Source organism: Martes martes (assembly GCF_963455335.1).
Source record: "Martes martes genome assembly, chromosome: 17".
Lineage (NCBI taxonomy): Eukaryota > Metazoa > Chordata > Mammalia > Carnivora > Mustelidae > Martes > Martes martes.
In genome coordinates this window covers 26,868,417-26,929,570 of record NC_137905.1, presented here as the reverse complement: position 1 = coordinate 26,929,570, position 61,154 = coordinate 26,868,417, and the positions used below count along the sequence as shown (strand labels likewise).

At 54.7% G+C, this 61,154-nt stretch overlaps 2 protein-coding genes across 3 annotated transcripts; one reads left to right on the top strand and one right to left on the bottom strand.

Annotated features, from left to right (window-relative positions):
- Nucleotides 1–18,148: 18,148 nt before the first annotated feature.
- CCDC102A (coiled-coil domain containing 102A) lies at nt 18,149–38,861 on the bottom strand. Its single transcript, XM_080829081.1, has 9 exons — nt 38,773–38,861; nt 31,106–31,859; nt 28,935–29,161; nt 26,221–26,329; nt 23,910–24,026; nt 23,318–23,527; nt 22,922–23,092; nt 21,468–21,571; nt 18,149–19,251 (listed from the first exon to the last, which is right to left on the bottom strand). The coding sequence occupies exons 2-9, from the start codon at nt 31,700–31,702 to the stop codon at nt 19,122–19,124; spliced, it is 1,665 nt and encodes a 554-aa protein (XP_080685207.1). The 5' UTR covers nt 31,703–31,859; nt 38,773–38,861; the 3' UTR covers nt 18,149–19,121.
- Nucleotides 38,862–43,278: 4,417 nt separating this feature from the next.
- On the top strand, nt 43,279–60,740 carry ADGRG5 (adhesion G protein-coupled receptor G5). 2 transcript variants are annotated; one of them, XM_080829037.1, is made up of 14 exons: nt 43,279–43,375; nt 43,502–43,549; nt 44,843–45,043; nt 49,681–49,782; nt 49,974–50,058; nt 50,655–50,811; nt 51,379–51,495; nt 52,007–52,120; nt 53,809–53,961; nt 54,704–54,825; nt 55,084–55,352; nt 56,395–56,509; nt 58,930–59,207; nt 59,596–60,740. In XM_080829037.1, the coding sequence occupies exons 4-14, from the start codon at nt 49,719–49,721 to the stop codon at nt 59,694–59,696; spliced, it is 1,575 nt and encodes a 524-aa protein (XP_080685163.1). In that variant the 5' UTR covers nt 43,279–43,375; nt 43,502–43,549; nt 44,843–45,043; nt 49,681–49,718; the 3' UTR covers nt 59,697–60,740. The 2 variants fall into 2 exon arrangements, with proteins under 2 accessions (XP_080685163.1, XP_080685162.1); XM_080829036.1 differs by having other exon boundaries at nt 43,371–43,549.
- Nucleotides 60,741–61,154: the final 414 nt, after the last annotated feature.

Genomic DNA, 61,154 nt, shown 5'->3' with positions numbered 1-61,154 from the left:
CTGGGTGGCTCAGTGGGTTAAGCCTCTGCTTTCCGCTCAGGTCATGATCTCAGGGTCCTGGGATCGAGCCCCACATCGGGCTGTCTGCTCGGCAGGGAGCCTGCTTCCCTCCACACCCACCCCCCCACCCCACCCCCGTCCTGTCTCTCTGCCTGCCTACTTGTGATCTCCCTCTCTGTCAAAAAAAAAAAGTTTAAAAAAAAAAAGATTTTTTTGAATTAAACCTTTTATTTTGAGACAGTTGAAGAGTCGTGTGAAATTGTAAGCTCCAGTCCAGAGAGATCCATGTACCTTTACCCAGGTTCCTTCAGTGGTGTCATCTGTGCCACCATACAGTATCACAGCCCAGATATGGACACTGAAGCAGTCAAGTTACGGACGTGTCCGTCACTGCCAAGATCCATCCGTCACGTTGCCTTTTGTAACCACACCAACTACCCTCCCACTCTCCCACTCTCCCCTCTCCTTCACCCTGGGCAACCACCCATCTGTTCTCTATTTCTATACTTCAGTCATTTCCAGAATGTTATAAGATTAGAATCCTAAGTATGTGATCTTTGGGGAATGGCCTTTTTTCACTTTGCATCATTCTTTGGAAAGTCATCCAAGTTCCTGTGTGTATCACTAGTTCATTCCTTCCATGGCCAAGTAGTATTCCATGACGTGGACGTACCACAGTTGTCTTATTCATACAGCTATTGAAAGACATTGGGGTTGTTTCCAGTTCGGGGCTCTTATGAATAAAGCTGCTATAAATGTTCATGTACAGGTTTCTGTGCAGACATGAGTCTTTATTGCTCCGGGATAAATGCCTAGGAGTGCAATTACTGGGTCATATGGTAATTGGGTTTAGTTTAAAAAACAAAAAAAAAACCAAAAAACCCGACCCTGCCAAACTGTTTTCCAGAATGGCTATACCATTTGACATTCCCCCCAGCAATGTATGAATGATCCCATTTCTGCACATCCTTGCCAGCATTTATTGTTGTCACTGTTTCCCTTTTTTATTTTTTTTAAAGCCATGCTGGTAAGTGTGTCATGATATCTCATTACAGCTTAAATTTGCATTTTCCTGATGTTTGATGTTGTTGAACATCTTTTCATGTGCTAATTTGCCATCTGTGTGCCATCTTCTTCCGTGAAATGTTTCTTCATGTCTTTTGTCCATGTTCTAGTTGGATTATTTGCTTTTTTTTGTTGTTGAATTTTGAGAGTTCTTTATATATTCTAGATACTAGTCCTTTTTTGGATATGTGTTTTACAAATATTTTCTCCCAGTCTGTAGCTTGTCTTTTCATCCACTTAACAAGATCTTTCACAAAGCAAAATTTTAAAATTTCAATGAAGTCCAAATGATCAACTTTCCCTTCAATGGATTGCGCTTTTGGTGCAGAGTCTAAGAACTCTTTGCCTAGCCTTGATCCTAAAGATTCTCTCCTATGTTTTATTCTAAAACTTCAATAGTTTATGTTTTACATGTAAGTTTTACATATAAGTATGTTTTACACATAAGTTGTATGTTTTACATATAAGTCTGTGATCTCTCTTGAATTAAATTTTGTAGGAGGTACAAGACATAGGGTGATGTTGTTTTTCTCCTTTGGCCTGTGGATGTCCAATTTTTCCAGCACCATTGTGAGATTTTCTACATAATCATGTCATCTTTACATAGAGACAGTTTTATTTCTTTCTCTCCTGTCTGTATGTCTTTTACTTCCTTTTCTTACCTTTTTGCATTGGCTAGAATTTTCAACATTATGTGGAGAAAGAGTAGTGAGACCTGACATCCTTCCCTTGTTCTTGATCTTAGGGGAAAAGCACTCAATTTCTTGCGTTGATTGTCATATAAATATCAATTGGATATTTGGCGATGGTGTCGTTGGGTTCTTCTATATCCTTGCTGATTCTCTATCTAGTTTTCCATCAATAGTTGAAAGAAGGCTATTGATGTCTTCAATTATTATTGTGGATTTGTCCATTTCTCTTCAGTTTTATCAGGTCTTTTTTTTTTTTTTAAGATTTCTTTATTTGAGAGAGAGTGAGTGAGAGAGAGAACACAAACAGGGGGAGCGGCAGAGGCAGAGGGAGAAGCAGACTTCCCACAAAGCAGGGAGCCCAATATGGGGTTTGATCCCAGAATCCTGGGATCATGACCTGAGCTGAAGGCAGGTGCTTAACCCACTGAGCCACCCGAGTGCCCCACGTTCTATCAGTTTTGGCTTCACATATCTGGCAGGTCTGTTTTGTGGTCCATACATATTTAGGATTGTTACATCTTCTCAATATATTGATCTTTTTAGTAGTGTATACTGTCTCTCTGTCTCTGCAATTTTTTTTTCTCCTGCAGTCTACTTTTGCTGATATTAATATAGTCACTCTTGTTCTTCTTTGATCTGTGTTTTCATGATACAACTTCTTCCATTCTTTAATTTTCAACTTGTCTCTATTATTCCATCTGAAGTGAGTCTCTTGGAGATGGCATATATTTGGTTGTGGTTTTTAATCCAGCCTGGCAAATACCTACTTTTTAATTGTTGTATTTAGGTCATTTGCATTTAGTGTAATTCTTGATAGGCTAGAGCTTCAATCTGATGTTTCATTTTCTGGTTTTGTTTATTCTGTTTTTGTTTTTGTTTTCTTTTTCCTGCTTTCCCATGAGTTATGTGAACATTTCTTACAATTCCACTTTGGTTTACCTATTATGTTTTTGAGTGTATCTTCTTGTACAGCTTGTTAGTGGTTGCTGTAGGTATTGCATCAAGCCTATGACTTGATGTCTACTGGTGTGATCATTTTGCCAGTTTGAATGAAATGGAGAAATCTGGGGCACCTGGGTGGCTCAGTCAGTTAAGCATCTGCCCTTGGCTCAGGTCATGGTCCCAGGGTCCTAGGATGGAGCCCTGCATCAGGCTCCTTGCTCAGCAGGGAGCCTGCTTCTCCTTCTACCTCTGTCTGCTGCTCCCCCTCCTTGTACTCTCTGTCGAATAAATAAAATCTTAGGAAAAAAAAAGAAATAGAGAAATCTTACCTCCCTTTAGGTCCCTCTACCCCCCCCAATTTATAATTGAATCATCTTTAAATTTTTCTCTTTGTGTATTTTAGAACGACACCAGGTGGTGTAATGATTTTTGCTTTAACTGTCAAACATAGTTTAGAAAACTTGAGAAGAAAAAGAAGGATGATTGTATTTGCTCATATTTTTGCTTAATGTGTTCTTTCATCCCCTTTCATCCCTCTTGATGTTCTCAGGCTCCTTCATTGTTTTCTTTCTGTTTAGAGAATTCCCTTTAGTCATTTTTTTTTTTTTTTTAGGATAGGTATAAATTTTCTTAGTTTTCTTTCATCTGAAAATGTTTAGATTTTCCCTTATTCCTGAAGAACACTGCCAATGGGTATGGGAATCTGGTACAACAGTTCTTTTGTTTCAGCACTTAAAAATTATTTTGCTCCTTTCTTCTGGCCTCCGTGGTTTCTGATGAGAAATCTATTGTTCCAATTGTTTTTCCTTTATATGTAAGGTGGTGTTTCCTTCTGGCTGCTTTCAAGACTTTTTTCCTTCATCTTTCACTTCCAGAAGTTTAATTTTGATGGGTCTCAGAGTGGCTTTATTTGGATTGTCCTCTTTGGCATTCATTCAGCTTCTTGAATTTGTAGGTTTATATCCCTTACCAAACCTGAGAAATTTCCAGCCATTATCTTCAAGTACTTTTTCAGACCTGCCCTTTTTCTCCTCTCCTTCTGGGACTCTGATGAAATTAGTATTAAATCTTTTGTTACAGTCCCACAAGTCCCTGAGGCTCTGTTCCTTTTTATTTTATTTTACTTTTCAGTCTATTTTCTCTCTGTTGTTCAAATTGAGCAATTTCTATTGTTCCATCTTCCAGTTCACTGGTTCCTTCCTCTGTCTCCTTTATCCTACTGTTAAGCCCACCCACTGAGTTTTTCTTCCAGTGATTGTACTTTTCAGTTCTAAAATTTCCATTTAGTTTTCTTTACACTTTGTTTGCTGAGACTTATTTTTTCATTTGTGTTTAGTATATTTGTAATTGTTCATTGAACCATTTATTTTTTTATCACAGATGCTTTAAAATTTTGTCAGAGAATTCTAACATCTCTGTCATCTCAGTGTTGAAATTTCTTGGTTATCTTTTTTATTTTTTTTTAAGATTATTTATTTGAGAGAGAGAGAGAGAGACTGAAAATGAGCAGGTGGAGGGGCAGAGGGAGAGGGGGAGGATCTCAAAGAGACTTCCCACTGAGTGCAGAGCCTGAAGCAGGGCTTGATCTCATGACCCTGGGGATCACGACCTGAGCCAAAACCAAGAGTTGGATGATCAACTGATTGAGCCACCCAGGTGCCCCTTGGTTGTCTTTTTGTAATCATTTGTGATCATTCTGGTTCTTGGTGTTAGTGATGTTTTGAACTCTGGACACTTTCCTATTATGAGACTCTAGATCTTATTTAAGCTTTCTGTTTTAGCTGGTGTTCTCTGATTCTGCTCCAGCAGGGGATGGGGGATGGGGGGTGGCCAGCACCTGGTTACAGCCAAGTGGAGATAGAGGTCTAGATTCTCTATTTGGCCTCTGTTGGCGAGAAGGAGGTCAGTGCTCCTCATTCTTGCTGGGTAGGGCTGTTCTCGACTGAAACCACAGTGTGTGTGTGTGTGTGTGTGTTTGTGTGTGTGTTTGTGTGTGTGTGGGGGGGTGACGTTCACTGCCACTGGCTGGTGGTGAAAGCCCTGAGTTTCCACTAGATTTCCTCTGATATCATCCCAGAGTAGAGGGAGAGGGGTGCCTCATTATTGCCAGGTCAAGTGCAAGCTGGGGCTCCCCATGCAGCCTCCACTGACATGGCAGCAAGGGCGCCTCATTGTTGGTTGGGGACGCCTGCTGAGGGTGGAAGTCTGGGCTCCCCACCGAGCCTTTGCTGGTGTGGGTGAGGGCGGGGCTGCAATTTTTTTCTGTGGTTTTTGGCTGGCATCGATGGTTATCATCTTCAAGTTTTCTGTCTTGCCAGGATGTCCCTTTCCAGGCCAGACAGAGCAGGCTTTTGTCAGAGCTTTCTTTGGGTTTGTGCTCACTGGCATTTCCTGGTGGCTGACTTCTTTAGCATCAAGAGGGCACCGTAGGGAATCCAGGGAACTCACCACTGTGTTCCTGCTTGGGTCCCACCTCCCCTGAGGTGGCCTGTCTGCCTTCCCCTTGCTGCTTTTCAGAGTCTTCTTGTGTTTGTTTTACATATAAGCTCCAGGGTTTTTAACAGTACTTAGTGGGAGGCACAGAGAAAAGTGGGACTACTTTATCTTTCCAGAAGCAAAAGTGCCTATTCACTTAAGGGAAAAAAAAAAAAAAAACCAACGTAAACACCACCCCTGCTCTGCCCTTGAACTAAGTAATACTATTTATCAGATCACAGATCGGATGAGTGCCAGTATTCAGATATACGTATATTCATCTATTTATATGTGTGTGTGTATATATACAATGTACTCTATGTGTACATATAGTGTATTACATATACATTAAAGCTTTATTGAAGTGTAATGGAGTTACAATAAGCTGCACATATTTAAAATGCACAGTGTAATACATTTTGACGTAGGTGTTCTTATCAGCGCAACCAAGATAGTGAACATATTCGTCTTTCCAGTTTCTTCCCTCCTCTCATTCTTCCTCTGCCATCCCTCACCCCCATCAGTCCCCAGGCGACCCTCTGTTTGCTTCCTGTCACTAGATACTAGTTTGCACTTTTTGCCGATTTTATAGAGTCACACATAGGGCGAACTACAGCGGTAATAAAAAGAACAAACCATGAATAGTGGCAATGACACGGAGGAATCTCAAAATAATTATGCTGAGGGGCGTCTGGGTGGCTCACTGGGTGAAGCGTCTGAGTCTTGATCTCAGCTCAGGTCATGACCTCAGGGTTGTGAGTTCGAGCCCCACGCTGGGCTTCGCACTGGGTGTAGAGCCTACCTAAAAAAAAAAAAAAAAAAAAAAAAAATTTAAATAATTATGCTGAAAGTGAAAGAAGGAAGACAAAAAAAGAGTACATATTGTATGATTACAAACACACATGTATCACAATATAACATTATATTATATATTATATATAGATATTATAACATTATAACACATACACACACATCACATCTCAAAATATGGAACTACTTCATCCACGTGCTATCCAAAATCAGGTACTTGCAACTACTACACTGAGCAATCTTTCTAAGATCCGGTTTCCAAATCTCAACTCCGAAGATGCACCCAGGGGGTGCTGGCTCAACCCTCAGGTGCAGGGGCGGAGAGGGGAGGCTGGGGTGCCGTGGGTCATGGGGAAAAGCCTTCAATGGAGCCTGGAGGCCTCTGGCTGTGACACCATTGGCAAATCCTTTCCCTTCCCAGAACCTCAGGGTCCTGATGTTTAAAATCAGCTTCATGAGCGGATGCCCCGCTCCGTCCTCCGGCACCAACGAGGGGGGCTGAAGTGAGGCTGGTGCCAGGTGGGCGCTGCTCTCGGGCTCCCGGCCGGGGGTCTCCAGGCTGCTTCAGTCTGGCGTGGATGCTGGGCCTGGGGCCGGCAGGGGCTGGGCAGCATCCTGGTCTCCGGCTGTGTTGGCTTTATTAGCTCCTTCACACCCAAGCCTGCTGAGCTGTGAGGCCGCTCAGCCCCACTAGGCAGACTGCTTTCAATTCCTGCCGTTTTCTTTCTGCGGCCAACACTCCTTCTAGGTTGGGAGAGCGGCATTGCTTCTTGCCTGAGCATTCTCAGGGTTTCAGCGGCTCAGGCCTGATCTGTGGGAGAGGGAATGACCTGCGGCGGCGACAACGGAGAGCGGAGAGCGGGACAGGGCTGCCACTCTGGCTCTTCTCCAGGGGTGTAAATGGCTGAGCCCAGGAGCTGTGAGGGCAACACTGGCTGTACCCAGGGCCCTCCCTCCTCCTCAGGCTCCCCTGGTCCTCCTGGGCTGGGAGGGAACAACAAAGCCCACGCAGTGGACACCTCTCTTCAGAAGGAGCCGCCTGGGGGACACTGAGGCAGTAGATAAGGGACAAGGGGTTGGCTGTGTAAACTCAGCTCTGTGCCTCTATTTCCCTCTGGCGATGGAGCGGGAGGGGATGCAGACCCCATGTGGTCTGCTGAGAGGCTGTGCTCTAAGGGACAGGAAAGTTCCAGGCAGAGAAGGGCCGTGGCTGAGACACGTGGGTTCTGGAACCAACCACCCACCTATTTCAAGCCGCGCTTTCTTTTCACTGCTGGGGAGCTGACCTAGCTCCTCTGTGCCTCAGTTTTGCCATCTGTAAAGTGCAAGTGATTGATTCTGAGGACACACACACAAAGCCTTTGGAAGGGGACTCTGCACCCCGGTGACTCCCCAGACAGGTCAGTCCTCACCCACAATGCTTGTTTATTGTCTGTTAGTTTCCCAGATTTCCTACAATGGCCAAGTGTGAATTTTTCAATAAAAAACAAACAAAAAAACAAACTGTTTGAGGGGCACCAGGGTGGCTCAGTCGGTTAGGCGTCCTACTCTTGGTTTTGGCTCAGGTCATGATCTCAGGGTCCTGGGATCGAGCCCCGCATCAGGCTCCTGCCCTCTCCCCGGGCTTCGGTTGTTCGTGTTCTCTCTCTCTCTCTCTCTCTCTCTCTCTCTCTCACACACACACACACACACACACACACACACACACACACACACAGTCTCTGCTCAGCAGGGAGCCTGCTTCCCCCCCACCCCTGCCTGCCTCTCTGCCTGCTTGTGATCTCTCTCTCTGTCAAATAAATAAATAAAATCTTAAAAAAGACACCGTTTAAGTACAAAAATCTGTTTGTTGGAGTTAGGGGGTGTGATCACTCCCTCCCCTCCGAGGGGGCTGTTTGGGGGTGGAGATGTGGGCGCAGTGCTCTGGGAGGCTTCCTCCACGGGACTCTGATCACTGCCCTGGGGGGATGAGGACAACCCAGGCCTCAGGACCTGCCTGACCCAGGCATCCAGCCCGAGAGAGCGCAGGAAGGAGGGAGCATTCGCAGGCACTTGAAAATCCTGATGACAGAGGCGGGGAAGCCTCTGGGGGTCCATCCCAGCTCTGCTGCGAGACCCTTCACCATCTGGAGGCTCAACTTCCTCCTCCAGAAACAGGAACAATGAAGGTGACCGAAAACACTGTCTGTGGTGCTATCTGCCCGGTGCCTGGGGCACAGGATGGAAGGGGGGCTTTATCTTTGGTTACTATTTTTATTTAAATCACTCTGACCTTAGTCCCTCAGGCCTGAGATTTTTCTCCCAGGAACTGCCAAGCCCTTCTCCCGAGTTGACCCTTTCGGTCCCTCACCTCAGCTCCGTGTTGGCACAGCACTTGACAGTTTACAAAGTATTTTCAGGGGAGCCTGGGGGGCTCAGTCCTTACACGTCTGCCTTTGGTTCCACTCCTGATGCCAGGATCCTGGGATCAAGCCCTGCTTCGGGCTCCTGCTCACTCTCCCTGCTTGGGTTCCCTCTCTTGATGTCTCTGTCAAATGAATAAATAAAATCTTAAGAAAACACACACACACACACACACACACACAAAGTATTTTCACCCACACTACAACAGGACAACCCCAGCTACTCCAGCCCCTTTGCGGTATTTTGCCTGATCCAAGCATCTCCTGTACTATTATTGGCTCAATACTTTTTTAAAAACTCGGCTCACATGTTTCTATTTGCCTTGCAAACAATATATATAAATAAAATACCTAAGAAATAAGACAAATGCATTAAACACATGCTGGCTAGCATTGCCTGCCTGATGAGTTCTTGTTAAAAAGGAGCTGAGCGGGTAGGAACGAAACCCACACTACCGTTTGTCTGAGACTTTCCTTGGCAACCGCCAGAGGGTGAAAAGAAAAATGAGTAGGCTATTGCTTTCTTGTCGTGCGACCCACCTTGGTTCGGGGTGTTCTGTGGAGTGTGACCCACATCATCCTGTTTACCGTGGTGGTGTGAGTCCACACCTGCGGAAACACTGTGCCAGCCTGTTAAACCCCACAGTAGCAACCCAGGGTATCCATTGCAACCCCCATTTCACAGGTAGAAAAACTGAGGCCCGGTAAACAGAAGAATCTATTCAAGACGAGGCAGTCACATCAGAACTTGGAGACTGTGTGATCTCTGTTTCTTGGGGGCTTGACATTACCTAGAAGGATGGTAATCCTTGCCCGTGTTAGTCCCACCTTGGGACACCTGTAAGTTCCTCACCCGCCCTCCCCACCACACACATCTCTGCCTGCTCTTGGGAAAAGGGTGGGCTTGACAGAGCCAGTGTCAGAGAAGATGAAATCTGGAGGCTCAAGGAGACCCCAGAACCCGAGGCAAACCAGCCGCAATCCTCAGACTGATGGCTTCATTTCAAATGGTGTTGGTGGGAGGCTGGTGTTTGGGGGAGCCCCAGGCCCTCTGCCGTCCAGCAGCACAGAGACCAGGGGCAGTTCACTACTTGAGACGAGGCCCCAGACTGTCTCCCTCCCCCAGCTCCACAGTGACACAAACCAGGCTCCCCAGGAACCTTCACATCAAAGGGGACTGACCAGGAGGGGGGTGGAGAGGAAGGAGATGGGGCCCCCTTGCTCCCTCTGCTTCCTCTGAAGGAGGCTGGGCCAGGGGCAATTTCCGATGGATGCAGAGAGCAGCTCTCAGGAAGGAGGCAGCGTCCCAGCCTCCCAGCACACCGCTCTGGCTCCACAGGCACTTCTCCCCAGGCTGCCTTCCTGAGCGCTCGTGCGATATGCTAATAAAGTCTGACAGGGAGGCTGAGTGCTTGGGCCAGCCTTCCCTCCCTCACTGGTTCATTGACTTGTTCAACAAACGTGTGTGCACCTACTTTGTGCCAGGCACGGGGCACAACAGAACAACCTGGCCCTTGAGGAGTTCATGGTCTAGTGAAAGTGACAGGCACTGACCTAAGAACTCAGTTGTAGCTGTGGGAAGGGCAGAGAAGGTAAGGGAGGGGTTATCCAGGGTTGGAAGAGATACAGGGAGAGCAGACCTGTCTAGGAAGGCGTCCTGCGGAAGTGATGAAAGCAAATGAGTGAGTTAACTAGGTAGAGCGGGGAGGAGGGAGGAGAAAGGAGGGAGGAGTGTTCTGGGTTGAGGGAAGGTGCAAAGGTCCTGTGGCAGAAGAGGGTCTGCTCTGTATCTGACTGTGGGAGGAGGCCAGAGTGGCTGCAAGGCAGAGGGAAGAGGGGACGTATGGTGCTCGGCGAGGCTGGCCACACAGAGAGCCCTGAAGGCCGGTTCAAGGGTTTGGTGTTCATCTTAACAGAAATGGGGAATTTATCAAGGGTTTTTAAATGGGGAAGGAGACAGAATCCAATCAGCATTTTGAAAAAGTCCTTCTGGCTGCCCTGAGAGACTAGATGGAGGGGCCTGAATGGAACTGAGAGTGGGGGGCACAAGACAGGAAGTGAAGGCAAGTCTCACAGGAGAGAAATGGTGTGGCTTGGGTAGTGAGAGGGGTGGCAGCAGGGGACAGATCTGACAGATCCTCAGGAAGTTAAGTGTCTCTGACCCCTTGGTGACTAGCCACCGGGAGCCAAGTATCAGGGAGAAGAAAGAAGAAAAACCCAGAGAGGAACACCCCAATATCAATTCTTGCATGTGTACAGAGAGAAAGCCAAGCCCGCATTGTGCGCTCCACTCAAATCGGATTTTGCACCCAGTCCCTCTTTGACAGGGTCGATTTGGCCTCCCCCTGGAGGAAGGCACTGCCATTTATTTGACTGGCCCCCGACTGCTGGCCATTTAGCTCTCTCCAAGTTCGGTTTTGTAAACAAGGCCACAAAGAGCCGACCTGTGGCTCAACATTTGCAGCCACGGCCAAAGGTTCCCCGCGCCTCAGACTTCAAAGAATGACCCGTCTGTTTCGGCTACATTGTCAGGTCGCTCTGGGCGGATCTCTACCCCTTTGCCACCTGAGGAGACGCGCTTCTCCAGGGCCCCTGAGGCCAAAGCCGTTGTAGCTGGTGCCTGAATAAAACCTGTATTGACCGAAGACTACTATGAATTCCACGGACCGCTTAAATGGACTTGTGTCTCATCTCCTCCGAGGCACCCAGGAGTCATACCTATCTGGGGTAAACACACGGATTTGAGGACCCCCCCCACCCGCCGTCTTCCTCTGAGCCCCCACCCCAAGTCCAAGATGGAGAGATGCCTGGAGAAGACATTCCCGGCTAATGTGCTCGTCCTCTGGTGGGGGCCCCACAACCAGGTGATGAGAGCTGGAAGGGCTTCTGAGCTGAGGGGCATGTGGGGAAGGCAGGAAAAGAGAAGGGGATAAGGGCAGTTCTCCAGGGGGACGGGTGATGGCCAAAGGCAAGGGTGCTCTGCCCTGGGGACCCGCTCTCTGGCCATTGCCTGAAGCAGGTCCGTCCCTTCGCAGCAAAACTGGCGTAATTGGTGGGGCCTGGAGTGAAATGAAACCGTGGGACTCCCTTTAGAATTGCTCATTTCAAGACGGCAGCCACAGAGCATTGAACTCAGCATGAGGGTCTACCGAGGTCAGGGCCCGGCATGACTGCACAGGCCACAGGCCCTGCTTGGCCTCTCCCTTCTAGAAAAAAGGTGTCAGGAGCATGGAGCGGTGGAGAGGAGGAGGTGAGGGAGGCCGGCTCAGGGGCGCATCAGTTAAGAAAGAACCAGGAGCCAGCACAGCCCAGCCCTGGCCCATTGTCACTGGAGCGGGGCCCCTCGTCAGGCTGATGGCGTGGATGGAAGGGGTGCGGTGGGGAGCAGATGTGGCCGGAGACCTGGCAGACAGGTGCACACAGAACACCTCCGCGGCCACGGGTTTGGCAGCAGAGCACAGAGGCTGATTCAGAGCCGAGCCAGAGGAAGCAGAGAGAAGGTGGCCAAGGTCATTCAGGGGGGAGGGGACGTAGCTGTGAGGGCTGCCTGCAGAGCCAGGAGAGGAATGCTGAGGGCAACAACAGCAGCGGCCCTTCCTGGCTCTGTGCTTGGCTCTCGAAGCTGGCCAGTGTCACCCACCAGGGAAGAAATGACAGAACCTAGAGGTCCTGAGTCCCAGTCCCCTGTTCTTTCTTGTCCCCCTCTAGCCCCACCCTGTAAGGGACAGATGGGGAGCAGAGGTCTGGAGTGGTGGGGGACTGGCCACCAGTGGCAAAGAGGGGATCCCGGGGGTCCCCACTCCCACAGTGGGGCTGCCCTACACCCTTGTGGACCCCCTACCTGCTCCTCCTCCCTTCACACAGGCCCTGGGGGTGCTGGGGGCAGTGGCAGGTGCACGTGTGTGTTCAGGGCAGGCAGGGGCTCCCCCTCTTCCCAGTGTCCTGAGCCAGGACCAGCCCCGTGGCCATCTCACCTATCCTGGTCGACCCCCAGATGTTGCCCCTGGCGCCTTGGTTACTGTTTCGGGATCAGCCACACGGCAGCCTTTCCACTCTATCTGGGTTTGATTGTCCATAAAAAAATTAATGGTCCCTGCAAATAAAGAAGCATAACAACAGAGGAAGGCTTTTTAGACAATCAATTAAAAGCCTAAGAGAGGGATTATCTCATTGAAATATCAATTTTTAATAGCACCGTGTCTTAGAGTTTCCTCTCAAAAAACTTTGCACACTCCATTTGCCTGACCTGGTTTATAACTTCATCTCTTGCTGCCTTTGACCGACCTGAGCCTCCAAGATGGGCCTCGGGGAACCCAGAGCAGGTGCCTGACAGGGAACACAGAGGGTCCCTCATTCATTTCCGCATCCATTCACGCATTCACCAAGCACTCCGTCTGAGCTCCTGCTAGGTGGTAGGTGCAGGTGCTGGCTACGAGGGTGACTGAAAAGGACCCCAAATTCTAGCCGTCAGAACATTCACTGGCTGGAAGGGAGCGGGGTGAATAAATCAGCAATTGTGAAAGGAGAAGCCATCCGGAAAAATCAACGTCAAGGGACTGAGATGGAGGTTCATGGGCACAGGAGAGGGGATCTCCCTGCGGCTAGAGGAGCCAGGGAAGGATGTGGAGGGAAAGAAGTTTCAGGGCAGAAGCAAGAGGATGCCTGGGGCGCCCCCCAAGGTGGAAAGGGACTTGAGGTACTGAAGGAGTAAAAAGGAAACCAGTGGACTGAGACACAGTTGGGGAGGGGGAAGTGGGGAAACAGGGTGGGAGACGAAAAGAGACGCCATCCAGACCTCCTAAGGCCCCGGAGGCTGGGGAGGGGCTCGTGGTACATGCAGAGTGCACCGGGAGCCGCTGGTACATGGGTTCCAGCCCCAGCTCTGGACAACTGTGACCCTGGTTCAAATCCTGCTTGTCAGCGCCCGGGACACCTGGGGAAGCCGCTGGGGGTCTCAGCCTCCGTATTCTCACCCGCTAAGGTGGGAGAATAATTGTGACACCTCGCAGGGCTGTCAAGAGCATCCAAAGAAGTCAGAGGCAGGCTGCCTGCTGGGGCACCTCTTTTCTCTCTGACCCCACCTTCCTTCACTTGGCAGCTTCCTCACGTCCGCCCTTGGGCGGGGGGATTTGGGGGATCAGATAAACTTTATCTAATATGGGATTCCCACCAGCCACATCCCAAGTGATTTTGTTAACACACAGAATTCCAGTTTGTCCACCAGTGGGGTGGGTTGGTGGGGAAGGAGGTGGTGGTCCAGGAATGGACGAAGACACCTTTGCTTTCCCAGGGCTACCTGCCCCCATCCCCACCTCATCCCCGAACCTCATTCCATCCTGGAATCAAGAGACCCGGGCAACTGGGCAAGGTGTTGGGTAGGGGTTTCTGAGATTGGGCAGCAGCAGGGAGAGCCCAGGGGGCTGGGGGTGGGGGCTGAGTGGGGTAGAGCATGCAGGCAGAGACAGGTCCCAGACAAGGATCCCCAAAGTAGGTACAAGAGCATGACGCTGGGGCGGCTGGGTGGCTCAGTGGGTTAAAGCCTCTGCCTTCGGCTCAGGTCATGATCCCAGGGTCCTGGGATCGAGGCCCACATCGGGTTCTCTGCTCGGCAGGGAGCCTGCTTCCCCCTTTCTCTCTCCCTGCCTCTCTGCCTACTTGTGATCTCTGTCAGATAAATAAATAAAAATCTTAAAAACAAAAACAAAAACAGAACCAAGAGCATGGTGCTCCCACACAGACACAATGGGGCCCTTGGACAAAAGCGAACAGTACTGCTGGGAGCTGAAGTCTGTGCTGGGAGCTTGGCAAATGTGCTTTCCAACCCCACAGCACCCATGGTATGTGTGTAGAAACTGAGGCAGGCTCAGGAAGGTGGGTTGAGGGTACAGGTGCCTATCAGGGGTATAGGAGTGCCACTCGCTGTCTCAAGTTATGAGAATGAAGGTCACAGAAGTGGAGGGTCACAGCACTGCTAAAAGGGCCCGGGGCCTCCCAGGTCACACCTGCTGGGGGCCCTTGCTTAGGCTGCTTTGCTCTCTGGACCTCATTTTCCTGGGCCAGGTAATGAGATTCCCAACTTTGAGCTGCCTTAGAGACTAAAGTGGCATGCGGGATGAGAGGGCTTTGCAGAGTATGTGAGGAAGAGGGCCTGATGTCCGTGGTTCTCTGCATCATTGGCTCCCTCCTCCCTTCCTCCGGACTCCTCTGAGCCAGCTCAGACCCCAGACCCACGCTCCTGGCTGGACCTGAGAGCAGCAGCCTGGGTTCAGTTCCCGGTCCTGTCATCCACTGGCTGGTTCCTTCCTTCACTGGGCCTCGTTTTCCCCATCATGCCATTGCCCACCTCCCTGGCTGTACAAAAATTAAATGACTCCGTGAGAAAGGAGCAGCAGCTCTGAACACACTCCCTCCTCCCCGGGGAGGTCAAATCCCCAGAGGCAGGACCCCCACCTGCAGAGCTGGAGGGCCAGGTAGGAGCTCTCTGCACAGCTGTCACCCAGTCCAACCAGGCCACTGCAGGGGCTAGGGACAGTGCTGGTTGGGAGAGAGGCCATAGCAAGGGGCATGTCTGGATTTTATTGTAGCGTAACGGGGACCTGAGACCAAGGCAACTTGGGGAACATGCTTAAGGGCATGTAGAGAGCACCCCCGGGGCCAGGATGTGAAGGGAGACTATTTGTCCAGCACTGAGGAGCCATGGCCAGTTCTTGAGTGGGGAAAGGGAAGGCTAGGATGTGCCTCTCTGACTTTGGGAAGCCTGGGAAGTGGGAAAACCACGGAGGAAGGTTTCATGTTTACACCTTTTTAGGCTAACTCCTGCAGAAGGGGGTGTGTATGAGGACCATGGAGACAACCCCCCATGCAGCTGCATCTATGGGGTTGGAGGAGAACTGGGAGGCTTTCCAGGGAGCCCCGCTCCATGGGGAGGAGTCTGCCTGGGGCCTGGGAGGCAGCTGGCATCTCGCAACCCTGCAATTAGTAGGCAGAGGAGCTGGGGGTGGAGGGGTGGCGCTGAGAGCTGTGGCTGGTTTATGGGTGCGACTTTTGCCTCCAGGGTCCCCCTCACTGCTCCAGAAGGGTGCCCAGGGTGGCTGGCAGGCCCCAGGCAGACAGGGCACTAGTTTCTTGGGAGAGAATGCAGAGCAGGGGAAAAGCCAGAAAAATAATACTAACAGTTAAGTCATATTATTGGGTGTGGGTCTGGACAACCCAGTTGCTATCGTGCTCATTTTACAGATCGGGGAATGAAAGCCCAGAGAGGGACAAGGGCTTGCCAAGAGACACAGCCCCCACCCCCCAACCCCATCCAAAAGAGCTGGGGCTAGATGCCAGGTTGATCTGGAGGGCTGGGCTGCAGGGACACTCCTGGGCACGAGTTTCCACGCAGGCAACCCTAGGAGCTGCTCCCGGTAGAGTCGGGTTGACATCATGACCTCTGCTGGAGAGCAAGGGGAGGCCAAGCCTTCAGAGGCCGGACCCCAGGGCCCCCAGCCTGTCCTTGCAGGGGGAGGAGGGCCTGGGTGGGGCAATCTGGCCCAGCCGGTTCTCTAGCCTGTCTGGGCACTCCAGGCCTGGCAGGAGAGGCCCTGGGCTGCTGCTGTTTTTGGGTACTGCACTGTCTGCCCTGGGAGACTTCTTATCTGAGCAGCACACAGACCCACCCAGGCCCGTCCTGCTGGCACTGCGGTGGGGCTGGAGTTGAGGGGCAGGAGGGATGGTTCTTGCTTCCGCCTCCAACCATACCACCCATCTGCCCGCCCTCACCGCCCCTCTTTCAAAGGTGCCCATAGAGCCTAGGATACCTTGCTGGCTGCTGGCAGGGCTCTCTGGCCTCCAGGAGCCTCTGGTGGGACGCGAGAGGCAGATGAGTACACAGCCCGCTACCATTCTAAGAATGAACTGGGTAGGCTGAGCCTGGAAGGGCTGGTGGCACTTTGACGGGGGCGGGGCAATTCTGGTGGCACTGAGGACTTCAACAGGACCAGAGCTGCGGGTCTTTGGCCCAGCAGAGGGCAGGGGCCTTGCCTTGGAAGGGTGGGGTGTGGGAGCTGTACTGTAATCGGGGACTCGGGCTCTGGCCTGGGATCCATCTGACCTGGAATACCAGCATCCCCACCAATGAGCTGTGTGACCCTGGCTAGTTACTTGCTCCCTCTGGGGCTCTGCATCCTTGCTCAAAGGAGGGAAGAGGTAGCGCCTGCCTCAAAGGGCAGGAGGCACATGGTGTGGCTCCACAGGCCTTAACAGTTGTTGGTAGTCACCCCGCGTGCCCAGTTGAGCCCGCAGTGGACACGTGCGCTCACCCACTAGAGCTCACATTGACTTTGGACGAGCAGGTTCCCATGGCCTCCGGGTGGGAGGGGACATATATAAATGAGGTGCGCGCAGAGTGAGGCTGCAGGGAGTGGCGGGGACTACGGCCCACTGAGGTGCCTGTGCCCCCGTTTTGGGCAGCACCTGTCTCTCCACCCCAGGGGCCCTGGCCACGCAGGGGTGTGAACACAGCAGAAGTGCTGATTCCTCATGGGAAGGAAACCTACTTTTTTCTGAGAAACTCCCCATTACTAATATTAGCAATGTATATAGTATCGTTTTTAAAGCCCCATGGGAGACAAAGCTGACCCTTCTCTTGGCAGAGGCTGCCCCCCTCTCCTGTGAATGAGGGGATGTGAAAGCCGGGAGCGGAGGCAATGCGTTCCAGGCCCAAGGGATCTTCCAGCCCTGGGGTCTGTGGCTGCGTCTCCCCTCCCGAGACTTTGGTTTCTCGCTGGACAGTGCAGCAGGAGGCCAGACCCTCTCCTCGCTGACATTCTCAGGCGCGGCCCCACCCGCAGGCAGAGCCGGGAAGGGGGCCTCTGCTCAGTGCTCTGGCTGGAGGTGCCAGGGAGTCTGGGGGAGCCCACAGGGCAGCGGATCTGCTCTGTGTCTGGGAATGGCAGGTCCGCCTGCGGCCTGGGGCAGCAGCTCGCAGGGCTGCTGTCGGCGAGGGCCTGGCTCCTGGGGGTCAAAGGGCAGCATTTCAGCCTCTTCTGGGGCAAACTTCCTATTTGGGAGAGAAAACAGAAAGACCCCGGCAGGAAGCGGCCCTCTTCCCACAGCTGCCCCCCAGCCCTCAGGCCCTGGCTTGTGGGGAAAGCCCTATGGCGGGTGGCTCCCCGGGGCTGGGGCTGGCCCACTCCTTCCTTTCCCCTCAGAGCCATTGAAGCAGCTCCCCTCCGCAGGCACGGCGCCCCAGTGGCTCCTTGCACACCGCCTGAGCACAGGGAGCTCGCCTCTTATGCTGGCTAAGACCATGCGGGCAGATCCTCTCTCTGCAGAAAGCAGGCCTGCTGCCAAGGATTCATCTAGAGAGTCTCCTTAAGGGCAGGGGTCTCAGTGCCACCTCGACCTGCACATGCAAACATGTAGGCTACTGTGTTCTGAGTAACAGTTTCCACCAGATTTAACAGAAATCTGCTGGTTATAGAGGGCTTAGAAATTAAGTATCAAGGGATGCCTGGGTGGCTCAGTTGATTAAGCGGCTGCCTTCGGCTCAGGTCATGATCCCAGCGTCCTGGGATCGAGTCCCACATCAGGCTCCTTGCTTGGCGGGGAGCCTGCTTCTCTCTCTGTCTCTGCCTGCCACTCTGTCTGCCTGTGCTCGCTCTCGCTCTCTCTCTCTCTCTGACAAATAAATAAATAAAATCTTAAAAAAAAAAAAAGAAATTAAGTATCAAAAATAAAATTAAAATTACCTGCAATTCCATTACCTAGAGCAGGGCTGGGGAAAGAGAAAAGAATTTATTATTTATGCTGTTTATACCTACCTCCAGTTGCCTGAACTTCATCCCTTGGGACAGAGCGCATCTGGCAAATCCCTCCTCTCCAGGGCACACCTTTAAGTACTTTAATAATAACTAACCTTTACTGAGTTCCAGACAAACTCATCTTATTCTCCTGACACCTGTAGGAGACGCCTCAGTTTACAGAGGGAGAAATTGAGGCTCAGAGAGGTCAAGTCACTTCCCCATGGCTGCACAGCCAGGAAGGGGCAGGGGCAGAGGTTTGAATCCATCTGGTGCAGGCTCGCAGTCTCCTGTCCTCCAGATTAGACAAACACCAGACCTTTCCTTCCCCTCGCAGGAGGCGGATTCCAGGCCACCCGAGCGGCTCAGATGTTCATCCACTCATTCTTTCTCACATTCGTTCATTCAGCAAGTCGCCTGACGTTAGGGAGCTCAGGCTGGGGGCCGGACCTAGGCTGACTGCTGTCCCCTATACCCCCTGCCCCCACCTGCCACACTCTGAGGACTCTGCCCTGAGAACCCAAACTCCATTTATTACAAAAGACTGAGTTTAGCACATTGTCAACAGCTCCACCTCACCCCCAAGGTTCAGAGAGGCAGCCTGGGTCGAGGCCCCCACAGCCCCCTTTGACACCCCCTTGCCCCTGCACAAAGGTCCTGGGTGGACAAGGGTGCTGAGACTGGGTCCTGGAGTGGTCCCGTGTTCGTAAGACCAAATGGATCCAAGGACCCTGCGCACATATGTGAAATACACACGGAAAATGTATACATGGGCTGTGGCTTCCCCTCCACAGGGTGTTGCTGGGGACCATCGGCGCCCTCCCTGGGAGAGGAGGACGTCCGCCACAGCGGGGAGCACGGCCGGGCAGCTGCATCAGCTGGAGCCGCCGGTCAGCCCGGGCACCCAGGGGCCTGTGGTCACAGGCGGGTCCTGTCCGGCCCTGGGAGCTCTAGGCCACCTGGATCTGCAAGTCCTCGTCCTCATCCAGGTCGCTGGCTCCGTCCCCGGCCTCCTCGGCGCCGAAGCGAGCACTTCGGATCTTCCCGAAGAGGGGGGCGCTCTGCTGCTGCCGGCGGAGCCTGCAGGCCGGGTGACAGGAGGTTGGGGACAGTCAGTTGATCGTGGGCGCTGCAAACAGCTCAGCCCTTCCCTGGCATGTCCCTGCCGCTAGGCACCTGCTGGGGCTTTTTCCCTCCAGTTCCTCATGTCACCGCATCTTCCCAAAAGTCACTGGGATGAGAGAGGTGCTACCGTCACCCTCGTTTGACAGTCAAGGAAACTGAGACACCAAGAGGTCAAGTAATGTGCCTATCCCCCAGAAAGCAGGGAGTGAGGCTGGGCTCTGCAGCGGGCTGAGGCCGGAGAGGTGAAGCAGTCCCTGAAGGTGACCGTGCTAGGATTCGAACCCACACCAGGCTCCAAAGACCACAGGGAGAAAGTCTGGAGGTGGAGGAGTCGGAGGTCTCCTTTACCCCCCATGACAATGACAAAGGGCTCTGCCCTAGTTCTTCCCCACTCTGAAATTCCTAAAGCGCAGTTGATGAGGGCTGGTGGAGGACATGCCCATCCCCCAGCAGAGCGGCCGCCTTGGCTTCATCTTACTGGAAGGCATGAATTATTAACACGGCAGGGAGGGGCCCAGGCGGGGGCCTCCATTACTGGGCCGTGATTTAGTGAGCTGTCCCCGGAACATTAAAGCACAAAAAGTTGGAAAATAAAACGAGGCAGCGGTCCTGGGCAGCCCTACCCTCCCTGTTGGAAGCACTCAAGAGGCTGGGCACAGCCTGCCTGCCCATTTTGGAGTGAACGGGGCCGAAGGACGTGGCCAACACTGCAGTGAAGCCTGGGGCTCGGCAGCCCCTGGGGGTGGAGGGTGGGGGACAGAGCAGGCAGTGCTGGTTAGACATGAAGTGTGACCTGTCACGCCTGGGCCCTGTGCAGCATGTTATGGGCAACATCCCAGGTAGATGGGGAAACTGAGGCCAGGTTGGCCACGTCACACAGCTGTGAGGCCTGGCTCTGCGGCCTGTATTCCTAGCCACAGAAACTCAGTACGTGGCAGCACATAGTATAGGCTCTGTAAATCATGGCATTGATGGCCGGGGGGCAGGGGGCGATCTGGCGGGACCCCCCACCCCAGCAGTGTGGCCAGGGACACACCCTTCCTCTTAGGCCTTAGTTTCCTTCTCTGCCAAGCTTCCTAGAAAAAAATATCTTCCACTTTCCTTCTCTTGTAGAAGCGTGATTCTTGGTGGCATAACATGGGACCCAAATATAAGTCCCCTCCTCCCCACCCCCCCGGCAGCCCTCTGGGGGGAGCAGCAGGAGCAACAGCTGACCATTCCTCAGCACTTACGACTGGCTGGGAGCTTTTACAAGCTCCCTGAATTCTCGCAACAAACAAGGGTTAAGAAGTGTATCATCCCCACTTCACAGAGGAGGAAACGGACACAGAGAGGCCAAGCGAGTGATCCAAGACCACACAGGCCACTTCCACAGCTACTAAGCAGAGATTCCCACCCACCTGGCTGCAGAGCCCCGTCCCTCTATCCTCTGACATCGCCAGAAACTTCGAGTAAGGGCCTGGCACAGGAAGTCAGCACAGTGGTCCTGACACTCCTGGCTGGTGGGGCACATGTGGAGTAAGGAGGGCCTTGGACTTGGCTCTCTGTCACCTTATGGGCCTAGGGAGAGTGTTGGGAGAGGGGCACCTCGGAGTATTGGGATGGGTGGTCAGGGGAGGGAGGAAGAGTGTGATGGGTGGGTGGGTCCCGTGGGTGGGTCCCCCACAGACCCTGTGGGCCTCCCTCACGAAGGCTACAGCTGGTGGGTTGGGCGCACCATGAGGGCTGGGGCTCCTCCACGCTTCCCTGCTTTCCCATCGCTCAGATCCCAGCTGGCCTGGGGTCACCACAGCCCAGGGATCCTGGGGCTGCTTGTTCTTTCTATCCATGACTCCCCAGAGCCTTAGGCCCTGCCTGCTGCCCCACCTTGGACCTGGCCTCTTTGGCCCGCCTTCCTTCCCTCTCACCACCCACCCACCTGCCGGCCAGCCAGTTGCATGCACATGATTCCAGGGCCCCCAGCTGGTCTCACTTCCTGCACTCCCCTTCCCTGGTTTCCTGGCCCTGGCCCTTCCTGCCTGGAGGGGACAGGATTCTGGCCCCAGGGGCCCCAGATCTCTTCCTTGCTGCCTTCCCCTCTAGCCTGGGCGGGGAGGAAGTCTCTCCTTGGCCAGCTTCTGTGTCCTGGCTGGAACTACCCCCCAACCCCCGGGGGATGGCGGCAAGCCCACCTGGACTGCAGATGCTCCAGCTGCACTTGTAGGTTCTCACTCTGCTCCGTCTGCTCGTCCAGCGACCGCTGCAGCTTCCGGGCCTGGTTGTGGGCCTCGTCCAGCTGGCAGGGGAGCACGGCCAAGAGCGTGAAGGTCACCTTGAGTCAGCCTGGCCGGCCATCTACCTGGGACCGGCCACTCCCGCCATTCCTCTGCCATTCCCAAGAGAAGTCCGTATCTGTCCTTTGAGGCCCAGACCAAGGCCCACCTCCTCCAAGGCAGCATGCCTTTGCTCCTCACCATTCCCTGCTGCCCCTGCCTTCCAAATCTACCCAATCTCCCATCCACCCAATCATCTACCCACCCACCCATCCACCCACCTATCCACCCATCCACCTACACATCTATCCACCCATTCACTCACCCACCCATCCACCCAGCTATCCACCCATCCATCCACCCAACCAGCCACTGACCTATCCATCTATCCACCCACCCACCCACCTGTCCAGTTACCCACCCATCCACCCATCAATCCACCCACCCAACCATCCACCCATCTACCCACCTATCCAGTCACCCACCCACTCATCCACCTAGACACTACCCAACCACCCATCCAGCCATCCACCCATCTAACCACCCAACCACACCTCCACCCACCCACCCACCCACCTACCTATTCAGTCACCTACCCATCCACCCATCAATCCACCCACTCACCCATCCACCATCTACCCACCCATTCAGTCATCCACCCATCCATCCAATCACCTACCCATCCACTCACCTATCTACCCATCCATCAACCCATCTACCCACCTATCCAATCACCCACCCAACCACCTATCCAGTCACCTACCCATCTACCCACCTAGTCACCCATCTATCCAATCACCTGTCCATCCAGCCACCCTCCACCCATCTACCCACCTATCCAGTCACCTACCCATCCATCCATCCATCCACTCACCCCCCATCCATCTACCCATCCACGCATCCACCCATCCACCCATCCATCCACCCACATATCCACCCACCCATCCACCAATCTATCTACCCACCCACCCCTCCATCTATCCACCCACCTACCTATCCAGTCACCCATCCATCCACCCATCCAATCACCTATCAGACACCTCTTGTGACATCTCATCCATCCTCCTCCCCTCCGTCTCGCCCTCCCTTCCCCATCCACCTGCTCCTCTATTCTCTCACACATCCATTCGTCCATCCACGGAATTACTTTTGTTGTTCCATTTCCATGTCTGCGTGCTACACAGACCACCTACATATCCACCACTCGTCTATCCATTAGCCTATTCAGCTGCTCGTCCCTCCTGCCCGTCCGTTCTTCCTTAGCACCTATCCAGCGACCACTGGACGCCCGCAGAGGGACCCGGGAGGGCTGCGCAGCCCCCTCCTCCGCCGCTGAGGTCTGAGGCCGCCCCGCGGGCCCCACGGGGGCTCACCTCGTCCTCGGCCTGGGCCAGCTCCTTCTTGAGCTCCTCCACCCGCAGCCGCAGCTTCTTCACCTCCGCCTCGTGCTGCTCCACCCGCCGGTTGGCGTGTGCCAACTCGGCCACCTTCTCCTGAAACTGCTTCTTCAGCTTGCCGTGCACATGCTTCAGGTCGGCCAGCTCCTGCGGGGGAGCACGCGGGTCACAGGACGCCCGTTGGCTCGCGGCTTCGAGGCTGGAGGGGAAGCGTGAAAGCACGGGCGCGGGGCCTGGCCCCGGGGGACACCCGGCAGGAGCGGCTTCCGGGGCCATGGCTGCCTCTGTCCTACCCCCCCGCCCCCGTGGGCAAGAGCTCGACACACAGTAGGTGCTCTGCCCCGGCCTTGTCCGAACCGCCCGCTACCCCACCTTGTTCTTCTCGAAGAGCGCAGCCTGGCTGGCCCGCAGGTCACAGTCCAGGGCGCTGGCTGTCTGCCTCCGCCGCCGGGCCAGCGCCTCCTCCAGGTCCCCGACCTGCGCCCGCAGCTTCTTGTTCTCGCGCTCCAGGCCCAGCTTCTCGGTCTCCAGCCGCTCCCGGCGACCCCACTCGGCCGCGTTCTCTGCCTGCAGCCGCTCCATCTACCACAGGGCAGGACAGGGTCAGGGCTCCAGGGGGAAAGGGGGCAGAAAGGCCTGAGCTGCGTGCTCCCCGTCCCCACCTCCCCCTTCAGAGCCATTTTTGGCTCCAGGAAGCAGATCCAGCTGCGGCAGCTATAATTAACCTGGGCTGATTTCACGGCGTGCAGGATGTGAGGGCGCTTCTGGTCTCTGCGTAGGAGAAAGGCCTGCCGCCCCCCGCAGACCGCACTACCTTCCGGGTGTGGCCGGTTCCCGCCTCAGCGCACAGACCTCCTTCTTGCCCTCTTAGAGGAGTGGTTGGCTGATGGAGACCAGGCCCCTGCCTCCCCCCACCGCCCCCCTGCCAGCCCCAAGCCCTCCCAGGTTCCGCAGGCGGCCTCACCTCACCCCTCAGCTCTGCCATCTTCCTGTCCATGCTGGATCGCGCACCTAACTCGTCCTCCAGGTCTTCGGACATGCGACCCAGCTCGTCCTGGTGGGCCTCCTTCAGGATGCTGAGCTGCAGGACACAGTGCAGCTAGCTTCCGTGAGAACCAACTGGGTACATCCTAGAACCGGCTCCAGGGGATGGGTGCCAGGGCAGGAGTGCTCAGCAAGGAGCCTGATGTGGAGCCCCGATGCGCCCCCGGGTATCTAGAACAGAGCCTGGATCCGACTGCTGGTGCTGCTTCTGGCATTTCACACCTCCTATCTCATGGCCATCTAGCCTCCCAGTGTCCACTTGGGGCCCCTGTCACCCCACCTTCCATAACAGTAGCTCAGAATGAGCTCTTTAAAAAAGATAAATCCAATCACACCCCCATCCCTGGGTGCCTTAAGATGAGGCCCGACTCCTTTCTATGGTCTCATAGTACGGTTGGACCCTTGCCCATCTCTCCTCTTAGTTCACTGTGCTCTAGGCTCGAGTCCTCAAACACACCAAGTTCCTATCCATCACTGGACCTTTGCACATACAGTTCTCTCTATCTGGTACACTCTTTCCAAGTTGTTTTACAGGATTGACTTTTTACATTCTTAGGCTTTGGCCTAAATGCCCCTTCCTAAAGGGAGGCCTCTCTCCTCCTCCCTGATTACAAGGGGTGTCTCCTTTACTCTCGGTCCCACCCCCGCAACTAGCGTGTGCGCTCGGGAGGACAGAGCTGTCCACCTTTGTATCCCCATATGGCCTTGGCACTGGGTAGCCCTGGGAACTGACTGAAAGCACTCTGTGTATCTGAGCAGGGTCTGCGGGTGGGTGCGGGCCTGGCTACATGAGGATCGCCTGGGGTGACTGCGGCATGGTATGGATGTCCTGTTGTATAGCGGAAAAACAACAAACTATCACTGTGTGCAATGACTCGGGTGAGCTCAAATCCGTAATACCGAGGGAGAGCAGCCAGTTATGAAAGAGAATCTTGACACCTACCTGCTAAACGGAATATTCATGTTCTATTCACTTCTCCACAAAGCATTCCACCTCATAACTCAGAAAGATTAAAAAGGCAGATTCCCAGACCCATCCCCCAAAAGATGCTGCTTCTGGAGAGTGAGGGTTTTAGGATTTTTCCCGAGAGAGTCTACCGTGAGACAGTCTTGGTTTCTTCCAGGGCAGTTTCAGGCTCTGAGGTCTGGGGGAATCTTTGCTCCCTCTAGAAACGCAGCCTGTCCCGCAGACTTTCTCTGGGTGGCTGCGCCCCCTGGTGGCCTCGGGGGCCCCACACAGGAGGCAGTCTCGGCCGTTGGCAGGACCTCTGTCTGACCCGAGACCCCAAACTGCAGTGGTGGGATCTCCTCTCTGCCAGGTGGACCTTCGGTTTTGTCATTTATAAAATGGGGACCTCAGGGTCCAGCTCAGGACTCCCTGAAGGATCACTGAGATGGAGCAACACTAGACCTCATGAATGCTACCCTTCAGCATGGACTACGAAGCCCATTGAAGTCTGGCTCCCTTGGAACCTCATCTTTCACCTACTTCCCTCCAGCCACACTGCCCTCTGCTTCCTGCACATACTAGGCTTACTCTGGCCTCATCAGGACCTTTGCATGTGCTGTGCCTTCTGCCAGGAAATCTGCCCCCACAGCCTCTCAAGAACGGCTTATTTTATTTATTTATTATTTTTAAAAATTTTATTTATTTATTTGACAGACATAGATCACAAGTAGGCAGAGAGGCAGGCAGAAAGAGAGAGGAAGGGAAGCAGGCTTCCCGCTGAGCAGAGAGCCCGATGCGGGGCTCGATCCCAGGACCCTGGGATCATGACCTGAGCCGAAGGCAGAGGCTTTAACCCACTGAGCCACCCAGGTGCCCCAGAATGGCTTCTTTAGATCTTACCTCAAATATCACCTTCCAACAGGCCATTCTTCTTTTAAATTTAAATTTTATTTATTTACTTACTACTTTATTATTTCCATTTTCTCAGAAATGACATTCTTGACCCACCACCCCACGTCTCTTATTCCGCCTGACTCCTTCCTAGCTTATGAATTTCTCTGCCTGGTTACTGCTGGTACGCCCCGTGCCTCACCCACAGCTCCCACAAGGTGCGCTCCTGGAGACAGGGACACTGCCTGCCCCAGAGCTCAGAACAGCGGATGGCGCATGGCCAGAGCTTGACGAGGAATGACTGAACTCCCTCCTTTCTCCCACTCCCACTGCTGAAAGTCAGCTGTGCAATGCTGCTTCCTCTAGGAAGACCACCGTCTCCAAGACTCACCTGCTTGAGCATTTCCTGCTTGGTCTTGTTCAGTTCCTCGTACTTGATCTTCCACTGGCTCAGCTCCCCCTCCAGCTTCTCAATGTTCCTGCTCAGCGCCAGTTTATCCCTGGAGAGAGGAGAGGTAGACATGGGGGGGGGCCCACTGAAGCTCTCTGCTGAGAGTCCTCCCGCGCGGCCTACACCTGGGGAGCCGGTGTCTGAAGTCCTTGGCTCGGCATTCAAGGCCCTGGAACCCCACATTGTGGCAGGCACCCCGGTTTTGCATTCCTTTGGGAACTGGACTCCCCACCCCCTGCACCACTGCAGGTGTCCAGGGAAGTATGTCCAGAGTGTCCAGGGATGCGGGAAGGTGACCAGGACTCCAGGGCATTGGCTGTGCCTGGCCAAGAATCTCATGTTCAACTGGCAAATATGACCTCTGTTTCTGTTTTATGTACTGGGGTTGCCTGTAAGGCTTGGTTTGAACACATGGTTCTGGGGTCAGAAAAGCTGGAAAATGCTATCCAGTGGGTCTCAGATGGAGGGGTCCCCTCTTGTCATCATCACTGGGTGGGGGTTTCTCCTACAATCCTCACTCGACACTCTGCTCTGTGTAGGAATGAGATGCTGGCGGTAACGAGCATGGGGCCTGGCCCCGGCACACAGCAGGTGCTCAGCGAAGAGCTGTACTTATCCTCACTCTTCAGCATGCTGTGCCTCGTGGCCCCCCGCCACCAGCCTCCCTCTTGGGAGCCCTGACCTCTCACACCTCTAACACGGGCTTCTCAGAGGAGACAGGGCACCCTCTAGGAGGCGTTTCTGGAAACCCTGCACGACCGGATCACTCGGTGGGCAGGGACAGGGGGTGCCTATGTCCTGCACTGAAGGTCCAGGGCCATCCCGCCCCTCCAGGAATGCTCTTGTGACCTCCGTCAAGCGTGTATGCCCAGTCGGACACCCCCGGGTGTGCAAACCATGTGAGCGTAGACCCTTGCTCTGATTAACACATGAACAGAAAGTATCTTTTGTACTCACAGCCTTTCCCCAGGAACAGAATCACTGTATAAACTGAGGGAACGGTGCACTTTGCTTGGTTCAGAACTTTCCCAAAGGCTGTTCCTCTCTCAGGAAATCTTGTCACGACAGCGCTGGCATATCTGAGCGGCGGACCCTGCCCTCCTGCACCTGCTGTTTTTGTAGCTGTCCTGGGAGGTGACTTAACTGAGCCTGTCCACACAAAGCCTGACTCGGAGGACAGGCTATGGACATATTTACTGGGACGGTTATCAACACTACCCTTCTCTGTAAGGGCTCCAGATTCTGACCACATCTGCCCCTTGGACACCATGGATTTCAACCGCATGGGTCCACTTACATGTTGGTCATTTTGATAAAAATGTACAGTACCGTATTTTTCTTTTTCTTAATGTTTTCTTTCCTCTAGCTTCCTTCATTGTAAGAACATAACACGTGATACACAGGACATACAAAATACATGTTAGTCGACTGTTAACGGCAAGGCTCTGGTCAACGAGTTAAGTTTTGGGGGATCAAATTCAAGGAGTCAGATTTTCAACTGCATGGGGGGGGCGTGTCAGTGCCTCTGAGCCCCACATTGTCCAAGGATCGACTACACTTCATTATTTCTTCTAGTGGAGCCGGGCCTCAGTGTGTCCACATCATAATATGTATATTTTGTTACAAATTCCCCTCATTTCTGCTTTACGTTTCAGTTAGTGTTCCATCTTGCTTAGACAATTTTATGGGCTCAGAGTTCTTGAGGCTAGAAGTCCAAGATCAAGGTGTCAGGAGGGTTGGCTCTGTCTGAGGCCCATGAGAAGGAACCTGTCCCCTTGCTTCTGGGAGTTCATGGTCCATCTCTGGTGTCCTTGACTTTCAGAAGCATCTCCTGATCTCTGCCTTCACACTATCTATGCATTTAATTTCTGGACAGATAGGGAGTATTACAAAATGTTCATTAGAATCAGGCCTTGCCTGACCAAGGTCACCGGTGACCTCCATGTTCTAAATCCACCGGTCAGCACCTTGTCCTCGTCTTCCTTGACCAGCTGCTCCCACCCTCCTCTGTGAAACAGGTGCTCCTGGTTTCCCTGACCCTTCTCAAACTTCCTTCTCCTGTCTCCTCTGCCGTTGGGCTCTTCTTCTGATCTCTAATTCCGGAGGGCTCCAGGGCTCCATCCTGTGACCTCCCTCACCCAGTTCATGGCTTGAAATCACTTATCCCCTGCCGAGTCTTGCATTTCTACCTTCAGCCCAGATCTGCCTCGTGAACTCCGGACTCACTCACGTACCCAGCTCCTGCCTCTCTGTCATCTCAAATTCAACTAGTCCAAACCCGAATTCCCATCTGCAACCCCTCAACCTCCCTGACCCTCCTTCCCTACTCTTCCCTTTGCTCAGGACATGCTCTCCCCTCTAGGATGTGAGCTCCATGAGGCGGGGAGTGGGGAGGGTTGGGAGCACAGGTCTGACTCAGAGCAAATGCACGATATGTATGTTATTTGAATAAAAAACTTGCATTGGTTAATAAATAAGGTTAATAAAACAAAACTGCGTTGTTCCAGTTAGAACACACTGCTCTGAAGTTCCAAGCCTCAAGCCCCAAGAGTGCCAGGCACCTTCAGTGAGTCTCACGTTCCACAACACTGATTTGCACTCTGCGATTGTGACGGGGCCTGCCACCGGGGCCCTGCTTCCCCACCGGGACTTACTCTCGCTCCTTGAGCAGCACCTTCTGGGACTCATCTAGCCGCAGCCGCAGGGCAGTCAACTTGGATGCATCCTCCTCGATGGTGGCTGTGTCCTCCCAGGGTAGCCGGCTGCGCTCCTGGCGGCCTGAGCTGCCCCGTGGGCCCCCGGGCCCCGCACTGCGTGCCTCCCAGCAGCCCTCAGGCTCCTCTGGTCTGCTCTTCAGCAGGCTCTCCACTAGCTCCAGCTCCTGTAGGGACCAAGGTGGAGGAGTGGCTGCTGAGCCCTCACCCTCTTGGCTGACCTCATGGCCTTTCCCAGACCCTGGGTCTGGGATCAGCTTGGTGGGTAACCTTGGACAAGTCACACAGCCCTCTGGGCCCCACCCCTTCACCTCTTGGAACTGTACACAGAGTCAGCCACCACAGTTCCCTGTATCCTAGAAGATGGCCCTGGACAGGTGGTGAGCTCCCTGTCATTGGAAGCATGCAAGCACAGGGTGGGACACTGATGTGAATGGATGTAGAAACAGGGACTCCTACAATGGATATGAACCAGATTTCCTCAAAAGGAATTCTGGCTCTAAGATCCCATTCTTCAGGTGCAAACACTAGGGTACCAGGAGATAAGTGACATGAAAGATGCATAGGAAGACAGTCCCTGTGAGCAGAACCAGCTCCCAGAATGGAAGCAGTGAGGGACTGTTAACTCAGTGCCATGCCCCTGAGCTTCCCATTCCTCTTTGCCCCTCCAGCCTTCCCTGCTACACCCAAGGCCTACCTCTGAGCACAGACCTGAGACACATCCATGGCCTCTGTTCCAGCCTGGCTTCCCCCGTGACCTTTCTAGATGAGTCTAGGCCAGCTCCTTCCCCGTCTGGCCCTCAGTTTCCCTATCTAGATGGGGGCTTCGAATGCCACCTGGTCCAAAGCCTTATTTCATAAATGGGGACACAGGGAGGGGAGGGACTGGCTCTGGGCCACAGAACACAGAAGTGGCTGGACTGGAGAAATGAACTCAGACTGTAATGCCAAGGCTCCCCACGGTACGCGCCACCTCCTGGAGTGCGGCTGACAACCGCAGCAAGCACAGGGCAGGAACAGCACAGTAAGGCTGGATATGACAGGGGCTGTCCTCTGCCCCAAGAAGAGCAATGAAGGAATGCCACTTGGCCGACCCGGGGAAGTGGGGGCTTCAGCCACCAGGAGGCAGCAGTGCCCACTCTAGCCTACAGCGGTGGTAGGGGTTGGGCAAGGGAGGGGAAGGGGCAGCCAAGAATCTTAGCTGGAGGAGCTGGACAGTCTGGGGATGGAGCCGGGAGGTCCCCGAGCCTGGACTCGGCTCCTAGAAGGACCGCTGGGTCAGGGGATGCTGCCCTCCCCAGCCACCGTTCACGCTCCGGCTACACTGATGATTGCCACCGACTCTGGAGGTCACCTGGGTTAACTATCCAGCACTCCAGTTACCAGCGGGGGGGACCCTGGTACTTAATCTCCCTGCGCCTCAGTGTGCTCATCCACCTCGGGATTGTGAGAACTGCACATGCCGAGTTTACTGCTGTCTGCAGGAGCCCACAGAATGATGGGAGCAGTCATGCCCCGCCTCTGGGCCTCTGCAGGTCTAGAACGCCTGCCTGCACACTGCACAGCGAATTCCTCCACATCCTCCTAGTCTCGGCCAAGATGGGACCTCTTCCAGGAAAGCTTCCATGAAGCCCCCTCCTCAAAGCCTGGTTCAAGGACCTTCTCTGTGCTCCTAGGGCCCCGACAACCTCCACCTCTCAATGATGCTGGTTATAAATGTTTACCCTCTATGCCCCGCCCACCCCGCCCCCATTCAAGTTGAAGGCAAGAACAGATTCCTCTCTGCTGCTAATAGAGGTCTACCAGGCACGAGCTTCCATCCCGCTCCTGCTGCAAACGGAGGATTTTAAGGTTCTGTTGACTGCTCAGGTGTGGGAGCGGAAGGTCCACCAGATTCCCCGCCTCTCCACCCTAGGGAACTCCGGAAGAATGCTGCCCTGAGGTCCCGAGGAACAGAGGCAGGTGCAACTGAGTGAAACCTCCCAGGGGACTAAGCCCTTTCTATCCCCCTTTCTCAGTCCTGCCGCACCCCCTTCCGGACCCCAGAGCCCAAGGCCCTGCCCAGGAGTCCGCCCCCTCGCCAGACCCACAACCCCTCCCGCACCGCGCACCTGGCTGCCCTGGGGCACTTCGGACCCGACGTCGCGCACGGGCTCCTGCTCCCTCTCTGGCTCGGGCTCGGGCTCCGGCCCGTCCGGTGTCCTGTCGGCTGCCCCCCGGGCGCCCCGCAGCCGCGCTAGCTCGCGGCCCCGCGCCTCGCACTCGCCCTGCGCCTCCTGGCGTTCGCGCCGCGCGCCGGCCAGCTCCTTGGTGAGCGCGTCGAGGCGCTGGCGCAGCTGGCGCACCTCCTCCCGCGCGCGGTTGCGCTCGGCGCGCACCTTGCTCCACTTCTCGCGCCAGTTGGCCGTGCAGTCCGACCACCAGCGCATGGTCTTCTCCATCTGCGCTGCCCGCGCGCGCGCCTCCTCCAGCTCCCGCAGCCGCAGCTCCTCGCGGCTCTCCCAGTCCCCGTCGGCCAACAGCGCGGGCGCCGGCGGCAGTGGCAGGGCGGGCGGTGGCCCCGGCGACGGCGTGCCGCTGGGCGGCGTGGGCGGCAGCGAGTCGGCCAGCCCCATGCGCTCCGGAGACGGACTGCCTAGGATGGTCAGGAGGCTGCCCTTGGACAGCTGCGGGGACTCCGCCAGCCGGGGGCTGGGCCCGTGGCTCATCGTGCGGCCGAGCGGGCGGTCCCTGGGTTCCAACTCCGGGCGCACTCAGGGGCCCGAGGGGGGATGCCTTCAGGACGGGATACCACTATGCATGCTGACCACGGCTCTCCACTGCTCTCCTGGCTACTGGGTGGGGGAGGCCTCCTCCTCCTCGCACCTGTGGGAGAACGCAATTGTTAGAAGGCCATGGCCCCCATCTGTCCATACCCATAAGATCAGCCATGGGAAGGGCGAAACAGGTAGCAGGAAGAGCATGGGCAAAAGCGGGAGGAGAGAAACAGTCTGCCCCAGGAAAGCCCCAGTGAGGCTGTAGTGGTGAGCAAGAGTGAGCCTGTAACCGCTTCCTCAGGGGCCTCCAGACACCCTCCTGCAGACCCTTCACCCTGCAGCCAAGGCAGCTGATCTGAAACCCTGATCTGCTGTCCCTGACCTTCAAGTCCCACGTGATCCAGTGAATGGCTGGGGCTACTCACTCATCTCCACCCCAAGTGCAGCATGCTTGCACAATGACATTGCTGCCAGGACTCCCCTCCCCACCTCTTCCTGCACTGGGCTAACTCTTTTCAGCCTTAAAATGTATCTGAGTTGGGGCACCTGGGTGGCTCAGTGGGTTAGGACTCTGCCTTCAGCTCAGGTCATGATCTCAGGGTCCTGGGATGGAGCCCCGCATCTGGCTCTCTGCTCAGCAGGGAGCCTGCTTCCCCTCTCTCTGCCTGACTCTCTGCCTACTTGTGATCTCTCTCTGTGTCAAATAAATAAAATCTAAAAAAAATTTTTTTTAAAAATGTATCTGAGTTATCACCTCCTCCTAGAAGTCCTCCAGGACCACCTCAGGCCAGCTGGCCTGTCCCGCCTGTGTCTCCATCACAAGTGTAACCAACCTCACCTACCATTTATCTGTGTCTCCTCCTGCTCCCCATCCTTACCCAAGGCTGTGAGTTTGCTGAGGGCTGGGGCTGACTCTTGGCCATCCCAGCATATGATGCCAATGGCAATAACATTTGACAAGGTCTGACTACAGGCCAGGGGCCATGCCCATGGTCTTCTGTGAACTATCTGACTTACTCCTCTCAATAGACTGAGGGGAAATGGCTCCCATTTATCGCAGAAGAAAAAGAGAGGCTCAGAAAGGTTCAAGCCCAGATTTGATTCCAGGTACAGGGTGAGGTGAGGGCGAGGTGTGTGGTGAATGCGAGGCATGCTCTGGGGTTAGGATGGAAATAAGCCAGAGTCTAGATGGCAAGGGTGCAGCGTGGTGAGAGGTCCCACTGCTGGGCTCTGCTATTCTGGGCCACATCACTTTAAAAGATGTGAGATGCATGTCCTTCTCCTCTCTGTCCCCAACCCGTCACCCTCTCTCTCCATGGTGGTCTTGCACTGACCCCCACCAGCAGCCCCTGGGCCTCCACCCCGATGGCCAGCTCTTCCTCTGTGGGGCACTGCTGGTGAGGCTCTCATCAGCACCACAGCCAAGGGCCTCAGCACTGGCTGCTCCCAACACAGCCCGGCCAACTGTCTCTGTCCCCTCTAACCATCTCCCACCTCCAACCGCTCACTCTCAGCAGGTGATCTAATATCAGAGTTGACAGCGGAAAAACGGAAGCCATCAGATGGGGACACCCTCCAGGTCCTGCCCCCAGGACCATGGCCCCCTCCTCCCTGCCCCTAGGAGGCTGGAAGGGCTCTCCCTCCCCCTCCAGAACCCCCTTGCGCCTCTAGCAGGGTGTTCCTCAGATAATTGAGACTCAACCTGGTCAAACTGGAACTCGTCTCCATTCCCTCCACAACCAGCTCCTCCTTCTGGACGCCCCCTCTGGGAGAAGAGCACCTCCTCACTCCTTCATGCTGTGGAGGATGTTCTGGAATCTGCTTTCTCCCCGCAACCCCCACCCTGCCACCTCCAAGTCCTGTCTGTCTGTCTGTCACACATCACAAGGAGCTAGACACCTTCCTCCTACGTGGCCACTAGCCTGTCAAGCCACGACCATTACCTCCCACCTAGGCAACCGCAGCCACTGCCTCCCTGCCCTGAGTTCCCCCGCAAGCTGTGCCTTCTTCAAATCCATTCTGAACAGCAACAGCCAGAGGGAGTTTTTACAAATGCCAACCTGACTGTGCCAGTGGCCACACCCTTTGTTGTCAGCAATAGCTGGGACAGCTTTCTAGTGTCAAGTCCAAGCTCATGTTCTCTAGGAGTCCAACTCCAAAACTTCAATCCTGAAAGCAGCCCCCTGATCCCACCACTTGTTCTCTGTCCCTCCTGCCCACCGCAGCCCTCTTCCCTTGCCCAGCTCCCATTCCGTGGCCCTGATCTGGCGCTGGCCAATGCCTTTGGTGCTCCAGCCCCTCTCCTGTCCTCTTCTCTCCCGGCAACGCCAACCCAGGGCACCTCCCCAGCTCTATTTTGCCTTGCCCCATCCAAGCAGGAACGGCAGATTTTCCCACCACGTGGACAGGTGTCAGGACCGTTAGCATCTCAGTGTGTTCAGTGATTCTACTGCATTTCTCTAGTCTGTTGGCTGTTTGTTCATTGTCTGCCTCCCTGCCAGGCATCAGTTCCAGGCTCAGCTCTGTCACCAATCTCATGTAAGCCACCTGCCCCTTTCTGGGCCTCAGTTTCTCCACCTGCAGAATGGGGCTGCGGTGAAGGTGAGGGAGACCAGTGCGCTTGATCAAGGGGTCCTTCAGATTCACGTGGACGCTAATGTAGTTCCCAGGCGCCCCCTGCCCCCAGACTCATGCTTGGTAGGCAGGGGGTTGGGGATTTGCATTTTAGTAGTCCAAGCTGGAGACAACTGAGTATTTGGTGATGCCTTGTTACCACCCAGAGTTTCATACATATAAACATGTATATAAACATACATATAAAAATGTATGTCTCAATGCCAACAACATCCGCGGGGACAAAGTCACACACGCAGACACGGCCACACGGAGGGAGGTTCCACCTCCCTATATTCCACTAACTCCCTGGCAGGCTGCACGCCCTCTGACTCAGTCTCCCCACCTGTGTGGTGAGGTGGCTGGCTCAGATACCATCTGCATTCACAGACATCGTTGTACACCCGTACACATGTGCAGACACACAGGCAGTCCCATGCAACGTGAATACAGATATGAAGACCCACGCAGACACACATGCCCTCAACGATGACCCCATGCGCCCACAGCTGTATGGCTGCAGAGACGCTCACCTCGGAACAGAGGGTCACAGATGCACCTGGAGACACATGCAGCCAACACACAGCTGGATACACACACAGATATGCAGACACTCATCCCCAAGACAAAAGTGGACACACACGAACACACATATGGGCACTCACACTCCTCCTCTCCCCGTTTTCCTGGCCCAGCTCCATGAGGAGAAGCTCTTGGAAAAGAAAAACAATGTGAGAGCCTGAGGGGGAGGGGAGGAGGCAGGAAATCCCAGTGCCAGCCCGGCGCCTGCCACAGCCGCACTGGTTTTAGGGAGTGGGGGGAAGGTCCTCTAGGCTCTGTCTATTGGGCCCTTCTGGCCACCCCTAAACGGAGAGGGTGGCAGGGACGGGGGCCAGTGCCATATCCTTGCTGTGTCCGGGAGCCACCAGGCCTGGCATGGGGCTCAGTGGCATGGGGGCGGGCTCTGTCCAGGAATCTCCAGCCTGTCGTGCAAGGGGCAGGCCAGGCACCGCCCAGGCCCCTAATGGCTTCCAGGCGCCCACGCTAGAGGCAGGGGTGGGCTCCAGGCTCAGCTCCTGTTGCCCTTCCCAGCAGCCTGTCCCACGCCCTCCTGGGGGCTGGGGGAGAAGGAAGGGGAGCAAGGGGGAAAGAGGAGCTCCGCACAGCCCTTCTGCCTTTCCTCCTGCAAGCCCAGGGTCCCTTGGAGGCTGTGTGTGCACACGCTGGGGAAGGGGTGGGGGTCCCAGAGCTGGTTTTCTTGAGAAGCCCACTCACCAGCACACCAGGAACCCTGCACCCTGTGTAGATTCAGGGCAGACGGACTCTGCCTAGCAACGCCTTCCCTCATCCCCCCCCACCCACCCCACTCCAATCCCACTCACATAACACAGACTTGGGGAGAAACACTCACACACAGTCCTAGTAACCGACACAGTCACTGAGAGTCCTGAAACACAGAAGCTCAGCTTACAGTTACAGAGACAGGCTCTGGCTGCCCTGTCCTGCCCGTCCCCTCCCCACCAGACTCAGTACCTTCTTCCCATAGGGTGTGTTTTTTTTGTGTGTGTGTGTGGGGTGGCCTCCGGATTCCTCTAGGGTGTCACCACCCCCCAAATAGCAGGTCAGGGAGGGACCAGCCACCACAGCCCTCAGAGAGCCTTTCCTGCCCCACCTGCCCCTCTTCTCCCCTCTCCTGCCTCCCACCAGCCAGACACATCTTTTCCTGCTTTAATCCTCATGGTTTCTGCTCACCCTGCTCCCCCAACTCAGAATGGCCCCCCTCCCCACTCCCGACTGTGATGAAACCCTCACCTGTCCTTCAAGCTTGGTTCTACCACCTCCGGGAAATCCCTTGATCTCCTCAGCTCCAACTGCTCCCCAGGGAGCAGAGCCCTACAAACTGTCACGGCTAGATCTGGCCAGCTGCTTTCTCCTCTTGCAACACACACCTCTCTGATCCAGATGGGACACTTGTGCCACCCACAGCTTCTAGGACAGGACTTGGATACAGGATTTGCTTAAAGCTGGCTGGTGGGGTGGGCAACTGAAGGCTAAACCATGGCCTTGCATCCCCTTAGTTGGGCAGTCCTCCCAGTGGGACTCAGAGCTCCTGAAACCCACTCTCACAGCCATCTTCATTGCCCCAGGCAGCTGTTGGTCCACTCCAGGACAGAAACTAGAATGTTTTGACCCCATACTTGCCTCAGGGTAGGCTCTCATCCCCCTTGTTCACAGAAAGTGACCAGTGGTTCCCACTGCTTGTGGAACTGTTTAGGTCTCTCCCCGCTTCTTTCTCCATCAGCAAACTCCTACACATCCTTCAAGACCCTCTTCTGGGGAGCCTTCTCTGATTTCACACAGAGTAAGTTAGTGTTCCCAAAACACTGGCATCTCCCTGTTCTTCAGTAGTAGTCACAAGAAATCTTGGTCTCTCTGGCTGTTAGCACAGGGTCCAGCATACAGCAGATGCTGCATAAATGCTTTCTAGGCTGATAGATAGAAGATGGACGGTTAGGGGTCTTCTAGTGAAGATGGAAGACTGAACTATCCTTAAGGATAAGGAGTCATTTTGTGGCCACGCTCTGAAACAGGCAAGTGTCTGAAACTGTCTGTGGCAGAGGTCAGAGGCAGAGGTCATCTTGTGGCCAGGTCAGGGATCAGTCCTCTTACCCGAGGTAGCCTAAGTGGACAACTTTGTTTTTTCCTTAGCATGTTTAGATAACGGTCAATATCCAGTGAGAGAAGTGAGCAAAGCTGAAGCCTGGATGTGGGCCAGCTGAGGGGCCTGGGGGTTGCCAGGTGGCCCAACTCTTCCCTCAAACTCAGAACACTCCTCCGTCTTTCCAGAACCTTTCAGGTGGCGCTCTGGAGCTGCCCATGGCCACAGGCCTGGCTGTGGGCAGGGAGCAGAGCCCAGCAGGAAACCGCAGAGGACAGCCTGATTGGATAAATGCAGGGTCCAAGGCTGGTCAGCCCACAAACTGTGGGCACCTGTTCCTCGGACCTGCTGCCTGGGCTCCAGCCACTGGATCATCAGGAGAGGACTGAGAGGAGTGAGGAAGGTAAGCAGGGCCTGCAGGCTGGACCTGAGCCCCAGGGTAGGCACCTCTGGCCTGTCCCAGGAATCCCCATCTCAGACCGAGGAGCCACAAAGATGTCCTAGATCACATTGAGAACTCCTTTCTTTATAACCGGCCAGCTTAGGCCCAGAGGAGTGACTACTTGCCCACACAGGGGACCAGCAGCAAAATGGGGGTGACCTGGGGGGTAGGGCTGGAGTGCTGGGATTGGCTGCTTCCACTCCTGGGATATGTCTACCTAAGCGCATGAGTTCCCTTGGGAACACTTACAGGATGGGGGTCCTCAGGCATCAGGCCAAGTGGCCAGGCATAGCTGGTATGGGAGAGAGTGAGTGCCTTTCATGAGGGCCAGCCAGCCTCTCAGCAACTCCTTCAACTATTCTCTCTGGTAGAAGGGACATCCCACCAGTCCCGGCTCTGCCACTGATAGGCTGCGCGATCATGTGCAACTTTCTGCCCTAGCTGGGACTGTTTACCTGCCTATACCATAGGGAGAGGAACTAACGAGATTCCTAAAAGCTCTGTCCAACAAGTGGGCAGACCCTGCGCCAACCTGAACCAACCCAACCCCCTTCTAGGTCTGCACAACCCACCCTTAAGATACAGAAACCAGAGCCGGGGCGGAGAACGGGCTTGCCAGCTATCATCCACCCGCACCATCAGAACGGTGAGGCAACTGAGGCCCACTCCAGTCTCCTCGCACCGAGCCATCGCTCTAACTGCCCCAACTCCTTCCAGAAATTCGCTTTCTGCCCTCCCACGCCACAAGCCCCGTCCGCCCTCACTTCCTTGCCCCCTCACCAGCCTCCCGGTCGGGCAAAAACGCCCCGCTCCCTCTAGCGGCTGGCGGAGGGCAGAGGGGGCTGCCGACCCCGCGCGGCGCGGTCCCGCCCACCTCGCCGCACGGCTCCCATTGGCGGCAACCGCGGGCCGGGGCGGTAGCGCCGTGCTCCCATTGGATCGTGCGCCCGTCCATCCCGCACTCGCCATGGTGACCACGTTGGGTCCCCCGGGAGAGTTCCAAATTCCGCCCCCGCCCGCCGCCCCCTCCCGTCCGGTCCCGGCCCGCAGCATTCCGTAGGAGGCCCTGCCCCCGCCCAGCCCCCGCAGCACCTCCACACCCGAGGGCCCGGGTCCCGGGAGGTGGGGGGAGTCCGGGCAGAGGGCTAGAAGTTCTGCTTGGAGTTTGGGGGTTGCTGCGGACGCTGAGCCCCTCTCCTCCAGCACGCCCCCATCTTAACCCCTTCCCTCCCGCGGAAGGTTCGCTGTCTGGAGGGAGTTCCCCGGGCACAGTGGCTTGCCGCCCCCTGCACTGCCGCCCTCGCTCACCTCGGCCGGGAACCCGCGGGCTCCGGATGTCCGACCCGCTGCGGCTGGGCGGAGCGGGCACGGGGCTTGCTGCGGCCGCCGCCTGGAGGGCCGAGGGAGGGCCGCCGAGTCTCCTCCTCCCTCCGGGGGGGGTGGGGAGAGGAGACGGCGGGGCGGGGGCGGTGGGTACCGGCCAGCAGCGGCCTCTGTGTGACCCGGGTCCGCCGAATCGCTGGGTGGGGGCACCAGACTGACTCTGGGGCAAGGGGCGCGGGCCGGGGCGGAGGGCTCTGCTGGAGAGCGAGCAGGACCCGGCCAGAGGCCCCACCCCCGCTTGGGGCCGAGGGTGGGGGGATGGAAGGCAGGGTCTGGGGGCCCCGCAGGGTTCGACTTTCCCGCCTCAGGTTTCCCGAGCGCCAGCAACGCACTAGGCGCCCTGCAGCAGAAGTGGGCAGCGCCTGTCCTGGGCTCCGCACGTGGGGCGCGCTGACCTAGTGTTCACTTTTGTTACCAGCATTCTTCTTAGGGTCAGCAATGCAGCCGAGCGGCCGCGAAGCAACAAGGCCCTGCCTGTCGCCGGGCCTCAGTTTCCCCTTTGTACCACAAAAGGGTTCACCAAAGTAACCTCACGCGCGTGGAGAAGCCGTGGTGGTGCACTTGGCCCACCCAGCGATTTTCTCCGAAGTGCCTCGGTGCTTCCTGCCGGCGACAGGGCCGGGCTGGCGGTCCCCAAGCAATTACGGTAAGGCGCTCAGGCGTGCGCCCTGCGGGTGTGGGGCTTCCTCTGCCCTTGGAAATAAGGTGTCTGCGGTTTGAGCGGGAGGTGGGGTCAGGCGCCTCGCCTCAGGGCATCCCGTACCTGGAAGGCAACTTTGGTGAACTCCCTGCCCCGCCCTCCGCCCCGCTTTTTTAAAAGTAACCTCCACACCCACCGTGGGGCTTGAAGTCTGGAGCATGAGGTTAAGAGTCCTGTGGTCCGCCGCCTGAGACCGCCAGGCGCCCCTGCGGTGAATCTTTCTAAAAAGACAACCGAAACTTCACAGAGATAGCTCGGGCAGCCAGTCTGCATCAGGACTTTGCCTTGAAAAGGAAACTAAAAGTGCTGAAGAAAAATTAGCCTTAAGTCCGGATTAACCCTAATTTAGGTTGTGTGCTCAGAGTACTGAATATCTGCCTTTCCCGGGTCCAAGGTACACAGAAACCAAAGACCAGCCTTGCAACGTTCATAGCATTTCCCTCTCCCACAACACATACCCCCACCCAAATCAGCCTCCATCAGATGCTATCAGAGCTTCTAACCCTGCAGATATGAAGCAAATGAACAGACAAGTGAAACTGCAAATCTTGCAAAAAGTGTGGGGTTTCGTGAAATTGGCATGACGCCGTACAAATGAAGCCGTAGCTGACCACAGAGGAAGAGAACATCACTTAGAGAGAAATGACCAAGTCCTTCCAGAGAGAACTGACTACCAAAGGATTCCAAAGCTGAGAAAATGCTCAGGGGGCGCTTATGGATCAGACTTACCCAAAGTCCCATGGCTGGCAAGGACAGCAATGGGCCAAGAGCCCCTGGTTCTTTCCCAGAGTTTCCGGAGGCAGCAGGGGGGCTGGAGAAGGTTGAGGAGGCTGAGTTGGCAGTGAACTTCAGTTCCAGTTAGAACATCACAGCTGGACCCTTTCTCTTAAGAAAGGAAGTAGTCCTAGTTATGTGCCTTGTAGCAGGTGGGGAGATCCCACCGGTCATGGAACCAAGATGGGGACAGACCTGAAGCTTGGCAGTTCATAGGAATTATCTCACTGTTCAGCCGCCCCACCAGCCTACAGTGAGAAAAGTGAGAATCAGAGGTCAAGGGACAGGCCTGGAAGAGGCACAAAACCAGAAGGTCTGAGAGCGCCGATCTGACTCAATGTTACTTACCATTGTCCCCACTGTTCCTGAACCCACACCCCCAGATTGCCCACTGGTGTCAGCCTCCTGGCAGCCCTCCGAAGGGGTTCCTTCCCCAGCTCAGCCCAGTGGGCTTTTCGACAGAGGACTGTGTTGGTATTTTCCACATTCCAGAAGTTCTGTCTTGTACCCCTGCTGCCACTTTTTGCCATCGACACCTAGCACGTTCCCTGCCCGTCATTTCCATGTTGTAAGATGTACGGGTATTTTAGAGTAAGTAGGAAATCGGCATCGGTTGCCATAAATAGAAGAAAATCATAAAAATAAATACCATGTAAACACACACCACCACTGAGAAACTAGAAACTGGCTCTTTGTTAAATAGGGACGTGATTGTACACCTTTCACAAGAATCAAAAGGTAGAGGCCACCCAAGTGTCTGTCAGGGGACAAATGGATAAATGATATTGGTCTATTTGTACATTCAAAGGAATATTATTCAGCCTTAAAAAGGAAGGAAAGGCTGATCCATGTGAAGTGAAATAAGCCAGTCACAGAAGGAGAACTATTAGGTGATCCCACTTCCATGAGGTTCCTAGGGTGATCAAGTTCATAGAGATGAGTAGAATGGGAATGGTGGCTGCCAGGTGCTGTTGGGAGGGGGTGAAGGGGGAGGGAACTTGCTACTTAACAGGGACAGAGTTTCCCTTTGGGAGGTGAAAAAGTCCTGGAGGAGGTAGACGGTGGTAACGGCCGTGTAATTAAGGCCACTGAACTGTACACTTACAAAAGGGTCAAATGGTAAATTATATGTATATTTTGCCACAATACAAAAATCATTCAAAATTAGATATCTCATTTTCTGTGTCCAATAAAAGGTTGAAGAATGAAAAAAAAAATAAGGACACAGGGCAGGGGAAGAGAGGAGTTAGAGAAAATTTGGCTCTAAATGGAGCCTTCTCTCAGATGCAACCAGGATTGGAAAACACTGAAAACTAAATGAGTTTTTCGTGGTGCGACTCAGTTTATGACATGTCCTGTTGGCGGTCCCCCTTCCCATCCTTCGCTGATCGCAGGGTGAGCAGCCCTACGGGGAGAGACATGTCACTGGGGATGGTGTGCGGGGGGGTGGGAGGTGGCCTGCTGCCCTCCTCCCTGCCTGGGGTGCTGACCGAGGGACTGGCATGCTTCTAATGCTCAGGCATCTGGGATGTTTAATAGGGGAGTCGGAGACAGAGCAGCCTTCTCAGGGGGAGCAGGACAGGAGCTCCCCCATGGGCCCCTGAGGGATGGAGAAGAACTGGGGTCCTGCCCAGCACATGTGTGTGTCGCAGCTGGGACAGAGCAGAGAGGTGAGTGTGACTGTGGCAAGCTCATCCAGAACTGGGTGGACACAGAAGCCGGATGGGTCTAGACCATGAAGGCAATAGGGAGCCACTGCTGGCTTTTGAGCTGGGGAGGGTCTTGGCCGTGGTTTCCAGGGTCTGGAGAGCAGGGTGAGGTAAAACCAGCGCCCCACGAGAGGCAAGGCATAGTGAGGCTGGCACAGGTCCCGGGTGGAAAATAGGGGGGCATCAGGGTGAGCGGGGCTTCCTCCTGGGCCCCGAAAGGCAGCCGCCTGGGTTCACAAGAAGCCTAAGGAGGAAGACTGCTGGTGTTGTAATTCTAGAGGTGGCTAGGAGACCTCAGAAGGAAGGGCTTGGAGGTCATGATCTGGGTCAAGTGCAGAGAAAGACAAAGGCTTGCTCAAGTCATCCAGCAGGAGTGTAGCCTGTAGCCGAGGGATCAGGTCACAGGTGCTTAGATGTCCCTGCTGCTGCGGTGGCCGTGGTGGGCCTGGAGACGTGGGTCTGCGCTCCCCCTAAGTCTCGCTGCCCTCAGAGGCGCAGCTCTCTGCCCGCTTCCTGTAGATGCCTGAGCTACCCCCTGTGGGTTGTGCTTGGGTGGGGGAAGAGGGAAGAGAGACCCTGTTGGGACTTGCCTGCTTTCTCCACTTTGCTGCCTCCCCATCTCACCCTGGGGATAGGAAAGTACATTCCTGAGTCAGAATTTTCCCAGGGAGTTTGGCTGAACGAGAGAGAGCACCCTGCCTCCCACCCATTCACACAGACACCTCCCCTTCCCCTTGGGGGTTCTGCGGAGGAAGTAGCTGGAGCGGGACAGGCGGACCAGCCCTCTAGCCACAGTCTGGCCCGGTCTTCTGTGCTCTCCGTTCCCAGCGAGGCCTTTCCACAGCTGTGAAACACGGTGCTGGGGGCTTGGCAGCATCACCCCTCAGAAGCACCACACTACCCCGTGAGGTGGTACTGTCTCATCTCCACGTTAGAGGGGAAACCGCGGCTCCGAGGGTTTCAGTCACTTGCCCAAAGTCCCCCAGCCAGTAAATGGCAGGCCTGCGGTTTGAGGCCCAGCGGTCAGACCCCGCCCTTGCCTGAGGCTGTGGCCTTCTCAGTCTCATTGATTGTCAGGTCAGGCGGGGATCATTCTCCCTTTTCTGAAGGTGGGGAAACTGAGGCCAAAAAAGGTGCAGAGTGGAGGTGGGGCTTGAAACCTTGCCGGGTGCTACGTGGGCCAGCCCTCCCCCGCCTCCCCACAGTCCGAGCACCTCTGCAAGGTTCAGCTACCCCCCCGGAAGTGCTGCAGGCATCAGGTGAGGGGCGAGAGCAAGAGATGTCCTGCCCAGCTACCAGTTCAGAGGAAGCAAAAGGCTGCTGGCAGGGAAAGAAGAAGTGAAGCGTGAGTGTGGTGTGATGTGGTGTGGGGGCGCCGGGTGAAGAGAGAAGGGGAGGGCTGAGGACCCGGGCTGAGCGGTGCAGAGAGGCAGTCCCGGCACACACACCCAACTTCCCTTTCTCTCTGTAGACAGGACGGTGACAGCGACGCAGCAGCTGGACAGCAGCGGCCCCACAGGTCAGCCCCACCGGGCAGTTCTATTTCTTGCTCCTGCAGCTCTCTGTCCTCATCTGTCAGCAGGCACTGGGCTTGTCCCTGCCTTGGTGGGCCCAGGATAGGTGACATCCTCGGGGCTCCCGGCTGGGGACCCACCTCATCCTCTTCACCCTCTGGTGGCAACTCCAGAATCCCTGGGAATGTAGAAGTCTGTCGATCTCTCCATCTATTTTTTAAAAGATTTTATCTATTGCTTTGATAGAGCATGAGCAGGGGGGTGGGGAGGGCAGGCAGAGAGGGGGAAGCAGGCTCCCCGCTGAGCAGGGAGCCCGCCTTGGGACTCCATCCCAGGACCCTGGGATCATGACCTGAGCTGAAGGCAGATGCTTAACCCACTGAGCCACCCAGGTGGTCCTCTATTTATTTTTTTAAAAGAGCAATTTAAATTAAGGAGTGGTTAGGCACTGGGTTCAAATCCTAGCTCCCCACGGTGGCCTAGGGCAAGTTATTAGACTTTTCTGGATTTCAGTTTCCTCATTGGTAAAACGGGGTGAATCTGGGAACCTGTACCACGGATGACATGGGGGAGGGTCCACATGTTTCTACCCAGAAATTTCTAGCCCAGAAGTTTCTACTGGGCTAATGTGAGCTGGTGCCCTTCCTCTCAGAGTGACCTGGACTAGAGCCTGGGGACAGTATGTCTCAGGGAATTAGCTCTGGTGCTGGCTTGGTCGCAGACTCTGGCTGGGTCTTGGCGTGGCCTCCCTTTCCCTGCCTGTGAAATGGGGCTAAGAATGCTACTTGTCAGGGATTTCCTGCGGAGACCACGGGTTCACTCATCTCCCAGGCTATGGTGAGGCCAGTGGTGGGAGCTCCAGCCTGTGGCTGGCAGGAGTGGCTCTTTGGGGCAGGGGGGCAGCGGGGCCACATGCAGGGGTGTGACTGGCTCAGCAGGCCTGGGGCTGTGGGAGACAGGGTGGGCTGCAGGGGGGTGGGGGATGCATGGTCAGTCCCAGGGAGGATTGCAGGGGGTCCCAAGTCTTATGCTCAGATATATCCTGGGCTGGGGCTTTGGATCAGAGCCCTAAACTTGCAGTGAGGATTGTGAAAATGTCTCTGAGTCTCTTTTCCCGGGAGATAGGTCTCCTTGGCCTCACTTTATGGACAAGACACCCTGAAGCATGGAGAAATGGACTTATTGCCCAGTGTCATGGCCCAGGCACTGACTACTGGAACTGATTATCAAATTTGCATCTTCTAAAGCCTGTGGCCTACGCTCTGCATGTTTCCCCATCTCTTTGTTGGCCTCGACAGAGTCTTACTCATCTGTAGAGCAACTGAGACACCCAGCCGTCTTGGAGAGGCTGCAGTGCACAGCGTGGGAAGGGCAGCTGACTTGGAGTCTACAGCGCTGGGTTTGAGTCCCAGCCTGACCACTGGCCTGCTGTAACCCCAGGCCAACTCTTAGCGGTTTCCAGTTTCCCCACGATCACCTGGAACCATCTTGGACATTAGGTAAGGGAGTTCTGTTTCCCAGGGAGCCCCAGATAAGGAGCTGCAGGGTAGATGGTGAGAGGGTCAGTGAGGGTGTGGGGTGACCAGGCACAGTGGCCGCTCTGAGGGGCTGGGGAGAGGGCTGCTGAAGTCTCAAGCGGAAGTGAGGACTGCGGTTCGCCCCTGGGAAAGGGAGTAGAAACCACAGCCATCTGGGGTACTTGGAGGAGGTCTCACTTTTTTGGCCTTGATTTCTCCAGCTGGTCGTGGGGTTAGGCCACGCTCTTCCCTCTGTAGACACAGAGCAGGGTGGCCAAGGACCTGGGGTCTAAGCCTTATGGTCCAGACCCTGGAGGTCAAATCCACATTGTGGTCTGGGCCTCAGTTTCCCCATTCACACAGTGAGGGAGGGGACAAGATGACCCAAGATCCTGTCTGCACTATGGGGCCCTCAGTCTTCTCATCTGAAACGTCTCAAATTGTTTCCTTCAGCGCTTCCTTTGTCTCCTCAGATCTTTCCCTCCTCTCTTCTCTGAGATTCTGAGAATTGCCCAAGATAACACAGCCGAGTAGCTAACCAAGTGGCCAAATGATTAAGAACCCGGCGGTCCATGACTCCAACCAAAGTCTCTCTTCTCTCTCTCTCTCTTTTTCAAAGGTTTATTTATTTGGGGTGGGGGAGGTGTGAAGTAGGGGCAGAGAGAGAGGAAGAGAGATATTCTCAAGCAGACTCCCCACTGAGCACGTAGCCTGACCAGGGCTCAATCCCACAGCCCTGATATCGTGACCTGAGCAGAAACCAAGAGTCAGATGATTAACTGACCAGACCACTTTCTAGTCTCTTTTCAAATAAACACATATATTAATACATAATGTTAAGATAAATGGATGGGAGCACCCAGAAAAAAGTATTGCATCCCCATTTCATACTGTACTCCAGGATAGATGCAAATGAACTAAGGGTTCCCATGTGAACAATGAAACCTCACAAGTCCTACCAGAAACTTAGGAGAATTCCTTTGTACCTGGAGTAGGGTAGGTTGGCCTTTCTAGCTTTTACTCAAAATCCAGAAGCCCAAAGAGAAAAATAGTGGTAATTCTGGTCACACAAAAATTATACACATAAACAAAGACTTATACACGGCAGAAGGACCATATGTAATGTACAAAGGCAAATGATAAGCCAGGAAACATATTTGCAACTCACATAATAGACCACGGGCTGATTTCCCTACTATGTAAAGAGTTTCGAGAAGATGGTAAGGAAGCTTTGAACGTAAAACAAAAATGGGTGGATGGTGAACTTGGACTTGGGAGAAATGTTGTCAGAACAGCTGCACTGTTGGAAGGAACCAAAGACTGGAACCCACACAGCCTGCTGTTCTGAGGGCATCTGCTGAATAAGTTAGCGCTTTTCCCTCCAACGTCAGACTGTGCAGTTGGAAAAGAAAAAGTGGAAACTCTAGGTACTGTTACAGAAAGCTCTCCAAGATGTATTTTCAAGCCAAAAAAGTTTTCATATAAGATGAGGAGAATCTTATATCCTTATATTTATTTGAGACTTGGGAGGATTCAGCAAACACTAGCAGCAGTAGTTACCTGGGGGAGACTACCTGGGAAGGGAGTGGTTGGGTGACACAGGAGACAGAGATCATTTGCATTTACACCTTTGTGGACTTACTTATTGTTTGGATTTGAAAGATGTAAATTTCTAAACTCTCTGAAGAGCAGGGGCGTCTGGGTGGCTCAGTCAAGCATCCGATTCTTGATCCCCAGCTCAGGTCTCGATCTCGGGCTCGTGAGTTCAAGCCTTGCATTGGGCTCCATGCAACAACTCTTTTAAGAGTAAATAAAAATTGAGAAACGTGTAACTGTAATGTATGGGGTAACATTGGGAAATCGGGGCACCCAAAACAAGAGTCTGAACCTCACCACACACAAGTGACCCCCACAGCTTTCAGAGCTTGGGTCTATAAAAAATGTGACTTTTACAAGGATTGGATTACATTGCTTTGCAAGATATATTTTTTTTCATAAATAATAGGCCACCATTATTTTTCCATAATGGTAGTCATTTGGAGCATACAAAATTCTAAGCATTAAAGACTTGTTTTTCTGTTGTGAGGGTAATACATGTTTGTCGTAGAAAATTTGAACTGTACCGGAAAACCTAAAAAAGAAAGGAATCCTCCTCCCCATAACATTACTAATATTTTGGTGACCGTTCTTCTAGATACGCTCCTAGGCCTAAACATGTATATTACCATAAATTTCCATACATGTAATTCCATTGTGTGTGTTCCGTTCTACTGACCCTTTCTAGGCAGTGAATGATAAACCGTGCTCCTCTTTTATGTCCCTAATGACATCATGATTTTTGATAGTGAAATGGCATTCCATTGTACTGAACTTTGAATTTTTTACTTTGGAAAACAACGATCAGTTCACAGGAGGTTGCAAAAAAAAATAGTACAGAAAGATTTTGTATACACTTCATCCAATTCTTTATAGTCTCCTCCTTCTCCTTTTATTTGTTGTTTATTTGTTCCATCCTGGAACCTTCTTTTCTCCTGCTGCCTTCTGGATAGGATAGACCCTGGTCCAGCTGTCCCACCAACACCCGGGGGGAAGTAGCTTCTTGCATTTTCTGTGAAGTAGTTTCACCTCTTCTCTGGAGGGGTTTCCTGTACCCTATGTTGTCTTTCATGATTTACTCCCTTGTTTTCTTGGAGCGTATCCTCCAGCAGCTTTCTGAGAGAGGGTGTGTGCTTTAAAATACCTAGTGATCCTTGGTTGACCATTCATCTTTGAGAGTGCAGCACTAACACTTAACTGCTTGTCGGAGCTGTTGACTGGGAAAATTTCACCCTAAGTTTGGTCCTGGGCATTTCATTGAGGAGCACCAAAACATCTGTAATGATAGGATATTTTTCTTGGAATGGCCAGTTCTTTAGAGAAGAATTTTCTTCTGCCTTAGAGCATCACCACCTGGCTGTTGCAGGCTTCTGGAAGCTGAGTGGAGGAGGAGGTGGGAAGGAACATTGCTTAATTTTTCTATACATGAATGGCATCCCATCCTTCCCCTTAGATTGTCTATCATGCACTGTCTCCAGGGAATGAACTTTATGTTGGGGTGGCGTTGAGAGTGGTAGTGTTGTGACAGTGGTCCTGGACACCCCAGGTAGAGGAGGAAATCTGGGACCCCAGCTGGTCACTTTATAGACTCACAGTTGGGCCACCTAGGTGGCTCAGTTGGTTAAACATCGGCTCTTGATTTCAGTTCAAGTCATGATCTCAGGGTCGTGAGATCGAGTCCCGTGTTAGACTCTCTGCTGAGTGTGGAGACTGCTTGGATTCTCTCTCTCCCTCTCCCTCTGCCCCTCTGCCCCCTCCCACCCCAGGCTCACACATGTGCTCTCTCTCTCTCAAAAAAAAAAAAAACAAACAAACAAACAAACCACCAACTCACAAGCTTCTATATCCCATTTTTTTGTTTTACCCCTCATCCCTGTTTTTAGAGGTTCTTTATGCCTCTAGTTCTCAATTGTTCCCAGGGTTGTGAGGCTTCTCCCTGTCCCCTTCCCACTTCCCTTCCCTCCCCTCTCCCCACAGCAGGCATTCGGGGTGACACCTGCTTTGGCATCTCCAGAGTTTTGCTAACCTTTCCCGCCTGCTGTCGTCTTCTTTCTCTTTGTTCTGTCTTTGCAGCTCTCTGCCCATTTTATTCACTCACTCTCGGTTTAGTGGAGTTTCAGGGGATTTGACATAAATTTGCTATATTTAAGCAGAAATGTCTTAGTTTATTTTAAAACCACAGAAGGGGCGCCTGGGTGGCTCAGTCGGTTAGGCATCTGCCTTTGGCTCAGGTCATGATCTGGGGGTCCTGGAATCGAGCCCTGCGCTGGCCTCCCTGCTCAGCAGGGAGCCTGCTTCTCCACCTGCCGCTTCCCCTGCTTGTGCTCTTTCTCTCTCTCTCAGATAAATAAAATCTTAAAAAAGAAATTTTTTTTATTTTATTTATTTATTTATTTTTTTAAAGATTTTATTTATTTATTTGACAGACAGAAATCACAAGTAGGCAGAGAGGCAGGCAGAGAGAGAGGAAGGGAAGCAGGCTCCCTGCTGAGCAGAGAGCCCGATGTGGGGCTCGATCCCAGGACCCTGAGATCATGACCTGAGTTGAAGGCAGAGGCTTTAACCCACTGAGCCCCCCAGGTGCCCCAAAAAAGAAATTTAAAACCACAGAAAATGAAAGCTTGGAGGGACAGACCTTTGTCCAAAGTCACATGTGGATCAATGACAGAGGCAGACAGGATTACATGTTGCTTCCAAGTGGCTTTTCCTGGATGAAATCAGGGCCCCAGAGGAGCCCCCAGAGAGGCCATTTTTGGGGTCAGGGAGTGACTCAGGCAAAGCTGTTACTGACAGCCATTTCTGAACAAATGGTCAGGGGTTCTGGAGTCATAAAGACCTGACTCAGGGAACCTCATGTAGAGCAAGACCACTTCCACCCTGAACCTCAGTTTCCCCATCTGTGAAATGCAAGAGTAACGAGGATCAATTAAGGTGCTAGACGTCCTACACTTGGGACATGCCAGACACCTAGAAGTGAGAGGTCACTCTCTTACCACGGTGACAGTGACGTGCATCTTTTCTAGGGTGGAAGCCGGTTCTCAGAAGAGACCGGGTACAAGGCATGGATTGCCGGGGGGCCTTTTTCCTCTGCCTGTGCTTCGTGACTTCTCAGAGTGAGACAATGGGTAAGAGGGTGATGCTGAACTGGGGGGCCATCCTAGCCCGGGCCCCTGGCTGTGACATGAAAGGGGGATCCCTTGAACCAAGGGAGCTTGAAAGGGGGCACCGTGACCACCTCGGGCAGCAGCAGGACTGAGGCTGGGGTGGACGGCTCAGGGACAGAGGCTGAAATAGAGGTCTGACTTGCTCCCTGCAGACACATCCCAAGAACCCCTGCGATGCATGGAGAAACTGGAGACCATAGCCAAAGGCCGCAGACCGGGTTCTCCTCCTCTTTCTCAGTGAGTCAGGAGATCCCCTCGTCCGCCTAGAGTCAGCTGTGCCTCCTACCCCCAGCTGGCGCCTTGAGTCAGTGGTCCGGGGCTGTCCAGTGTGGACCGTTAATCCATTTATTCAACGTGCATTTATTGAGTACCTACTGTGTGCCTGGCACTAGGTTCTGGAGAGGCAGGATAAACATGCCCTGCCCTCAAGTCTGCTCTCTGGCGGGGACCTTTATCTATGGATGCCATGAATCCTGGTGCAGAATCCTGTCTCTGCATTTGTCCGGGAAGGAGGGGCAAGACTCGGGTTGGGCTCTCTGGGGTCCGCGATCTAATGGGCGCGCAGCTGTGGGTGAGGGGATAGGGCTGGTGAGTGGCCAGGGAAGCCCAGGGACTATCAGGCATTTGCTTCCGCAAGGAGGTGTCAACAAAGCTGGACCAGATAGAGAGGTAATCAGGAGGCGTGGTTGAGTGGGGTGGAGAGGTAAGCGTGTGCCAGGGATGCGGCCTGTACTGAGGTCTGGGGATGGGAGAGGCCCCGCCCTTCTAGGCTGCCTGGGGCCCCTCCAGCCCCCAAGTCCACCGCTGACCCAGGTCAGCTCTCTCGTGCTCAGCTTCATCCAGGACCTGGAGAACAGCCTGTTGAACGCCAGCTTCAGGGGCAACAACCTGACCTTGCAGACACGCTCCATCCAGTCACTGATCTTCAAGCTGGGCTGCAGCTTCGCAGGCCTCTCACTGAACAGCACCACCATGGAGCAGTACTCCCAGGTCCGAGGTGGTGGTGGGGGGCCGGGATGGGGGGCAGGCGGGGGCTTAAGGTCCCGACTTCCCTCCCCCTACCCAAACGAATCCAGTCTGCCCACCTAGCTGTGAGTTGCCTCCTCTGTAAAATGGGGCTGATGTCCCTCATGCAAATGATGGAAAAGGGGGTACCCTGTGGCCCCGCAAAGGTGGCATTGTCTTCCTGCTTTTGCAGGTCTATGGAGGGAGGCAGCTGTGGGAGAGGCCAGGGAATCCAGGGTCCTCAGAAGACCCTGGTGTGATTCCTACTGAATGCCTGGGCGCTGAAGGCAGAGGAGCTCCAGCCCCAGGGGCCCCAGCCGGGTGGGGTCATTTAAGGTGGGGCGGCCTGGAGGGAGGGCCTAGGACCTTAGCGCTTTGGGAGGAGGGGCAGCCTGCGTACCAGGAGAGAGCTCTGCAGGTGGAGGCTCAGAGGAATGAAATGCCTGGGGTCAGGCCGGGAAGGCGTCACAAGGAGTGGGGAGCAGTGAAAGTGTTGGGCCGGCTCCAGAGGCCATGCACCCCAGGCTGAGCCTGTCTGCGCCCCCTCCATAGGCTGGGGTCTCCCACGCCATGCATTTCCCGGCGGAGCTGACCAAGGACGCCTGCAGGGCCCGCCCCAGGGTGCTGCGTCTCATCTGCATCTACTTCTCCACAGCCTACTTTTTCCAGGTCTGTGCCTTGGTGGGCCAAGCAGGGTGGGCGCGGGCCCCTTCCTGGGGGCACTGTGAACATCCACACCAGCGACTGGCCTTGTGGCAGGGACTGGCACTGGGTGGGACCAGCCCATCGTGGCCCCAGGCATTGCCCCTTCCGGGCCTCAGTACGAGGAGAATGGTGGGAAGGCCCACTTATAGGAAACCTATGTGTGAGCCTGTCCTAGGGGAGATAGACAAAGATGCCTTTTTAACCTTGGCTTTGAAAGTGAGTGAGGATAGTGATGAGCTAGGATGGAGGCTGGAATGCACTCAACACAGGGCAGAGAGGTGTGGGTGGGGAGAGGACAGCTTTCTGGGTGGAGGGGATGGGGCACGTGAAGGATGCAAGGTTGGCCACGCTGGCCGTGTGACCGGCATGCTCCTGGCTCTCCTCCGGGGGAAGGGGCTGGCAAAGGCGGGCTCTCAGCCCTAAGCGAGGGTCTCCGTGCATCCCCTGCAGTCAGCCCTTCTTGCTGTCATTCCAGAATGCCAACTCACTTGTGCTCAATAACTACGTCTTGGGGGCCCGGCTGAGTCAGGGACACGTGAACAACCTCAACGAGCCTATCAGCATCAGCTTCCAGCACAACCAGAGTCTGGTACTTTTGGGGGGGGTCCCCCCATTTCCACCTCTCCCCTTCTCCCTTGTGGCTCTCCTGTTGAATTTTGGCTTGACCAAACCCAAATCTGTGGCAGCATTTTGGAAACAAATGATTTCAAATCTATCACAGTTTAAAAATTCCTGTCAAAAGAATCAGAGAGAAGTTTTTAGTTACTGCAGTAGGCAGGATTTTTTTTTCTTTCTAAGTAGACACCATACCCAGCATGGAGCCCAGTGCCAGGGCTTGGGCTCAGGACCCTGAGATCAAAACCAGGAGCTGAAATCAAGAGTTGGAAACTTAACAAAATGAGACACACAGACGCCCCCTAGGCAGGACTCTGAGTTGCAAGTGATAGAAAACCAAGTGAAGCCAGCTTAAGCACAAAAGGGAATTGATTGACTCACGTAAATAAAATGTCCAGAGCTGTCAAGCTTCAGGCTTGGCTGGATCCAGGGCCTTATATAATGCCATCCTGACTCAGCCTCTTTCCATTTCTCAGCAATGGTTTCCTGCCTTGGCTCTCTACTCTGGCAAGATGGCAGCTTAAGTGCTAGACCTCTGTCCCCTCTTCCCAGCAGGCTCTTCCTCATCAGTGCAAACCAGGGTCCCCGAACGGAGTTCTAAAGGTCCAGCTGGGTCATGTGTCCATCTCTGAACCAGGTCGATGGAATGTGGGATTGACCAGGCCCGGGTCACATGGTTCAGGGACTGGGCTGGATTCATCTGACCTGCCATGGGGGGAGGCATGGGTCCTCCAGAGAAATGCAGAAGCTGATCCTGGAGGAAGGAAGAAGGGCTGCCGGGTGGGCACAAGCTCTGAGGCCTCTACTCTTCTGGCCCTGGCATCCCTTAAAAGCCCAGAGCCTCTGTGTTCTGCCCTGACTTCCCGTCAGCCTCTTTGGGACTGTGCTGCACTCCCAATTTCTCCACCATACTCCCCTCCCCTCTTTTTTTAAAGATTTTATTTATTTATTTCACAGACAGAGATCACAAGTAGGCAGAGAGGCAGGCAGGGCGGGGGGGAGCAGGCTCCCTGCCAAACAGAGAGCCCGATGCGGGGCTTGATCCCAGGACCCTGAGATCATGACCTGAGCTGAAGGCAGAGGCTTTAACCTACTAAGCCACCCAGGCGCGCCCCCATACTTCCTTTTCTTTGCTCTGAGGCTTTGCCCCTGCAAAGGTTCATTCCTCAGTGGTTTTCCATGGCACTGCCTGTGTCATTTGCCCCCCCTCCACCCACATGACTTGGCATCCAGGTTGTATGTGAGTGAGTCTCTCCCCCACACTGGGCTTGGGGCTGCACCATCATTGTTCTCCATGGGGAGGAGGGGAAAGGGGACAGTTGATTACAGAACACCTACTGTCCAGCCAGAGCTGGACCCTCAAGATTCCTCACTGCCTGTAATTTAATACCATCCTTGGGACTTGGGTATAGATGATCCCATTTTGCTGATGAATAAACTGAGGTTTAGAGAAGCTCAACAACTTGCCCAGGTTACTCTGAGAGTCAGAGTAGAGGTGAGGCTGGAATCTGGTTCTGTCTGTTGCCAAAGCCCAGCCAGTGCCTGGTAAAATGTTGACTAGGGTGCAGTTGAAGCAACTTTGGCCCCTACAATTTCCAGACTCTGACCCACGGCCATCCCCCACATCCCTTGGATGCACCCAACTCCAGCCTCTTCCCTTAGGAAGGCTACACGGTGACCTGTGTCTTCTGGAAGGAAGGAGCCAATAAACATTACTGGGGGGTCTGGAGCCCTGAGGGCTGTCGCACAGAGCAGCTCTCACCTTCCAGGGTGCTCTGCCGCTGCAATCACCTCAGCTACTTTGCTGTTCTCATGGTATGTGTGTCTCCAGTCCAGCTGAGGGGAGTCAAAGCAATAAAGGGCCCCATGTCTAAGCAAAAGGAGCAAGGCAGAGGTTGGTGTGGGGGACAAAATCCAACTCAAATGGGCTTAAGGAGATAAAAGAGAAACTTATGAACTCATGTTGCTGAAGAAGCTATGTTGGGCTTCAGGCACGGCTTGATCCAGATGCTCAATATCACCAAGACAGGGCTCTATCTATCTCCCAGCCGTGCTTGCTTTGTGTTGGCTTAGCCTTCGGACAGGATTTCCCCACAGAATAATAATGTGGCTGCTAGCGGACCCAGGCTCATGGCCTACTAGCTGTTAGGCCAGTAGAATGAGAGCTTTCTCTTACCCAATTCTGCCAACTAGTCTTGGGATTGGGTCCCACTGCGTTAGAGTGTGTCCCACTCCCATCCCTCAACCAGTCACTGGGCAGGAGGAGGGAGGGCTCTGATAAATCAGGCCCACTGCACCTGTTCACACATAGTAGGACCGGCCATGTGCACAGACAGTGGGGGAGGGGAGGTTCTCCTAGAAAAAGGGAAGATGGGAGTTGGGGGGGGGGCAAAAGCCACTGTGTCTGCCAGGGCTTTTTTTTTTTTTTTAAAGCCAGGACCACAGTGAGGTTTGTGGTGCGATAGGGGAGTTTGGAGCTAAGGTCTTAGCAGGTCCCTGTCACTGTCGGGAGGGCATTTCCATGCTTCTGTCCCCCATCTCCCCTTCCTTCCTGCAGCAGCTGTCCCAAGCCCCGGTCCCCAGAGAGCTGCTGGTGCCTCTCATATACATCTCCCTGGTGGGCTGCAGCATCTCCATCGTGTCCTCGCTTCTCACTATCCTGCTGCACTTCCAAGCCAGGTACTTCCCTGCCCCTGGGCCAGGCCTGCCCACCGGCTGCGGCTCAGCACCCCTCCTTCTTGTCTAACTGATTCCCCAGGGCAGGGTGCGCTCCTCCAGGGCATGGAGGTTGGGAGGCAGGAGACCAGCCTTGCTGTGTGGCTGCTGTTCAGTCCCTGCCCCCCACCCCCAACCTCCGTCATGTGTCCCTGAGCCCCGGGGGGTGGCACTGCCTGGGTGATGTCCCCAGACCATGGAAGGTCATGCTTCCACGTGCAGGAAGCAGGGCGACTCCATGACACGCATACACATGAACCTGCACGCCTCCGTGCTGCTCCTGAATGTCGCCTTCCTGCTGAGTCCTCTGCCGGCCACATCCCCTGTGCCTGGGTCAGCGTGCACAGCAGTGGCTGCCATCCTGCACTTCGCACTACTCAGCTGCCTCACCTGGACGGCCATCGAAGGCTTCAATCTCTACCTGCTCCTTGGGCGCGTCTACAACATCTACATCCGCCGATACTTGCTCAAGCTCTGTGCAGTGGGCTGGGGTAAGGAGAACCTCCCTCCGATCTTGCTCCCTGAGGCTTCCGGCTGGACAGTGGACAGGGTGTCTATCTCCCCTCCTGCCCTTCTTTTCTCCTCTTCCTCATCATAGTTAACGCATCCTGAGCACAGCTCATCCCTGTCAACACTCGCCACTACTTTCTGCTCTACTGTTCTTATCATCCATTCTACCTCCGACATCTCCATGACCATCACCTCCAACATCTTCATCACCCCCACCTCCAACACCTTCCTCCCCTCCACCTCCAACACCTCCATCCCCTTCACCTCCAACATCACCTCCAACACCTCCATCATCACCTCCAACACCTCTATCATCTCCTCTGACTCCTCCATCACCATCACCTCCAACACCTCCATCACCATCACCTCTAACACCTCTGTCCCCTCCACCTCCACCACCTCCATCATTACCTCCAACACCTTCATCATCACCTCTGACTCCTCCATCACCATCACCTCCAACACCTTCATCAGCATCGCTTCCAACACCATCATCTACCAACAACATCACTACCACCTCCGACACTCCCATCACCTCCGCCATCATCTCCACTATGTCTACCTCCAACACTGCCATCAACGCCACGACTACGTCTACCCCTGTCTTTACCACGACCTTCACCTCCACCTCCATCATCACCACCATGCTCATCCTCGTCTTCAACACTATCTCTGACGCCACCATCACTGGCACCTCTAACCCCATCCTCGCTCCTCTTTACTAAGTCGGTTTCCTCCTGAGTTCTGCCAGCCCTCTGTCCTTTTAGCTCCATCTCCCCACCACCACTGCCACTCCCATCCCACCCTGGAGCCCTCACTGATACCATCTTGGAGCGCAGCCTCCTCTAAGACCTACAGGCTAGGTGCCCTGAAGCTGGACCGTATGGCAGGGCCTGGGGGCTCAGAACAGACCTTCCGCTCCCTGCTTGCTCAGTGGAATTCTGTTTTAGCAGCCCCAGGGACCCATGACCAGCCCCTCTCAGGGTTACCTGACAGGTGCTGAACCTCTGTCTTACCTCTCAGGGGTCCCAGCCCTGCTGGTCCTGCTCCTTGTTGTCGAGAGCTCAGCATACGGACCCTGCACAATTCCAGTCTCCGGCAGCCAGGAAAATGGCACGGGCTTCCAGAACATGTCCATGTGAGTGCCCTGAGGGGTGTGGCAGGCTCTCTAGCTCTGGCAGAAGGGCCCAGGGGCTCTGAACAGGGTGTCCTGTAGGCAGGGCACTGGCTGGGGGGCGAGGAGGGGGCTGTGTCTCAGAGAGGGATAGTTTCCAGGCTTTGCCATAGCCCTTCTGCTGGATCCCAAGGTCTCCTGCAGAGGCAGGCTCTTGTTCTAGGCTGGCGACCCCTAGGGAGCCCAGCATGAGCTCTGGTGCCTGCTCATGGGCTTCCATGCCCAGGGCAGCAGGACCCCCGGCTCCTGGCCGAGCGCGGCGATTGGCCCAGCTCCCCCTCCTGCTCTCCGACCCTGCTCCAGTAGGTCAGCCCGCGCCTGACTCTGCTCGCTCTTCCCACCACCTTGCTATGCTCCCTCAGGCTCCTGTGACTCCGACCTGCTCCTGCATAGTGCTGCCAGCCCTCAGACTGTCCTCAGCAGGGAGAGCACTGCGGGGGCTGGGACCCTCCAGGGACAGGGCTCGGCATGTGTGTGTGCGTGTGAGTGTATCAGGTGGCCTGGGCAGTCTGCGGGACAGACTCTGCTGCCTTTTCCTGTGCCCTAAGAATGAAGGTTCTCACGGCCAACATAGGGAGAGTAGCTGAACGAACCCCTGTAGACCTATCTCCTGTTTAAACTGTGCAGCAAGGAGTAGGTCCTACTGTCAGCCTCTGTTTACAGTTACGGAAACTGAGGCATGGGCTGCTGAAGAACCCCACCCAAGGAAACCCAGGTGGTTCCTGCCGGAGCTGGGACTTGGCCATAGGCAGGCTGGTTCCAGAGCACCCCTACCCCCCCACTGCCCCTCCCAGCCTCCTGGAAGGGAGGTCGGCTGGGGTTCATTCCTCTCACTGTGGGGGTGGGGCTGCTTTCTTAGAGGTGTGACTTAGGGCTCCTTCACCATGTAATTTTTTTTTTTTTGTAAAGATTTTATTTATTTGACAGAGATCACAAGTAGGCAGAGAGGCAGGCAGAGAGAGGGAGGGGGAAGCAGGCTCCCTGCTGTGCAGAGAGCCTGATGCGGGGCTCGATCCCAGGACCCTGAGATCATGACCTGAGCCGAAGGCAGAGGCTTAACCCACTGAGCCACCCAGGTGCCCCACTATGTAGTTTTTGTATAACATGTGCTGGGGACCGGAGGACTGGGTGGGGGCAGGAAGCACAGTGTTGCTGGGCTGTCACGGAGTACCCCACTCCAAGAACCCCCCTCTCCGAGTCTCCCTCCCTTCTCCCTCTCCCCTGGGGTTCCGTGACTTTTATTCTCCTGCATTTATAAAAACCTTACCAAGTCTATTTGTGTTCCTGAACACAGAACAGCAATAACCAAACCTTTGAAAGGAACTCCAATGCCCTCCGACATGTTAATAAGGTTCATAAGTTGCAACATAGCCAGCCCTGCGGGACGGTTAGGTGGCAGTGAAAAGGAATGATCCATGAGCCCCTTGCATAAATCTCCCAAATAACGATCAAGGCCCCTTGTGGCTGTGGCGGCAGGTGCCCACGGCGGGGGCCTGAGTAGGGGGCTGGGACAGGGGCACAGGCTCTGGGCTTGGAGCGCAGGGCTTCAAGTCCCACCTTTGCCTCTGAGCAAGCCCGAGCCTCAGTTTCCTCCTCTGAGGGGCAGGGACGACTATGGACCTGCCTCATACGGCCCTCATGTGGAGTGGATGGGCTCCCTCACGGAAAGCATATGACATGGTGTCTGACTGCGTGAAAGGCAACGCCTGTCTCGCCAGTGTCTCGGGGACACAAAGAGCGTGAGGACCTCAGGGAGGGTCTGGGAGCAGGGCTGGGGCCACGGCCAGGCCTCTGCTCTTCCCTTGGCCCTTGGTGGCCTCATCCTGCTTCTCACTCGATGTGCCACAGCTGTTCGCTGCTCGTGAGTCCCATCTAGCTGAAGTGGGGGGGGGGTGTCCTGGGGCGGGGTGCCCTTTGCACAGAGTTGGTGCTGAGATGATGTTGACCTCGTGGTGGGTGGGAGGAGAAGCCTCCAGGAAGAGGGCCCTGGACCAGGGATCCGGTAGAGTTTTGGACAAGTAGGCAGCTGGGCTGGCCATGGAAGGGGAGAGAGGTGAGACGGAGAAGTGAGGACAGAAAGAGTTTTCAGGTGAGTAAAGGCATAAGAGGGCCCTGTGTGGTTGGAAAGGAGAACACGGGGAGCTTCAGGTCGGGGGCCGAGGTGGCAGGGGGACCCTAACGTGATGGCTTGGCTGGAAAGCTGGGCCCCGAACCTCACACGTGTGGTCAGACAAGAAGCAACAGGTCTGGCCTGGGAGACAGGACCAGGTTCAGGAGCCCATCCAGAGGCTCAGAGACCAGGATCTCTGTACCCATGCCCCTCCCCCGCCAGCCTGGGGCGCCACGCCGACCCTGGCACGTCCCCCTCCCTTGCTCCCCTGCAGGTGCTGGGTGCAGAACCGCTGGGTGCACAGTATCTTGGTCATGGGCTACGGCGGCCTCACGTCTCTTTTCAACCTGGTGGTGCTGGCCTGGGCGCTGCGGGTGCTGCAGCGGCTGCGGGCCCGGGACAGGGTGCTGAACCCGCGGGCCTGCCGGGACAGCGTCACCGTGCTGGGCCTCACCGTGCTGCTGGGCACCACCTGGGCCTTGGCTTTCTTCTCCTTTGACGTCTTCCTGCTGCCTCAACTCTTCCTCTTCACCACGTTCAACTCGCTGTACGGTAGGGCCCGCGGGAGGCATGCAGGAAGCCCCCGAGCATGGTGTTCGGCCCGTCAGATGTTGACTGCTCAAGGCTTCAGGTCAAGGGGGCAAGTCAGGAGCTGAAATTGAGCTCCCCCTACCCTGCCAAGCTGGTTTGGGGCTCCTTCTGTCCACAGAAAGGGGCATTTCCTCCTAATTTGCACAAAGGCACCCTCTGGCCTGCTGACAATTGGTCGGCCAGCTTCTGTGCTCTGCCCCTTCTGGTTTCCAACAGGGAGGGACTCTGAGATTTTCTCCTGGGCTTTAGGGAAGCCCAGCTAACCCCCCCACTGAGGAGGTCCCTGGATTCTGGGTGAGGCCCCGCGTCTCTCCTTCTAGTCTCCTGCTGACCTGCTTTTCCCTTGCAGGTTTCTTCCTCTTCCTGTGGTTCTGCTCCCAGAGGTGCCACTCCGAGGCAGAGATGGAGACCGAGATGGAGGGGTTCAGCTCCTCCCAGACTATGCTGTAGTCTGGGCCTCCTCGCCCAGAAGCCCTGGCCTCTCTGGCCGCCTGCAGCCCGAGGCTCCGGGCTCCCCCCAGAGAAGGTGGCAGGCCAGCTGCTGGACACCAGGGGCCCCTGTGGCCTCCAGGGAGTCTTTTCCACCTCCGTGGCTTCCCCAGGCCCAGAGGGCAGTGCGCTGCTTTGCCTCCCCTGGCTTCCTGGGGATGGGAAGGCAGAGCCTCTTTCCTCGCCTCTGAGGCAGGTGGCCCGTGGCCAGGTGGCCGTCTGATAATTGGGTAGGTTTGAATTGCCCCTGGTAGGCGTGACCCTATGGAGTCCAAACCCAAGCTCAGGCTACAGTTGTGGAGAATCAGCATTGCCCTTGACCTCTGTCCGAGCAAGAGGGAGAGGGCTCCTAAAGCCAGCTCCATTCCTGGGCTGCACACCAGGGGGAGCTGTTGGCCTGTGCATGGAAGCCATTGGCTCGTGGAATCCTATCTGGAAATACTGCCGCCTGTCTGGGGACATGACACACCAGATGGAGGGGTCCCGCTTCCGGGACTGCTCCTGCTGAGTGACCGAAGAAAGGATTCTCGCACTGTTTGCACACCCATTTCTCTTTTCCCAGCACAGCTGTTCGCTCTGGGTCTTGGGGTCTTGGGCATCCATGGCGCTAGAGTAGGTGGGCCGGGGGAGGCACTCAGAGCCCCGCTCGCTGCAGGCCGTCAGACAGGTAATAACGACTTCGGTGAGGGTCCTGGAGCCAGATTCCTTTTCTTCTGGGGAGGGGCGGGGGTCCTCTGCTCTCCGTTTATTTCTGGATGCCCATAGCCCTTGGCCAGCTGTTGAGTGCTGTAGGCTCTGGAACCCGACTGCCTGGGTTCAAATGGCCTTACCATTTGCTAGCTGCATGACTGTGGACAGACCACTCAAGCTCTCTGCGCCTTAGTTTTCCCATCTGTAGAATAGGGACAGTTGTGGTGCTGATTTTGAAGATGAAAAAAAGAATCCATGTAAAGAGGCTTAGCAAGTAGGGAGTGCTCAATAAATCATTATTATTGTTACCATTAGTATTTTCGCTATTATTATTAACAGAGTTGACTGAGAGGGCAAACTATCTAAACTCCAGGCCTGACAGGCCCAGCTCCTCGCTGGACACAACCTGCTTTCCCTCAGCTCTGTCACTTCCTCTTCCACTTTCCCTAGAATGGCCTTTGCTCTGACTCCAGACAGTGTCCCCCTACCTTTATCAGGGTGATGTGGGTCCCCATCCAAGCCCCCCTGTCACGATTGAGCCCCATCCTGAGTGGCACCGGGCCGCTTGGTCCTTGGGGTGGGCTCCCACGCTAAGGAGGGGGCAGAGGGATCATGGGAAGGCCCAGGCCCTCTCTGGACCAGCTCCAGGAAGTGGTGATGCAGCTGGGCCTTGCCTCTGACTTGGCCCACCCCACTGGTTCAGGCCCAGCCTCTTACACACTCCCAAGC

Bases quoted from the DNA above. Each gene is read 5' to 3' on its own strand.
- ADGRG5 (XM_080829037.1), top strand. From the start codon at position 49,719: ATGGATTGCCGGGGGGCCTTTTTCCTCTGCCTGTGCTTCGTGACTTCT. The intron at 55,353-56,394 runs GTAAGGAGAACC...CTTACCTCTCAG, and splicing joins GCTCTGTGCAGTGGGCTGGG to GGGTCCCAGCCCTGCTGGTC. The intron at 56,510-58,929 runs GTGAGTGCCCTG...GCTCCCCTGCAG, and splicing joins GGCTTCCAGAACATGTCCAT to GTGCTGGGTGCAGAACCGCT.
- CCDC102A (XM_080829081.1), bottom strand. From the start codon at position 31,702: ATGAGCCACGGGCCCAGCCCCCGGCTGGCGGAGTCCCCGCAGCTGTCC. The intron at 24,027-26,220 runs GTGAGTCTTGGA...TGTGTCCTGCAG, and splicing joins AGCAGGAAATGCTCAAGCAG to CTCAGCATCCTGAAGGAGGC. The intron at 19,252-21,467 runs GTGGGCTTGCCG...CCCGGCCTGCAG, and splicing joins CTGGAGCATCTGCAGTCCAG to GCTCCGCCGGCAGCAGCAGA.